Source organism: Apium graveolens, chromosome 3 (assembly GCF_009905375.1).
Source record: "Apium graveolens cultivar Ventura chromosome 3, ASM990537v1, whole genome shotgun sequence".
NCBI classification, from domain to species: Eukaryota; Viridiplantae; Streptophyta; class Magnoliopsida; order Apiales; family Apiaceae; genus Apium; species Apium graveolens.
In genome coordinates, this window is record NC_133649.1 from 219851562 (window position 1) to 219923650 (window position 72089).

The window sequence follows — 72089 nt, forward strand, 5'->3', positions numbered from 1 at the left end:
AAAAGATAAGGAGATGTCAAGGGAAGATAATGGGTCACGAGGTTAACAGTGAGTAAGAGGAAGATTATACATCCAGAAGAACGATCACGATATTCCTAGGTTTTCTTCCAGCATTTGGATATTACAAGTAAAGGAATTAAGAAATGAGATCTTACAGGGAATTCACAATATACAGTAATTAATCTATTGAAGAGATGCCAAGATAGATGGAAATTTAATGAAACATAGTAATAACTAGTTATAAGAAGGGAATTTCAAAATATATTGGGAAGTGTTGGACATGTCAAAGAATTAAGGCGAAGTATCGGAGGCCTAGTGAACAAGGCAGACCAAGGAGTGGTTTTACAAGAAGTGAATCGTATAATGTACCAGTGATGTTGTTGAAGAAAAGGAATGAAATTATGAGATTATGTGCTGATTAGCGGGAGTTCAATAAAATAATGACTAAGAATAAGTGACCCCTATAAAGAATTAATTACTTACGAGACCTAATTCAAGAAGTATGTTATGTTTCGAGGATTAACTTAAGATCCGACCTGAGAACATATCATAGATTATGATTAAAGTGAATTATGAACATGGCAAGCTCCGATGATATTATGTGAAATAACAAGTGTATCAGTTGTCTATAAGAAATTAAGGAACATGTTGTATAAGGAGTACTCGGATAAGTGAATTATATTTATTGATAACATTTTCAGCTATTCAGGGAACTATACGTTGAGTCTTCAAGAATGAAATTTTGACTAAGGTTAACAAAAGATTTTGAATTAATTCATTAATAACTACCTAAGCAAAGCCGTATGGTAACAGATGCCTTATGCCGACAGAAAGGATTGGATGTAATTAAGACCACCGAGGAGTTAATAAACGAATTGGAAAGAGTGGAATGTAAAATTCAAATACTTAAAGGTGATAATACGTGAATCTATGAGATTACTTTTCAGCCTTAACTGATGGAAAAGAGTAAGAAACATTTAAATGTTTGGAAACCAAGTTGAAAATGAGCACCGCCTATCATCCTTAAACGGAGAGTCAAAGTACGGAAGTGATTCAGGAAATGTAAGATATGTCGAGAGGTTGAGTTTTAAGGAAACACTGGAATGATCATTTATCATCGATGTCAACTTTGGAATGCCACTTTACCCAGCTTCATGTGAACGCAAGTGTAGGTCCCCATTTTTTTTATTGAGATAAATTGGGAGAAAGAAAGTTGTCAAAATTCTAAATTAATTCAGTACACCAAGAGCGTAGTGATATTGATTGAAGCAGCTCGGAGTAGACAAAGAAAGAAGCAAAATTATATCGAGAAAGAGTATAAATATAGTAATAAGACCAGTAGTGTTAGTAAAAGTGTCGTCTTGTAAGAGAAGAGACAAGTTAAGTCCTAAATGTAGTAAACCCTTCGAGGTATCGATAAATATAGATAAAGTGTTCATGAGTTGATAGTATCGTTATAGCAGTATGTACATATAATGTGTTTTGCGTGTCAATGTTAAGGCGATAAGTATCAGATTCAAACTAAGTGATCGATTAGGGGCCAATGGGCTCTTGTCCAAGTTTGTTCTGCATATAATGATCGATCCAAGTTATTGATCGTTAAAGGCGAGTCCTTTGAAATAAAGGTATATCTATGGTGAATATGTTTGAAAGCTTCGAGTAGAAGAGTCTGCTTGGAAATTAGGGTCAAATATGCTTGACAAATATCTTTACTTATTTAATTAAACCAAATTCTGAGGACAGAATCTTTTTAAGGGGGGAAGGATATAACGACTCGTGTATTTTTGAATTATTTGATTATATAATTATGGAAATTATTAAATAAATAAAATATGTGTATTGATTTGACCACTATGTATTGTTTGATTATTGATGTGTGATTTATAATGTACCGGGTTGTTTGTATGATTAATTATGGATTCGTATTGAATTATTTTCATTTTTCAAAAGTGGATTTGGTGCAAATTTATTTGCGTAAATACTGGGAATGTCTCTAAAATTATTTTTATGATTTTATAATTACAATAATTATTTTTATGATTGTATAAAATTGAAAAATCAATATTTTATTAATTATTTATCTTTAAATGATTTTCTGATTGCTTTTATTTGTAAAATCCATATCTAATTCTAAAATTCTTCAAAAATTATGAAACTCATATTTGTTTAAGTTTGGAATATTCCGAGAATTTTAAAATTATTTTGGAAATTTTCGGGATTAATTTCACACGCTCGTTGTTTCATTTTATTGATAAAAGCGGGTATAAATTTTATTTCAGAAATTATCTTAAAATTTCAAAATTTATGTCTTTATAAACTTCGGAATATTTGTAATATTTTAAAACTACTCTCGTAATTTTCTGAATTTGTTTTAAGTGCAGCTCAGTTCGTTAGTTGTGAAATACGGATGTAAGTTGCATTCTAAAAATACTTTAAAAATTATGAAAAATTGATTTGTATTAACTTCGGATTATTTGTAATATTTTAGAACTATTCGCGAATTTCTGGAAAAAACAGAGATAACAGGACACGTGTTTATTTCTCAGGCTTGGTTTTTGCTGCGTTTATGATATGTGGTAGTTGCTCACACTTAAAGTGCTGTGTGATATGATCTGTTAAACATAAAAATTAGACTAATTAGGTACCAACACAATCCTCTTTCCCTTATCCCTCTCTCACGTCTTCTCTCTCCCTATTCCTTTCTTTCTGTTTCTCTCCTTCCCTGTTGTTTCTAGCGCCGCCGTACCCCTTTCCGGTGACCCCCATCTCTGTTAGTCCCGGTTTCTTCCCCGGTTGTGCCACCATCGCTGCCAGCTTCTTATTTTGTGGTATGTATGTATATGCACGTGTATATACACACGCGTGTATGTTCAGTCAAGTGTTTGTGCTATTGTGTTATTGTGGTTGCATTCCTGTACTTCCAATTGCCTTAATACTTTCCGATTACTGTAATATCTGTGTTGCTTCGATTTTGTGATTATTAATCGAAATTGGTATTTTCTGCAGAGAACTCATTGAGTAATTTCGTGATGTAATATATTTTTGTGCGGAGAATAATTTGATTAATCGATGAAATTTATGTTGGAAACCCGAAATTAATCGGGTACCCGTAAATTTTGTCGCCGCCGGCGATGAGTTTCGGCGAGCCGACGGTGGACGGTGAAGATATAATTCTGAGTCCTAATATTTTAAAACAAATAAATTAATTCGTGAAATTATCTTTGAAAAGAGAATTTGATTTTACATTAAAGTCGAGTACGTAATTTAGTTGACGAATTGTGATTGGATTGATTGTTGGGTTGAACTGGTGGTTAGGATTGTGGTTGTGGTGAATTGGATTGTTGTTATTGAATTGACGTCGACTGATGTTTCGACGGGTAGTCCGATAAACAAAGGAGACGCTGCCCGATTTCCGGGAAACTGAATTATGTAAATACAAGAACGTATCCAATGATTTTCGGGACGTCGAGTGACTATATGTATATGTGTATATTTTATATACGAAACTTGGTTGTACGATGTAATGAAATATTTTGCCTAATCGATAACCCTGATTTCGTAAAATAAAGAGTATATATATATATTTTTCCGAAAACGAACACCGAACCGATCTTCGAGATTGTGAACCCTATTTGTTGTGTGTGCTATTATAATATTCATAATTACGAGTCGGGTTTGAATATCGCTGGGTAAGAATTAGTATCGGGGATATGTCAAGCATACCTAGACATCTAACGTAGGGTATTTTGACCCTGTAGGTTATAGTCGGGAACACTGAAAGTGGATGATGGACTAAAGATAACCTAGCGGTCAGTCGACGAGCTCAGTAGAGTTTCAACAGAAAAACCTGAGTGTTGAGGTCGAATCTAATGAGATTTAGTGGTTGGACGTTAAAGCCTGAGCGACAGAGTCGGCTAAGAATTGATCAGTAATAGTTGTAAAGCCTATAAGGCAAGTATTTCTGAACTTTTCTCCAAAATACATCGCAAATATTTTCGAACTGTTTCATAACATGTCATTATTATGCAAAATAACTCATGTTTTATATTGCAAGTGCTTTAAACTATTTACCCTTGAACCCTGATTTTTTTCTTGATCTTGAGCCGTAAGCCTTATTTTTTATAAATCATCTTTTGTTGATCCTCAGATACCAAATCACACAAATATGATACTACTCCCCAAATGTATAACTACCAAACACCAAACACTGAAACAAAATTGTTTGAAAACACATAAACTTTTATACTCCAACCATTCCTTAAAATATTAAAGAACTATACCTTGAAAAACCATTATTTGTCTAATACCTGATCCTTTTACAGGCTGAAAACCGTTTCTCATACATACCTTGATATACCCTTATGATACTAATGAATCGCATTACGCTTTTGTACAAATGCTTTATCAATGTTGATTATGATCTTGCTTATTGAATTACATTGTTTATTATACTGAATTATTTTAGAATTGGATAGTTTTCTTATGTGGACCAGATTCGTGGTCAGACTAGATTCGTGGTCGAATTAGGCCAATGTGTGCCTTGGATCCAGTAATTAGAGCAGTACTGTGTGCTTTGCTCGGGGTTAGTGCATGACTGATCAACAGCCTAACCTTGGTTTTAAAACTTAAAATGAATATCCAATTCTAATGATTAGTTAAAAAGAAACTTGATTCATCTGAATTATCTCATTTGATCATTGTTTAACCTCAGTTACCGTTATTATGACTTGCTGAGCTAGTTAGCTCACTCTTGCGAATCTTTTTATGTATTCTACAGTTAAGAAGGATATGGTTGATAGCGCGGTTTCCCAGTTCAATGTACGAGCTAAGATTCCAGATTGAGTTGAATCGAGCTAGCAGGAGCTTATTGCGGTAGTGAGATAGTAAGATTGTAAGGATAATTTTATTGTCAGTTGTAAGTTAAATTAGTTGGGATTTGGTTCATTGTAATAAAGGTTAAGGTTGTGGCTTGTTTTCATACTTTAAACTGTTGCGATCCATGGTTATTTAGAGCAGGGTCATTGCAATTAATATTTCATATATAGGTTAATATATTGTGTTTGTGTTGTGGACCCCAAACTTTTGACCCGTGTTTGGAGGGCTCCACACTTTGCACTTGTGATAATTGAAGAAATTTGATGTTGTGCAGAGACTCCCGACGGATGAGGAATATCCATCGGGGTAGTAGTTTGGCTAGCCGACGGATGACTGCTGTTAGGCACATCCGTCGGGATACAATCACTACTGGACGAATGAATGATATCCACCGGGATAGAAGAAATGAATGAGTTTGGAGTGGAGACTATTGTAGACTCTGTGCAGATTGATGAAAATTTGGGCACAGATGTCTCAATAGACTCAGAATGAATTGGCAAGTGAGCCAACAAATCATCTAAAAGATGATGCTCCCTTGCTTGGATTTTTGGCTTCTCCAACAGAGTTAAAGATGGAGAATTTGGAAGTAATGTATTAATCATGTCTACATCCAATGAGTGTGTTGGTGAATTTGGTATTTCAGGTGCTTCTATTACTAAAGATTTTGGCTGCGAATCCACATTTACTGGAGCCGTATCGACCTGAATTTGAGATGGTGCAGTGACTGAGTCTATTGCTTCAGTTTGCACTGTGTGTGTTCCCTGTGCATCCCCAAGGGTTTTAGATCTTTTCTTTCTAGCATAAGTCTGAGGTGAACTTGTGTCCCTAACCCTCTTGATCTGTGCTCCTGGTTGGGAGCTTGTTTCAATAGTAACATCCTTTTGGGAGGATAAAACTAGAAGTGAGCTTATTTCCTTATTAACAACCACGATTTATTGGGAAAATGTGATGTGGGTAGGCTTAGGTACACTCATCTCACCAACCTTATCCTTAGGGTTTTTTTGATTTTCACCCTGTCCCTCACCTTGATCACTCTCCTTCACACTCCCCTCTTTGTGTTTAGTAGATTTTGCAAGTGATTACTTTTGAAAGAAACCAGTGGGGGCTTTCTTAGATTTGGATTTTGAAATTATTGGTTTGGTAGCTTGGGTAGACATCTGTTGGGTTATTGACACAGATGCTATAGCAACACTTGAAGGCAAAGAAATGTCTGAGGTTGGAAGAGTGGAGATAGTGGTGCTTACCCCACTTACCTGAGGTCCCTCTATGATTGGAAAGTAATGGAGGGGCACCTCTTTATGGTGACTTGCCCTTTGAGAGTGAATGTTATGGTCTTGTCAGTAGAGTTGTACACGGCAGTTGTCCATATCTCCTCCACAACTTCACAGTAGATTATGGGTGACTCCAACATAGCATAACTGAGTTTACAGCTCTTTACAAAGTCTATCATCTTGTGAAAGTCTCTAGACTGAGGAATCTCTTTATTCACAAGGCTGCAAAGTTGTTTTTTTCATAGATGTATCCAGATTAGGACATGATTTTGACTATTGGTGCCATTGTTAGATAATGAGAAATTTGCAGAGAGATTATTTGCTTTGGAGAAGAAAGGAAGTTAAAGCAATTGATTTGAGAATGATAAAAGAGTAGAATAAAAATGAATTATGCTTTTATACTATCTCAGAAATAAACTGTCAAAAATAATAAAGTGAAATAAAGTAACCAATCAAAATAGCCCAAAATAGCCATTTAAAAATAAATAAACTGTAAAAATTCTGTCACTTATCCGTCGTGTTATTGTTAGGGCGAAAACACGCACTAATATTCACGCAAGTATACGCGTTCACAAGTAATATAGAATATTTTCTAGTTCGTTCCCTCAGAGACTCAAACTAAATTATTGTCTAATTAAACTCACTCGCCAATGTATGATTACTTCTCAATGTTAAGACACTAACACTTAAAATTGTTGATTAAATATTAACTATAATTAACTACTTAATTAATCACTTAACTAATACTTCAATTTATCAATAATAAAACACTCATGAGATCACAACTTCATTATTACTTCCTTCTATAGCCATTGTTATTACCTTTAGCATGTGACATTGATGATATTAATCGAATAACACGAAACTGATAAAAGCCAACTTTCATTGTACTAATACCATTCTACCAAGCATCCACAATTAGGATAGAAGTTGAATAGTCATTAATTATGTTGAGTTCCTATATGTCTACAGAAATTGACAACACAACGATTTAAGCACAAGTTATTCCTTTTAGCACAAGTTATTCCTTTTGATTACATAGGGCAAATAAAACTGTTAGAGTTACCCACTAATCATGCACAACGTACATGAACCTATGCTAGCATGGCAAGTTTTAAATCTCAAGATCCACCGTCGCTTCACAAAAGATTAACACCCTATCTTATATGTTCGCGACGCACATAAGACGAATACGCACAACCAATACTAGATATCATGCAATCATCACACACTAAAGTATTAAACGATTAACTAAAGAATTCCATAATAAATCCGTTGCAACCCCATGATCACGATTAGCCCATAATAGAACTTATCGTCATCATGGGTTCATATGAAATCATGATTAACAAACACAAGAAAATAATAACTAAACTAATTATATTAAAACAGAGTACGTCACAAGAGTAAATAAGTTCAAAGCAAGAAAACTAGCATCCAACGTTACAACGAAACAAGAATCACAAGAAGATATGCTTCCTCTTCGTTACGGTATGCTAAATCGGTCTTCTTCCTTATCTCCTTCGCTTCTTGCGTAAAAACACAATCTTCTTTTTTAATCCACACTTGTGAAAACGTCTCAAATCTACTTATATAATAGTCCCATAAAACTCAGATTACATAGAAGTGGAAACCAAACAGAAGTAGAAGTCCTAAAATAATTTGTCTTTTTTCCCGACCCTGTGCGGCCGCTCAGCAATGCTGAGCGGGCGCTCAGCTTGCTTGCTGCGCGGCCGCTCAGCAATGCTGAGCGGGCGCTCAGACCTCTTCTGGAAAAAATCTGATTTTGCTCCGTTTCTTCACCGTAATCTGCCCGTTTCTTTCCTCTCGCAATGATGAACACATGCCAAGGCTTATTCTTGATGATTCCTCCCCCGAAATGCAACTAAAACCCTGAAATACATAAACACTAGAAAAATGCATCAAATACACAAAATACTTGATTTCAAGACACCAATTTAAGCCATTTTAAGACATTCTAAGTGGTATAAAATGCCACTTATCACACCCCCAAACTTAAATCGATGCTTGCCCTCAAGCGTCACAGACTCAAAAACAAATAAAAACATGCATGAATGCAATCTATATGAAAATGCAGCGATCCCCCTTACTACAATTAACCAACCAAATTGCCACATCTCAACGAATGCAGTTAGACAACTAAAGATCAATAAACTCATGTAAACGAACATACAGCCAGAAACGTGGTGTGTGCAATTGCTTAACAGATATGCTTCCGAACTAGACCAATTACTATGACTAGATATCCTCAAGGCAATCCTACGATTATACAAAGAATAAAAAATTCTAGGCACAAAGTGATATACAACACTACAAGAACTCTGGAGCTTATTACGGAATCGTGCTTTTTATTTACAACTCAAATGCTTATTTGACCGTGCAATGAGTGAGGTCCACAAAAGACTTATACAATGGTATCCATGTAACGAGCGTTAGGTTAGCGGATCCCAGACTCTAAAAGCCTTAGGTCACTAGGCACAAAGTCCCCTAAGAACTTAATAACTCGAATACCAAAGAGTACACTCTTGATCAATTATGCATAAACTAAATTTTTTTTTTAATAACTTCTGAGCAAGTGCGTTTCGCTCCTTCTTGCTCAACCCTAGACTACTCACACCATATGCGAGCCGGCTACTAGCCATTTGACGCCTAGCCACAACTAGCAACAACTTCCATATTTTTTTCTCCAATATTTTTTTTCTTTTTCATGCCTTTATCACTAAGAACCTATAATCGAATTCTAAGCATAATAAGTAGATTGACCTTGAAAATAACCAAATCATAACAACAATCTAGCCCATACGCATTCTCTAAGACTTAGTGGACTTACAATTGTTTCTAGCATGCATATCAACATACACGACTTAATATCACTTTAATGCTATCACTACACTCGCATCAATATCACAATTCAGTCGATAAATCATTACAAAAGGGATCATGGTAAATGCATGAGCTACATGACATTCATAACAAAAAAAAAACTATATGGCATAAATTATGCAACTATATGAACTAAACTATCATGAATATGCAACTATATGACACACACACAATATTCCTTAACTACCACCCCCAAACTAAAAATCTTCACTGTCCTCAGTGAAAGTAGTAGAAAGGAACACAGGGTATACCTACTCGGAGTCATCATCATCATCATCCTCAGTGGGTGGAGTATCAGGCGGCGGGTATGCAGAGTCCTCACCAAAAACTGGCCACTGGATATCAGCTCCAAGGCCTCGAAAAGCAGTCCCTAACGCAAGGGTGAGCTCCTGAGCAAACCTGCTCTGCGTCTCATACATGGCATCCATCCGCCGTGAAAGCCTCCTATACTGGGCATCAACCATCCCAACACCCTCCTGAGCTCTCGAAGAACCAGCCTCATCACGCCCTGGCCTAGCCATAGTAGCACCTCGTGCTGGACGCCCTCCTGGAAGACGATAACCCAGCCCATGCTCCTCAGGCTCACCACCGGTCCACTCCTGTATCCCATTAAGAGTGCCAGAATCAATCGGAGCTGCTGGCAACTGCAACTGCTCATGAGCCGGCCAGTTCACTCCCACTGCTCGGCATAGCTTCGTAACCGTAGATGCATAAGGGATGTTCATATGCTTCGCTCCCCTCAAAAACTTCAGAATTCCTTGGTAGATAAACTCACCAAGGTCCACATAGTATTCCTCATTCAGAATTCCCCACAACAACTGTGCTCTCTCAACTGTGACCTCGTGTGCATGCGAAGAAGGCAAAATATTAGCACAAATAAATGCATTCCATGCACGGGCATACCTGTTCATGGCGATCGCCGAAAAGTGACTATACTCATTAGTGCCGGTCCTGCAGGTCCAAACTGTGCCCGGTCGACAGAGAGTTGCATAAATCAAATCCAAGTCAAAATCCTCAGCATTCTTTTCATTTCAGTTCTCCTCTTCGGGCTTCCTCTCTCGCTGTCCAATCACACGGCGAATCGCCGCAGGATGATAATCAACCGTCAGCCCACGGACCACAGAAAACCCATTCTTTTCGGCCTTCGCATTCGCGTAGAACTCGCGAACAACGCTCATCGGTACCGCTTCGGGTGACTCACAAAAAGCTATCCACCCCTTCTCTACAATCATGGGCAGCAACTCACCATCCCTCCCCGATGGTAAAAACCCCCTCTCCTTCAGAATCGGCTTCCCCAACAGCCTAGTGTACTCCTCCTCCGCGGCTCTGTCAGTTAACCGAGGCCTTGCAGCAGTATCCCTCGATGAATCAGCAGTAGGAACTGTGTTGCTGCTGTCAATAGTGTGTGCTCTCTTGGGTGCCATTGATTCGTGAATAAAAGTGTGTAAGAACTGATATTTGATGTTTGTGAGAGGGTTTAAGTGTAGGAAGTTTTGTGGGAGATATGTAGGATAGGTGTATGTATATATAGGGTGTGGATTAGATTAGGGTTTGGGAATTAAGGGGTAAAATGATGGGGTAGTGGTAACAAATCGTGGGTTTATGGGCTAAAACTGTTTTTGTGTTTTTTTTTGGTTTTTTTTTTCTGAACTGTAAAAAAATTCTGGTACTCGACCCCTGAGCGGTCGCTCAGCAAAACTGAGCGGGCGCTCAGCGCTCAGCTTTGCTGCGCGGTCGCTCAGCAAAGCTGAGCGGGTGCTCAGGGGGTCACTTGAAATTTTTTTTTCAGCCTCTGTTTTCTGATTTTTTTGTGTTTTTGGATAGGTTATTAACTTCTAAGGGTTCCTGTAACAACAATTCATGGGTTGCCTCCCACGCAGCGCTTCTTTTTTGTCATTAGCTTGACGTTTCGTACCCTTCTCAAGTAGTCAACAAAATGGCACTAACCACTTCTCGGTTTGCCATGTCCCCATAGTTGTGCTTCAACCGCTGACCGTTAACCTTGAATGCTTGGTTCGGATCATTCTCAAAAAATTTCCACCGCTCCATGTGGAAACACAGTTTTGACAATAAAAGGTCCAGACCACCTTGATTTCAACTTCCCAGGAAAAAGTCGGAGCCGAGAGTTGAATAAAAGAACTTGTTGCCCTGGCACAAATAACTTAGGATGTAGCTTCCTATCGTGCCACCTCTTCACCTTCTCCTTATACATTTTGTTATTCTCGTACGCTTGAAGTCGAAATTCATCAAGTTCAAGAGTAAATAAGTTCAAAGCAAGAAAACTAGCATCCAACGTTACAACGAAACAAGAATCACAAGAAGATATGCTTCCTCTTCGTTGCGGTGTGCTAAATCGGTCTTCTTCCTTATCTCCTTCGCTTCTTGCGTAAAAACACAATCTTCTTTTTTAATCCACACTTGTGAAAACGTCTCAAATCTACTTATATAATAGTCCCATAAAACTCAGATTACATAGAAGTGAAAACCAAACAGAAGTAGAAGTCCTAAAATAATTTGTCTTTTTTCCCGACCCTGCGCGGCCGCTCAGCAATGCTGAGGGGGCGCTCAGCTTGCTGCGCGGTCGCTCAGCAATGCTGAGCGGGCGCTCAGACCTCTTCTGGAAAAAATCTGATTTTGCTCCGTTTCTTCGCCGTAATCTGCCCGTTTCTTTCCTCTCGCAATGATGAACACATGCCAAGGCTTATTCTTGATGATTCCTCCCCCGAAATGCAACTAAAACCCTGAAATGCATAAACACTAGAAAAACGCATCAAATACACAAAATACTTGATTTCAAGACACCAATTTAAGCCATTTTAAGACGTTCTAAGTGGTATAAAATGCCACTTATCAGTTATACTTACAAACTGTAAGTATACTCGATGGATAACGTTCAGAGTTTTAACGGCTAAGATTGAGAAAATTCGACGGATGAGGATAAATCAATTATCCATCGGGTTATAAACTAATCCAGAAAGGTAATTGATTTTTATTAACAAATAACATTCCGACGGATGATCAAACTCGATGGATAATGAGCATCCGTCGGGATGTAAATTTCGACTTAGCCAAAATTTCATCCAAAACAGAAAAATCAAATAAGTTTCCAGCTACATTATAACTAGCAAAAATATCTGAAATAATTCAAGAATAATTAAGCATACCTAACTCACTTACCGACCTTGAAAAGGTGGATTCATCAAGTGGCTTGGTAAAGATATCTGCAAGCTACTTTTCACTTGGAACAAAATGAAGTTCCACGGTACCATTCATCACATGTTCCCTGATGAAGTGGTACTTGATGTCTATATGTTTTGTTCTTGAATGCTGTATTGGATTTTCAGTGATGGCAATTGCACTTGTGTTATCACAGAAAATGAGAATTCTATCCACTAGTAGACCATAGTCCAACAATTGGTTTTTCATCCACAAAATCAGTGCACAGCAACTTCCAGCAGCAATAAATTCAGCTTCAGTTGTAGAGGTAGAAACTAAATTTTGCTTTTTACTGAACCAGGACACAAGCTTGTTCCCTAGAAATTGACAGGTTCTTGTTGTACTTTTTCTGTCTATTTTACAACCTGCATAATCTGCATCTGAATAACCAGTTAGATCAAACCAGAATCTCTAGGGTACCAAATGCCAAGTTTTGGTGTTCCCTTGAGATATCTGAAAATTCTCTTAATAGCTACTAAGTGAGATTCTCTAGGATCATCCTAAAATCTAGTACAAAGAAAAGTAGCAAACATTATATCTGGCCTACTAGCTGTTAAGTACAGAAGTGAGCCAACCATGCCCTATAGCTTGAAATATCCACAGAATTTTCAGTAGTGTTATTCAAGCTTAGTTGCAGTGGCCGTGGGAGTTTTTGTAGATGTGCAATCCATTAGATCAATCTTCTTTAAAAGATCATGAATATATTTAGTTTGACTAATGAATATTCCATCACTAACTTATTTAACTTGTAAACCAAGAAAGTAAGTTAGTCCTCCCATCATGCTCATTTCATACTTACTTTGCATCAATTTGGCAAACTTTTTGTAAAGTTTTTCATCTGTAGAGCCAAATATAATATCATCTACATAGATTTGAACAAGTATACTAGAGCCATTAACATTTCTAAAGAATAAAGTTTTATCAACAGTACCTCTTGTGAATTGATTTTCAAAAAGAAACTTTGATAAAGTGTCATACCAGGCTTTAGGTGCTTGCTTCAGTCCATAAAGTGCTTGCAAAAGATAGTAGACATATCCTGGAAAATTTGGATTTGCAAAACCAGGAGGTTGACTGACATAGACTTCCTCCTCCAAATCTCCATTTAGAAAGGAACTTTTGACATCCATTTGATAGACCTTGAAATTGGAATGGGCAACATAGGCTAAGAAAATTCTGACGGCTTCAAGTCTTGCAACAGGAGCAAAGGTTTCATCAAAATCTATTCCTTCATATTGACAGTAGCCCTTAGCAACCAGTCTAGCTTTGTTCCTGATCACTATGCCATTTTCATCCATCTTGTTTCTGAATACCCATTTGGTGTCAATTGGATTCTTTCTTTTAGGTTTGGGTACCAGTTTCCATACCTTGTTCCTTTCAAATTGGTTTAGCTCTTCCTGCATAGCTAAAATCCAATCAGGATCCAAAAAACCTTCTTCTACCTTCTTTGGTTTTTCCTTAGATATGAAGCTGCTATATAGATATTCTTCTTAAGTTGCTCTGCTTGTTTGAACTCTAGAAGATGCATCACCAATGATGAGCTCAAAAAGGTGATCTTTAGTCCATTTTCTTTGTTGAGGTAGATTAGCTCTAGATGAAGATGCCTCATTGTTGTCTTGATTTATGACTAAGTTTTGATTATGAGAAACTCCCCCTGAGTTTGTGAACCTTTGATTTGAGAAAGGGGAACTTCCTATAGGTGATCAATTCTGACTTTCAGCTTCTCTTAATGTTTCAACGGATGATACATTTTGTGTCCCGACGGATGAAGCTGATTGTCTCTCGACGGATAAAGCAGATTGTCTCCCGACGAATGAAGCATTTTGCAACTCGACATATGTTGAATTGTGTGCTCATTAGTTGTAGACTTTTCTGCATTATCCTTGTTCACTATTTTTTGATAACTATCATAATCACTGTCATCACTAACCATCTCCACATTATCAAATTTGAGGCTTTCATGAAAATCTCCATCTTGCAGTCCTTCAATCTTTTTGTCATCAAACACAACATGTACTGATTCCATAACAATGTTGGTTCTTATATTGTAGACTCTATATGCCTTTCCCACAGCATATCCAACAAAAATTCCTTCATCTGTTTTAGCATCAAACTTCCCATGTTGATCAGCTTGATTCCTCAAGATATAACATTTGCAGCCAAAGACATGAAGAAAATTTAGAGTTGGCTTCCTATTCTTGAACAATTGGTAGGGTGTCATGCACTTTGCTTGATTAACCAAAGATATATTCTGAGTGTAGCAAATAGTATTCAGAGCTTCAGCCCAAAAATATGTTGGTAACTTTGATTCTTCTAGCATTGTCCTTGCAGCTTCAATAAGAGATCAGTTCTTTCTTTCCACTACTCCATTTTGTTGTGGAGTTCTTGTTGCAGAAAACTCATGCATAATCCCATTTTCTTCACAAAATGATCTCATCACAGAATTCTTGAACTCAGTTCCATTGCCACTCCTGATTCTTCTTACTTTAAAATCAGGATGATTGTTGACTTGTCTTATGTGATTGATGATGATTTCACTAGCTTCATCTTTAGACTTTAGGAAATATGTCCAAAAGAACTTTTATAAATCATCCACAATTACTAGGAAAAATATTTTCCTTGAGATGGACAACACATTGACTGGTCCAAACAAATCCATGTGTAGCAATTGCAAAGGTTCTTCAATTAATGAATCAAGCTTCTTTCTGAATGATGCTTTGATCTGCTTTCCTTTCTAGCAGGCATCACATAATTCATCCTTAGTAAACTCCACTTGAGGAATACCTCTAACCAGTTCTTTCTTGACAAGCTCATGGTCTTGAAGTTTAGATGGGACAGCTTCTAGTGCCATAGCCAACTTCCATCTTAACTTGCTTTACTGAGAAGACAAGTGAGAAATTCTGCATTAGATGAGTTGAAGTCAGCTGGATACACATTTCCTTTTCTCACTCCAATGAGAACCACTTTGTTGCTCTTTTTGTTTGTCACAACACAGGCTTCTGAATTGAAGGTTACTGAGTTGTCCTTATCACAAAGCTGGCTGATGCTCAACAGATTGTGCTTGAGACCATCCACTAGGGCAACCTCTTTAATGATGACATTGTCTTTTAAAATCAAGTCATATCCCACAGTAAAACCCTGGTTGTCATCTCCAAAAGTAATACTTGGGCCAGCTCTTTCCTTGAACTCAGTGAGCAGGGTAGAATCTCCAGTCATGTGCCTTGAGCAACCACTATCCAGATACCAAAGATTATTTATGTTTCCCTGTACACATCAAAATCAAATCAAGTTGATTTTGGTACCCAAGTTTCCTTGGGTCCTGCCTTGTTACCTTTCTTCTTTGGTTTCTTAGGTTTGATCTCATTTGACTTGGGAATTTCTGATTCATCCTTAGTCATCTGAGTTGGACCTTTGAAACCAGTCATTAAAATAGAATTATCATGCACATTTTGATTAACAGGAAAAGGCATACTATTTGCAAACATGTTATTCCAGTAAGGTATGCTAAATGGCATTTGAGGCATACTAAATGCAGCATAATAAGGATTAGGTGCAAATGGCATGTTAGCAAATTGTGCATTCATATTCTGAGCATTCATAGGCATGATAGGCATGGCAGTCATGTTGGGAAAAGGAGAGGATGCAGACATTGGAGTAGGCATGGCAAATTTACAATTAACAGACAAATGATTAACACTACCACACTTAACACAGATTTTTCTTACTGCATATTTATCAAGTGTGTAGTTGTTATGTTTGTTAATTCCTACTTTCCCATTTCTATTGTTTTTCCTTTTAGCTTCTGTTTTAACCTCAATCTTTTCTAATCTGTCATTCAATTGCTTGATGGACAGATGACCAACAGTAATTTTCTTTTCCTTCATGACTTGACTTGATTCTCCTGGAATAAAGTTCTTAGAGACTAAGCTATATTTCTCATTTAACTTGGCTAGCTTAGCTTTTCTCACAAGTTTACTCACAGCCGATGAATGTGGATCTCTGTTACTCGACGAATAATCCTTTTGATTATTCGACGGATGATTTTCATCATCCGTCGAGTCCATATCTGTCAACAATCCTTCAACAAAATTGGATTCCAGCTTCTCCTAACTTTTCTTCCAGGATGCATCACAAAAGGACTCAATACCTTGAACTTTAGTGATTTGAGCATGGACATCTCTGGATGATTTCCATGCCTTAATCACTTCATGTTCTCGTTCAAGCTGCTTCTTTAAAATCTCTTCTTTCTTCAAGGACTTGGTTAATTCATCCTTAGCAATCTTACACTCAATTCTTAATTTTTCAAATTCAATAAACTAAGACTCTAGCACATTATTTCTCTCACTTAAAAATAAATTGTTTTCTTTAATTTTAGCATTTTCCTTAGTGAGGGACTTAAGTGTAACACGCAAGTGATATAATTCTGTGGACATGGCATTTATTGCATCATTATACTCAATTTTAGATAAATGTGCTAGGTTAGTGGTGATTACCTGATTACTTGAAGAATTTGTTTTTGTTTCATTAGACTTGACCATCAGGGCTAGGTTGATATAGCTTGTTTCTTCATCTTCATCCAATCCATCAGCTGCCCATTCATTTTCTTGTGTAATGAAAACCTTTTCCTTTTTCTTGAGCAACTCAAAATATTTCTATTTATAATTAATAGGCTCAAATTTCTTCTTGCTAGAATTTGACTTTCTACACTCACTAGCAAAATGCCCTGCCAAGCCATATTTGAAACATTTGAATTTGGATTTATCGACCATGTTTGTACTTGGCTTGGCTGCTCCAAAATTCTTTTTGAACTTGAGCTTGGAAAATATTCTGGATAGGAATGCTAGATGCACATCAATATCATTCATGTCATCTTGGCTCAATTGATCTTTATTTTCAGCTACCAGCCTTTTACCCTTGCTTTCACAGACCTTTGATGTAGACTCAACAACTTCTACCTTCTTCTCTTTCTCTTTCTCTAACTCAACAACCAGTGCTATGGATCCTCGTTTCTTCATTCCTTTTTCTATCCTCTCATCTTGCTTAATTTCAATCTCATAAGTTTTTAGGATGCCAAACAGTCTCTCCAAGGTGAACTCCTTGTAATCCTGAGAATTTCTCAATAAAATTGTCATTGGCTTCCACTCTTTTGGAAGAGATCTAAGGAACTTGAGTTTAGAGTCTTTTGTTTGATAGAATCTTCCATGCAACTTCAGAGCATTTAGTAGCTTTTTAAATCTACTAAAAATATCAATGATAGACTCACTTTCTTCACAGTAAAAATGCTCATATTGCTGAATCAGTAGCTGCATCTTGTTCTCCTTTACTTGCTCAGTACCATCAAAAATAATCTGGATTGTGTCCCAAACCTCTTTGGCTATTTTACAATTAATGATGTTATCAAACATATCACCATCAACTCTATTGAACAAAATTTTCATGGCCTTATTATCTTTCCTGACTTGCTCAATATCAGGATCTGACCATTCTGACCAGTTGCAGCTCTCATTGGTACATGAGGATCTCTCTCTATGCAATCCACATAGGCCTCATCTTGGAAAAGAAGATGTAGGTGCATTTTCACCTTCCAGTGGTGATAATTATCTTTATCCAGAAATGGAATTTTGACTCCAACATCCTTCTTGTTCATCTTGTTGTTTGTTGTGATCTTTACACTTTTTGTACTTCAAGAGCTTGCTCTGATACCAATTGTTATTCCCTAACAATACAACAAGAATTATAGAAGGGGGGTTGAATGTAATTCTGGCTACTTTTTCAAGATTTTAAAACTGTTCTAACTAAATATATATAAGTGTTTGATTTGCAGAGTGCGGAATGAAAGAGTTATATAAATCAAAATACAAAGTAATAAAAACACAATCTTTTAAAACTCTGTGTAGCTTAGAATGGCTCACAACTGCTTTACAAATAGAATAAACAAACTACAGAGAAATTCTTGACAAGTACAGCTTTTTCTAACTCTCTTTAAAATGTGTTTACTTGGTTGAATGTTCTACTAGCTACACTTGGTTTATATATCACCAAGTTTACATGACAATAAGACAAGATAATAAAAGCAAACATATCTAGCCTAACTCCATGTTGCTTCACTACTCTATTCCAACATCTTTGAATATCTTCACAATTGCATGGAAATGATAATGTTTCTTTTCTCTCAAATTCCTGCTTAATAGGCGACCACATTCCTTTTGCAAACACCCAACGCATGTGACTGTGTTGTCAGTGTCAACAGATATTTGAATTTGATAATTCGTCAGGTACAGGTTTGTCATCCGTCGGGAAGCTTTGTTGATCATCCGTCGGTTAGCTTTGTTGATCATCCTTCGGGTAACTATTTGTCACTTGACTCCATTTCACTTATACAGAATTACAAGACATCTCATATTTACAATTAATCAACCTATTCTGCATATCTACTAGTAGTCAACATGACTCATATACTCCTATAGAATCTACACAAAGTTGTTTGCAGAAATGTGCTATAATACTTATTTGTTACATAAGCCACTCACCCGGTGGATGTTAAATTGTCATTTGTCGGGACTATATTAAATCATCCGTTGGGACTATATTTGATCATCCGCCGAGTGCTACAAAATTCACTAAGTTAAATCTACTAAGGTATTTTATTTAATTTATCATCAAGTTCACAACATATTCCTAACATTATATACCAAAATGATCCGTGCAACCTCTGCAGTTATAATCAACCAAAAAACATTCAAATGATCCCCCAAAATCAAAAACCGAATTTAAATTTAAATAAATAATGAAATGAAAATATGAAATTGATAAATATAAGACCTTATACAATGATTCTGGTATTGATACGTCGGCTCCTCGAGAGCTTCGATTCGACTATTCATACGCCTCCATCGTATTTCAAAAACGTCTTCAAATCATCGTTTGAGTACAAAGAACACGAAGAACATCGCTCGTTTCTGTGGATAATTACGAAATTTTACTATATACTTATGTTTATCTGTATAAAAATAGAGTACGGTAAAGGCTATTTATTTACGAGAAATCAGGACCCTGTGTGATCATGTCGGATACAAAAGTCTAATACTTAATAGCTAAGAATAAAAAAAAACTGATCCAAACGGTTCCCGTTTTAGGATAAACTTTAAAACCAGGCGATTTAATAAAGATTTGGGGTTCCGAGGGACCCCATATGCACAAAATTTAATAAAATAATACTTTAATCAAAATATCTTGGATAACGATACTATTGCACGTATATCGAGATGATAAAATAATATTTAAATGCCCGCAAAACCGACCCCGAATCTTTGTAGCTAAAACTGTACTCCAGATCGAAAAAGTTCAAACACGAAAAGTGCCCGGAATTACCAAATTAGTCTAGAAATTATTTTTACGAAAATATTTCGCTTTGTAAATTTCCCACATCGTTAAAGTTGCGGGTTTTTGAATATTTACGAATAATTAATAAATAATTAGAAAAATCATCAAATAAATCTACAACTTATTTATAAAATCATATAATAACCAATAAATCACTTGAAAAATATCTAAATAATATTTGACTCATTATGAGAATATTAGTAATCAAAATTTACAATTCTGACACATATAAACCGTAATTTCAAAAAAACATTCAACATAAAATTTCCACAGAGAATTCACATATACTTACATAATATTCATAATTTCTCTTTACTACTCATACGATTACGACCACACGTACCACTTAATCACATAACAATTATACGCACATAACCAATAAATCTGGATTTTTAGAGACAATATATGAAATTTAGTTTAGAAAGAAATTTACACATTGAGAACACAATAACCTAGAATTTAAATAAATTTTTTAAAACTATTTAAACTGGAATAAAATATTAAATTTTATTCCCTGTTAGGGAAATTACTTTTATAATAATAAATAAATTTTGAAAAATCCGGGTCATTATAAAGCTCGTGACGCCACAACCCAAAGTGGGCCGTCACGATCACGACCCAATATGAGTTTTAATAATCCGAGTAGACTATGACAGTTACGACCCAAAGTGGGTCGTGTAGCCCACGGCCTGAAATCACATACGTGATAAGCCCGTTTAATAGGCCTGAGAATGAGGTCGATGAGGACACCTACGTCGAATCCAACATGGAAACAAACTCTCATAGGAAGGATATATAATCCACCGTCTAGGAGTGTCCTACTTACCATCTAAGTAGGAGACTTGTTCACCAAGTCTCCCAACCCTAATCCAACCCTAAACTCATCATCTATATAAAGGGCTCTACCCCTCAACCTAAAACTACGTTGTTGGCTTGATTCTCTACAACACAGAGATACGTAGGTATGTTACGAGGACATCTAGTCCCCACTGCGAGAATAACCATTAAAACTTGAAATTCAAAAACCCTAGCATTAATTGTAACCACAACACTAGTTTTAATTCCACAAAAAATTGTTTCACACATATTTTCTCAATTAACACATCATTAATATGCATGTTATTTACATACAACTAATTATTATATATTTTATTATAAATTCATATATACGTTATAAACAAAAGATTAGTATTAATATGATAAACCCTTTACATTAATATGTATTCATTTTATCTCATCCTTTTTTTATTAAAATCTATTAACTATTATTTAATTGATATGCGTAATTATCACTAACTCATTGTTCAATTAATTCTAAAATGCGCACAGACACAAATATATATATATATATGTATAAATTTTTTATTTAATAATTTAGTTTTTTCGGTATAAGTAATATCATATTCTTTTTCATAAAAGATAAAATTTTACTTGCCTTTAAGTTAAGATTTAATTCTAAACGAGAATTCATATATTATTAAATATCAAATTAATAATATAAACAAGTGAATTATCAATATTACGTAAAAATGTATATTAGTATTTAAAATTTTTAATTTCACTGAAATATCAAAATATACATAATCTGAACTTAGATTTATGTTTCAATAGTATGTCTAAATATACATATATTATCAATAATAACAACGACAATAATAATAACAAAAACAACAACAAGAACAACAACAACAAAAACAACAACAACAACAATAATAATAATAATAATAATAATAATGTATACTAAATTAAATAATTATATGAATATTATAAAATAATATATGATTGAAACTTTAACGATTAACTTCATTTATAACTTTATAAATAATAATATAAATATTTATTTTTGGTGTAATTCGAACATGAGAACTTATTTATATTTTATAAATTATGATATAAATATTTGTGTTTGAGGGATTCGAACCTGGTAGTTTTGGTAGTGCATTATTTTAATATTTAGATAATGTTTATTTTTGGTAGGATTCGAACGGGGGATCTTACTTGTATCTCTATAAATAATATTGTAAATGTTTGTTGTTGGAGATTCAAACTTTTAAGATTGAGTGGTGCATTATTTTAATATTTCGGTCAAACTGTTCTAATTATTTGATTTAAAAAATTCGACGGTAGTGATATAAGATAACCAAATTGGAGGTTAAATCAAATTATATATCACTATGGTTATTATAGTTTTTTATAACTAATACCATGTATTATTTTGATACTAATATTTAGATCAACTATGAATGTTTACTAATTAAATATTTGAAAATATATCAACTGAAAAAATATATTTATGAAGCATGCATACGTGCATCGTAACCATTTGTGCCCCTACTTGAATAATTTATATACACTCTTGTCATATTTTAAGTAATTTATTTCAATGGTACAAATTCACATAAAGATAACAAATTAAAGAACTTTCCAATATAGAAATATAATACAAACTTGTATTCACACTAAGTGTTGTATAAGAATTTTAACACAACAAACACACAAAATATTTTCGATTACATTTCTAACATATAAAAAATAAAATAATTATGAACAAAAATATTTTATACATTTAGAGAATGCTCGTGCATCACACTGGTTAAAGATTATATTGTGTCTAAATAGTCGACCTCAAAGATATTTTCCTCTTCTTCTTCTTCCTCTTCTTCTTCTTCTTCTTCTTCTTCTTCTTCTTCTTCTTCTTCTTCTTCTTCTTCTTCTTACTTACGTTTTTGGAATGCATGATAGGATATGAATGCATACAAAACTTTAACTAATATTCTTCATATAATATCTGATCATGTTAGTTTATAGTTGTGTTTGGATGCGCCTTTACACGTCACAACTTGAAAAATTATATCAATTGAAACAGATAAACATAATAATGTTTGTGTATCAAAAGCAACCAGGAGGAGCCAAGTATATTTAGAGATATGCATTTGTTAGTACTGAATGAGGGAGAGGGAATGGATCACACTTAACGGTGGATAACAAGTAACTCAGCTACGAACTCTATTGTTTTAGCTTAATATCAAATATTTTAAAACATGTTCAACATCAATGTCATCACATATATTATATACACAAATATATATGTCTTCATCCACCGGGCTGCAACATAAATATACCGTCAATAATTAAATCTTAAATAACCCGAGATGCGCAATGTAGAATATTCTTGTGCATTTCACGGATTATAGAGCTAGTATTTATTAGTGTTGTTACATTATGGCCCGACCTCATGTATTATATAAATATGAAAACTTTTCATTTAAATACAGAAATAAATTTATAAATTCAGAATAAGTTTTAATATATTAAAAAAGTTATTATTAAATTTGTCCTAGTAAAAAAATTATAATGACATGAAATTTATATAATATAAATTTATTCCTATTTTTCTCTACTTCAAAAATCACAATCGATGATAAAAACAAACGATGTCACATATATATTAACAAGTCAAAAATAATGTGACAGGGGCAGTAACTTTTTTATTGATAATTTACTGTATAAATGTATAATTATATCAAGTTTACATATTATAATTTAATCATTTTATATTATATTTTTTGTATGCTCTCAAATGAGTCTAAAATATTTGGAAAGAAAAAAATTTAGCTCCTCAGTAGTGCAATCTGTTGACGGAAAAATTTGGGAGCAACAAAGTTTGAGTTTCGCAGCCGGAAACAAGATTTGTGATGGCGGTTCTCCGTCGGAAATGTGAACAGTAATCGGTGGATCCGATGAACAGTATTCGTCGGAAAAGATGAACAGTGTTTGGTGGTGGTGATTATTGGGGGCTGAGATTGCTTAGGGTTAGTGGTGGCTCCTTTGCGCTCTCGCTTCTAACCCCTCACAATGTGCCTACGTACCCCTATTTATAGGGGATCAAGCCTACATAGTTCTTGGGGAACAAGAAACCTAATGGGCTTAGATTTCTTATCCCGAGGCCCAGTAGGAAACCCACTGGAAACCGTCTTCTACTAGCTTTAGGAATGTCCGCCGATGAGGCCCAACCACAAAGGCCCAAGGCTTGTTCGCGGCTTCGAGACTTCACGGATGAGGCATCTCCCTGGACAAGGATAACCCTCCGCTACCAGCTGTTTCTCTAGTCCGCGGACGCCGGTATAGCCGTGGTTCACCCCAAATGTTGGACGTATCCTTGTCCCTTGATAAGAATCCCCTACCAGATTGCAGGACAAGTGATCCCAAGCTTTTGGGTGCAAAGTGCAGGATACTCCGAAGTCTCCCAACGAGGACACCCATTGACTACAGAGACAGAGCTCCCAAAGCACACACCAAATTTCACCCCGCATCCCCAATGAGGACACCCATTGACTACAGGAGGAGGCCTTCAGTCCAGGCATACCCCTGGAGGTCTCTAACCACGGACACCGCCTTTCCTGTAGATGTGCTGTTGGATTTTAATCACAGCGGGGTCATGGTAAAACACTTTTACACATACAAAATCCAAATAAAAGCATATAAATCGTGAATAAAAATTCGAGGGATCGAATTTAACCTTTTAAAATAATTCGGAGACAACGATCAGAGATCCTTAGCAGTTGCTCCTCAAGTGTGAAGCACTCCACCGGTATCCACCAAGAAAACGATGTTAAGGAGGAGGAAGGAGGTGGAGAGAATTGGGTTTTCCAAACTTTTTGGGTTTTCGGGTTTGATCTGGGTTGGAATAAAATAGGGTCTATAATAGTGTATTTATAGGCAAAATTTTCAGCTGAAATTTTCCCATAAATATTATTATTATTATCCCATTTATTATTCTCATTAATAATTAAAACACCTTTTAATCATTAATTTTTTTTCTAAACACTTTAGAAATAATTCTCTCTCTTGATTTAATTTCCAAAAATTAAATCCTTAATTAATAATATTAAGAACTTTTCTTAATTAATTTATAATCAATTAAATCTCATTTAATCAATTATTAAATTTGCCAATTAATTATTTATTTCATAAATAAATAATTATTAGCCATTATTAATTAATTCCTCCACCATTAAATCATTCTCTTTTTATGGTGTGACCCTGTAGGTTCAATATTAAGCCGGTAGTAGAAAGAAATAATAATAAAACTATTTTATCATTATTTATATAAATTCTCTAATTTATTAAATATGATTAATTAATTAATCATATTTATTCTACATCGTGAGCGATGCTTCTCAACATATCGCGACTATCCGGATAATATGAATTCACTGCTTAGAATACCAAGAACCTGTCAGTGAATAGTTACCGTACAATAAACTCCTTCTACCCTACAATGTCCCGATTAAATACAAGGCATGGATCTCGTGTCAAGCCTATCTAATTCAATCACTTGCTTACCATTTACTATGCATAGTTCTATGCAAATTAGAAACTCCTTTCTAATTTCATTCACTCTGGCCAGAGATTCCTGAACTAGCATAAGTGGATCAGCCTTGAACATTCGCTTCCTTCACTGGAAGGGGTAGATCCTTTATTGATCATATACTATCTTCGTGTACAAATTCCTATACCCAGAAGAGCCCTAATAATTGTCCCTGGAGACTAAGAACTAAACCAAAGCATAGTTCAGTGTACACAAGATGACTATGATGACCTCAAGTCTAAGGATACTTGTACAACTATCACTATGTGCACAACTGCTGACACGTGAGTGAACTCCATCAGTTGTTCAGCTGTGCGAGTCATGTTCAGTGAACTTATTCTATAATAAGCACCTACATACTAGCTATAGTGTCACCACACAAATGTCTATGAGAACAGACATCCTTCATAATGAAGCAAGCATAGTATGTACCGATCTTTGCGGATTATTAATTACCAGTTAGTAATCCTATGACCAGGAACAATTTAAGTTTAGAGTTATCATCTTTTTAGGTCTCACTATTACGATCTCATCATAATACATAAAAAGCTTTACTCTAAACTATGGTATATCTTATTTAAACACTTAAATAGATAGAGCCCGTAATAAAAACAAAACAAGTCTTTTATTAATATCAATGAAATCAAAACAGATTACATAAAAGTTATTCCTAAATCCTAATAAATGATTGGACTTAGGACATATTCCTTTCATGTGCTACTGGGAGGAGTTCTTCAATAGAGTACCTGCATCAAATAGGTTAGTAATAACATTCTCCATCTTCCTTAAATCTTCCAAAGAGTTAATCTAAGTAACATGTCAAAGATGCATTTGCAACCTTTAAGGCATAGAAACCACAACTGTCAGTCAATTATTCAGTCAATGGGGCGCGTTCTTAGGGCGCGTCGTTTTCTTTATGGAAAGTCAATCTTATCTTTTCCTAGATTTTAGGCATTTCTCCTTCGATTTTGCCCATCTTATCAATCTCAATCTGAATATTGTTTATACCAATTTTTTGGGCATAACAACTACCCCCCAAATTCTATATGCCATTGAAAATGGGATTGGAATTTTTTTTCTCATCCTTATTAAAATCTGTATAAACATATTTTCCAACATTTATTTTACTAGGCGCGCCTAAAAGGCAGAGGGCTTTATATATTTAATGTTCTTATTTTTCATGCATTCTAAATTGCTGTCAACTTTATAAGGCTCGCCTTCACGAAGGCGCGTCCTAAAATTTGAAATGATTTGAAACAGTTTTCCTTATTCTTCGGGATTCATGATTGACATGACAGATTTGACAGCTGTCCTTTTTACCTATAAATAGGAGTCACTGACAGTCATTTTCATTTTTATTTTTTTACTCTCCCTTTTCTTTTTATTTTCTCTTTCTTCACCAAAATCTTCAACTCCGGCGGCGACCTTTTGCTCAGAACTTGCCTTCTCTGTCACCATTCTTCCAATCTTTTCCAGTCAACTTCCTGTCCATTTGAAAAGGTATGTAGAACTCCTTTCTTTTCTGGATTTCGTCACATAAATCATATTGCATGCTACATTGTCTCTTCAACTTCCTTAGCTGTTCTCGATGATATACATAAAATGGTGTATGTATCTGTGTATGTATATGTTTAATTCTGTCTTTTTGCTGTTTTAGATCCAAATTTATTAGGTCTAATTTTTAATTTCATGTTTCTAGAAAGCCCAACCGGTTATCCCTAAAACTATATCTTATAATAAGGCGCGCCTTTTCATTCATACAGGGCGCGCCCTTATTTATTTGCAGCAACGCCATTGCTATTTAACGTTCATATTGTATAGCAGCTTTCATAGAGTCTATTGCTGATATGACGCGCCTTCTTAGTGTATGTTCTGTCTTAGAAAGGAGCTAACATAGATCATAGGAAATGTCATTCAATTAATTTTATCCCTACTTTTAATAGTTCCCTTCGTATTTCCGTGTATCATTCTTTCTAGTTGGGCGCGCCCTCAATATTTCTTTTGGTTTTCTTGGCAGCTGGAAGACGAGGGCGCGTCCTCTCCTTTTCACCCTTTTAAGGATTTTCTTACTAATTTGGGAATCTATTCTCCTCCAAACGCTTACTTCGACCCCAAGCCTCCAGACGCTCACCATACTCCCGAATTCCTGAACCGGGTGGCGCACCTCGTTCAAGATTCTAAAAAGGGTACCTTAATGGCAGATTTTTCTGACAGTTCATCCACGGACAATATTCCTCTATCTCGTCGACACGGGAAACAAAAACTGGTACAAAAAGAGAGATCTCCAGCTCCAACCAGTACAGAACTGGACGATGATGACTGGTTCGAGAGTTTGAATGCTGACAGATACAGAGGGGTTGAAAGGGGCGTTAATGTGGATGCAGGGCCTTCCAAGGTCTCCTATAGGGCTGTTTCTCCAAGCCTATCCCCTCAAATACCACAGGGCGTGCCTACCTCTCCTATTCTTGAGGGCACGCCCGAAGTAAATGCATCACCACTCCGTGATGAAGAAAATTTCTTTGATGAGGACTCCTTCCAGTTTTCCACCTCCCCTAAACCTTCTCTAATCCCCTTCCAACACTGGGAAGTTTCTGACAGTGAATTAGGCTTTGATTGGGAGGAATTCGAACCATGCAATGAAGCTGTGAAGAAACGTTTCAGGAAGGAGCATGGAAAGCTCTTCTGCGTGGGCCTATCCTCAGCTTGTTCAGATGAGCAGCTGGGATGGCTCATGGAATTTTATGATATGGAGGGCATATGGGCGCGCCCTTTAAGCATGATGTGGCCCCATATCTTCAATTATGGGAGGAACTTTGAGATTCCTAGAATGGTAACCAGCCCCAAGCTGGTATCTTTGGGTATAGGCGCGCCCTTACATCCCTACCTTAGGGAAGTGATAAAACTATATGACGTAGCTCCACTCCAACTTTCTCCCAACAGCTACAAGTTTATCCTGGATCTGTTCATCCTTTATACGGACTTGGGTTTCCCCCAGTCGTCAATGCCTGAAGTTACTTATTTTTTCAACCTAAGAAAGTCTGACCATGGGTACTACTATTTGGTGGTAGACATGCAGCACAACAAGAAGGATTTTTCCTCTGGCAAGCTTAGCCATGAAAAAGGTTGGAAGGAAAACTTCTTTTACTTGTACGACGTTCCCAGATTAAGGATAAGATTTAACAAGTCACCAAGTAAGGGCGCGCCCTTTCTTTCTTTTCCTTGCGTTATTTCTATGTTCTTTCTTCCTTTTCTCATCTTTATACTTTTTCAGACAGACCAGTGGCCAAACCTCTTAAGGGCGAGCCCAAAAAGCAAGCTGAAGCCCTTCTTAGAGTGGCTGCTAATAGGTGGAACTTAAAAACCTTAGTCACCCGGACCAACTTGATGCGAGTAGGAATCCTTTCTGACCAAGTAGGAACGAAGTGTAAATATGTGAAATTTAGGAAAGGTGTTCCTGTATCTCGCGTCATTGACTTAGATAGTGAAGAAGAGGTTGAAGAAGAAGAGGCAGAAGATAGCTCTTTTCAAGGCCAAGATCCTTCAGGTTCATTAATTGTAGAGCCTAAAGGCGCGCCCTTTACAATTGGCGCATCCTAGCTTCTTTTCTATTAGCTTTTTTATTAACATACTATATGTAAATTAACGTGGCTAGTCTTTCCGCCCCTTAGGGCGCGCCCTTTCACTCTAGGCGTAGCACTTTATGTATGTTTATCAATGTTATCTTTGTCAATTGCCTTTATTTATTACTCTGTTCAGCACATTTAACTATCACGTTCAATTAACATGTTATGTGTTTAATGTAGAAATGGCTCCTCCAAGAATCCCCAAATCTTTTGGGGCGCACCCTGGGGACAAATCCAAGCCTAAGCCGAAGAAAGATGCTCCTGCAGCACTGGTATCCGTCCCCAATCCAACTCCTATTCCTCAAACAACTCCTATCTTAAAAAGGCCTGTGATCGACCTTACAGATAAACAGAGCACGCCTAAGAGACATAGAGCAGAGGGCGCACCTTCTGGCTCTTCTGCTACCTTGAACGCTCTTGGCCCCATGGGTTCCCTTCACGTTTCGGATGAAGAAGTGGAACAGTGGCAAGCCATGGACTTGGGAGATGCTACTCGTGCTTCTATAAAGGCATCTTTCCAATTGTTCATCCACTCCACCCGAGTGGTGGACAAGCTACTTGAAGAGGGGGTGCGCCTAGAGAGGCTGCAGGGTGACAACAACATTCTGAGGAACACCCTCAAAGACAAAGACTTTCTACATGCCAAGGACATTAAAGCTAAGGACTCTGAGATCTCTTTTCTCAATGATGAGATGGCCAATCTTACTTCTCAGTTGGAGATTGCCAAAAAAAAGGCTACCTCTCTCCATACTGAGCTTGGTGGAGCTAACCTGAGGATTGAGTATTTGGAGGAGCAGCAGAAACTGGGATGGCCTGATAAAAAGAGGGAAATGACTGATGAGGCATTTTCCAGTGGTTTCCACTTCTATAAGGTCGGTTTTGTGGCCAACGATCCTATTATTCTTTTGAGAAGTTTGGAGAAGAGACCGTCGCTGAGATGGTGGAATTTAAAAAGGAGCATGTTGTTGAGATTAAGGCAAGGAGGATAGAACTGGGGTTAGAGGAGGAAGAAAATGAGGGCGTGCCACAAGAGGAAGTCTCCAAGGGCGCGCCTGAAGCTGATCCCACTGTTCCTCTTCAATCTATTCCTCCAACAGACCAGTCTTAGGGCACGCCTTGATTCATTTTAGTTTAAATCTCAAATACTTCTGAGGAGCCGGCCCTCTTTTGATGCTGTGCAAAGTTGTATGACTTATTTTTCTGCTACTCTTTTACTTTTGCATGTATGGCTCGACGTTAATTTTATCTTTCCCCATATGCATAAAAATTTGTTAAGGCACTTTGATTTTTCCCTTGGCCTTTTATAAAAACATGACTCATATTTTCACGATGGCGCGCCCTCATATCACCACAAACTTGTCAGTTCATTATGACTGATGTTGCTACAGGGCGCGCCCTTTGATATCAGAGCTTATTTATTTAGCACATTCGTGGGTGTTTTCTTTTTACGTGGTCTCAAAGTTGTTATCGTCCCTTTTATCGTAGCACTTAGATATGAGGGCGCGCCATATTGTAAATAACACGTACTTTTTCTTATCAATAATGCCTTCGTGATATTTTATTTACTTATCAGTCCAAGGGCGCGCCTTAATTTGATTAGCTTTTGCCTTAGCTAATTTTGTTGTCCATGTACATTTGTTCCTTTCACCCTTGTATACTATGATTATCTTGATTATGAAGCAGAAGTTATTAGACAGGGCGCGCCTCAACATAGGGCGCGCCTCTGATGTTTTTCAAATGAGAAATTTCATGTCAAGCAAATAAAGCAATTTGAAGTAACTTTTTCCTTTTATTGATAATGCGCTCTAGTGTATAAATTACACCAGTCCCATGGCTACTATGAAATTATTTGAAAATTTTTCTTCCTTCTGCTAGTTCCAAGGTTCGCAGTCACATGTACTACCCCCTAGGCTAGGAGGAATTTATTTGCTACTAGCCTATTACATAAGAATCAAAATAAAATAAGAAAATAAGGGGGACATAGCCACACCCTACTGATAATACTTCCGTAAAAGTTCTGCATTCCATGCTCGAGGAATAAGTTTACCATCCAGATCTTCTAAGCGATAGGTTCCCTTCCAGAGTATAGCTTTAACTTTGTACGATCCTTCCCAATTAGCTCCAAGCACCCCGTGTTGAGCTATCTTAGTATTGGGCATAACCTTTCGCAACACAAGATCTCCAATCTTGAACGGTATGGATTTTACCTTTTTATTGAAATACCTTACGATTCTCTGTTGATATGCAGCAAGCTTTAATTTAGAGTTCGTTCGGGCTTCGTCTAACAGATCTAAGTGAAGCCTCTGGTTAACTTCTGCATCTTCCACAACAAACACGTCTCTCCGGAGGGATCCAGCTCCTACCTCCACGGGAACCATGGCCTCATACCCATAAGTCAGCAGAAAGGGGGTTTCTCCTGTGGTCGATCTAGGGGTCGTATTGTAAGACTAAATGACCATGGGCATCTCCTCTAGCCAATCTCCTTTTTTCTATTCTAATTTTGCCTTCAAGGTATGTTTTATGATTTTGTTTATGGCTTCCGTCTGACCATTACTCTGCGAATGATAAACCGCGGCGAAGTCCTTTTTAATTTTCAAGTCTTCACAAAGCTTCCTTAACTCTTTACTATCAAACTGCTTCCCATTGTCTGATATGAGTTTGTAGGGGATACCGAACCTGCATACTATGGAATTGAACACAAAATCCCTTATCCTCTTTCCCATGATTGTGGCTAGTGGCATAGCCTCTACCCATTTGGTAAAGTAGTCCACATCCACCACGGCGTATTTCACACCCCCCTTTGCTTTGGACAACTCTCCAATGAGATCAATTCCCCACATGGCAAAAGGCCAAGGACTTGCCAATGAGGTAATGGTTGATGCCGGGGCATTGGAATAGTTGGCAAATCGCTGGCAACGATCACAAGCCCGGACAAAGTTGAAGGCATCTTCTCTCATAGTTGGCCAGTAGTATCCCTGTCGGAGTATTTTTGATGCCAGGGAACCACCCCCCGAGTGATTGCCACAAATCCCTTCGTGCACCTCTCTGAGAATATAATTTCCTTCTTCCATATCCATACAATGTAACAGTGGCTGGTTAAATCCTCTCTTATATAGTACCCCGTCATATTCGAAATAATTTGCGGCCTGGTACCGAAGGCGTCGAGCCTGTAGTTTATCTTCTGGTACAGCTCCTGTCTGAATATAGTTATGAATGGGGGTCATCCAGCTTTCTTGTGGGATTTCTTGCATTTGAAACACCTCCACCTCCGGAATACTTGGGATTTATTGGATTCCCAAAGGGATTTGTCCAAGTTGAACGCTGTCCATCTATGAACCCATCTTGGCCAAAGCATCCGCATTACTATTTTCTTCTCGTGAAATGCTCTCTAGCCTGACATTTGAAAAAAATTCTGTAGGCATTGGGCACATCTCATATATAGCTCTGTTCGCGGTCCCCGGGCTTGGAAACCTCCGTTGACCTGGTTCACAACTAATTCGGAATCGCTCCGAACTATCAGATTCACGGCCCCTACCTCCAGAACTAATTTCAGACCGTTGATCAAGGCTTCATACTCAACATCATTGTTAGTAGCATAGAACTTGAAATGGATAGCACTCATCAAACGGTGTCCCTCCGGAGTGATCGAGACAATCCCGGCGCCTGATCCATTATTGTTTACGGCCCCGTCCACATGTAATATCCACCAAGGGTGTGGGAGTTTCTGCCTTTTTTCATCCTGATGACTTCCTTGCGAGGTCGGTTCTGCCAACCCTATGGCCTTATTATCAACTTCTGCATCGAACTCAAGTATGAAATCAGCGAGCGCTTGTCCCTTGATTGCCGTGCGAGGACAATATTCCAAATCAAATTGTCCTAGCTCCACTGCCCATTTTAACATTCTCCCTGACGATTCGGGTTTATGTAGAATATGCCGAAGTGGATAAGCGGTGCGAACTTCTATTCGGTGAGCCTGAAAGTATGGTCTTAGCTTTCGTGCTGCAAGAATAAGAGCGTACACTAGTTTCTCCATATTGGTATATCTGGTTTCCGCATCCAACAACCTTTTGCTCACATAGTATACGGGCCACTGGTGGCTTGCCTCTTCCTTTACCAATACCGCGCTAACGAAATATTCAGACACCACCAAATAAATAATCAATGTTTCACCGTCTTCTAGTTTGGTCAACATCGGAGGATTTCCCAACTGCTCTTTGATTTTCAAAAAAGCTTCTTCACACTCAGGAGTCCACAGAAAATCCTTCCCCCTTCCTTTGATTGCCTTGAAGAATTCTTTGCATCTATCCGATGACTTTGAGACAAATCGATTCAGGGCCGCAATCCTTCCTGTCAGACTCTGTACTTGTTTGACGCTGGTGGGAGATTTCATGTCTAGCAGAGCTTTGATTTTTGCCGGGTTAGCTTCAATCCCCCGGTGGTTGACCATGAATCCCAAGAATTTTCCCGACTCCACACCGAACACACACTTCTGCGGGTTTAGTTTCATCTTATATTTTCTCAGAATATGGAACATTTCCGCTAAGTCGGCGATGTGGTCTTCCGCCCTTTTCGATTTTACGAGCATGTCATCCATATACACTTCCATCGTCTTCCTAATCTGCTTCTTGAACATTTTGTTTACCAATCTTTGATAAGTGGCACCGGCGTTGATCAGACCAAATGGCATTCCGATATAGCAGTAGAGCCCTCTATCAGTGATGAAAGAGGTGTGCTCTTGGTCAGGCTCATACATGAGGATTTGGTTATACCCGGAGTATGCGTCCATGAAGCTGAGCAAAGCATGTCCTGCCGTGGCGTCGATCAACTGATCAATTCTTGGTAGGGGAAAACTATCTTTCGGACACGCCTTATTCAGATCGGTGAAATCCATGCATGTTCTCCATTTGCCGTTGGGCTTTTTTACCAACACCGGGTTTGCTAGCCATTCTGGGTAGAAGGATTCCCGGATTAGTCCGACGTCCAGGAGCCTCGCTACTTCCTCTGCTAGGGCTATAGCTCTTTGAAAGGCATATATCATAGCCTATTTGTTTATTCGAGGATTTAACTCAACTCAAATAAGAATGTAACAAGTAAATAGTGGTTATATCGTCAGAGAGATCTCACAAAGTAACCTATGTCAAAGGATTAATTAACATTATTTATCTACATACTTGAGGACTTAAGTCACTGGAAGAAGCTCAAGATATTGATCATGCCTCAGTGATATAAATCAAGATTGTGGATTTAATCAAGTGACAGAGATCTCGTCAGTGTATCAATTGATTACAGGGATTTAATCTGAAGAAAATCAAGACTTGAAGAAACATCACAAAAGTTAGTCATTCATGAACCAGACAGTACATCGAGTGTCAACATTGAAGTGGTGAAATGGATTAAGTGATTTTCAGAAGATTGTCAGAAGAGTGGTTGCTGTTCAAAATTAGTATTAATTCTCTAATTAATTAATTAAGTCATATAATTTAATTAAGAAAATAAATTATATCTGCAAAGATTAATTTATTGATTAATTGAATTAATTGGTTAATTAATTCTGAATTAATATTATGCATTTTTCAGAAGCGATTTTGAATTAATATTCAAAAATTAATTCAGCAAGACAAATATTTGAACTGGTATGACAATTGGAATGTCATACCGAAAGTCTTACAAGTTCATTTAGATTGTCCTACCGAAAGTCTTACAAGTTCAGTTAGATTGTCCTACCGAAAGTTCTACCAGCTAAAAGGATTGTCTTGCTGAGCTAAAAGGATTGTCTTGCCAATTAAAAACACAAGATTGAATATAAAGAGCAGCAGCTGTTTTTTTTAACAGAGCATTGAATATCAAAAGAAAAACAGAAGAACACAGAACAATGAAAACAGCAGAGAACTTATTACAATTTCTCAGAACATTTATTTCTAGTATTAATTGTTAAATCTAAACCACTAGAAATACTCCTCTTGTTCTTATGTAACTATCTAGCGGATCAAAATCCCTAGAACTTAATCTCAAATTGCATTTATCATTTGATCCTTTTTATTACAAAAAATAGAAAAAGTTCATGTCGAATTTATTCTAGATTTGGAATAATTTATTTGATATTAATCCCTTGTAAACGATACCGTTGTTGTAACACCTTTCAAGTTTAATAATAGTTTTATTTAACTTGAATTTTGTTTCACTTTTTTATTCCGCATTTTACTCGATTAAACGGTATTGTTTGTATTCAACCCCCCCTTCTACAAATATATTGTGACCTAACAATTGGTATCAGAGCCTTCTGATTAACGAACAAATCAAGATCCTAGACTTTTGTGATTCTTTCACTCCTTGAATTTTTATTTACTCAAAAATTCATAATGACTACACAAAAAGTTGGAACCGTTAAAATTCCACTATTCGATAAAGAAAATTATGTTATGTGGAAGAAGAAGATGCTATTGTTTTTACAAGTTGCAAATCCCAAAAATCTGGAAGTATTAAAGAAGGGTCCAAAAATTCCGATGGTTATTGAACCAAAGGTAATAGAAGATGATGTGGTGATTACCAAAGCTAGAACTTATGTAAAGAATCCTGAGGATTTTTCTCCTGCTGAAAAAGAAGAAGCCTCCCTGGATGCTAGCCTTCAATTAATTTTAGTAGATTCTCTTGATCCCTTGATGAATAGACATGTGATGAACTGTAAAGATTCCAAACACATCTGGGAAACTATTGAGGTGATTAATGAAGGCACAGAGGAAGTTAGGGAGAACAAGTTAGAAATCCTAAGCTCAGAGTATGAATATTTTAAATCCAATCCAGGAGAAGGAATCACTGAAGTGTTTGAGAGTTACAATGCATTGATCAACAACCTGAACATTAATGGTAAATATTATTCAATCAGGGAGGTCAACACAAAATTCTTTTAACACTGCCAACTCATCTCGAACATAGAATCACTGCCATAAGAGAAGCAAGAGACCTGAGTGAGATTTCTTTGGAAAGGCTCTATGGTGTGTTAAAAACCTATGAGTTGGAGCAGATTCAGCAGAAGGAAGTCTACGGGAAAGGAAGAGTGGTCAGCACGTCTACTGCTCTAGTAGCTGAAGAACAACAACAACAACCACAACAACAACAACAATCTCAACAGTCAGAAAGAATGGTACAGTCTTCCAAGGCTGAAGAAAATGTGATAGTAGCAGAATTTGATCCTCCTACTATAAATCAATCAGGAGATGATTTTTATTCCTTGGAAGAACTGGAGCAATTGGAAGATGAGTCAATGGCCCTGATTGTCAAGAGATTCTCCAATGTCAGATTCAAGAGGAATCCCAAGTTCAAGTACAAGTCCAACTACAACAGATTCCAGAAAGGTGGATCTTCATCCTCTAACACCAGAAGTGGTGGGTACAAAACAGAGTTGGGATACTTTGCCACAGAATGCAGGAAGCCAAAACAAGTTAGGAAGAACTCTTATGATTCTAATTAGAAGAGTAAATCTGAAAGGGCTTACCTGGCAAAGGGAAGAAGCTGGGATGATACTGACAGTGAAGATGAAGAAGTTGGGAATCTTGCTCTCATGGCTAGTGATGCAAACACCTCATCGTCAAGAAAAGAGGTAAAATTTACTGATGCTGAATTAGTTTATCATCTAGGATGTTCCTTAGATTGTGCTCGTCGTGATAATGAAATGTCAAATCAACAAATCAAAGACCTTGAGAAAGAGGTCAATGAATTAAGACTTGTGCACATTAATCAAGATAAATTAAAAGAACAAGTATCTTTTCTAGAGAATAGAATTGACTGTTATAGACAACTCGAAACTATTCTCAAAGACAAGATCACCGGTCTTGAGACTAAGGTCAAAGCTTACTTTAATTCTTGCTCTAAGGCTAAAGAGTTCTACAATAAGCAAGCTATTAATCAAACATCTGGAGTAGGTTATGATTATAATGTTTCTATTAGAGAATTAGGCATAGACTCCCCTCCTCATGTCTGTGCTAAAGGTAGGGAAGTACCACTTGTGCTTAATGGTGTTGATGAACCCCTCTATAAAAAATTAATTGCTGAACCATTTGATGAGACCTCATTTATTATTCAAGAAGAAATCTGTGCTGAAGATCTTGCTAATGAAAAAGTTGTTTCCAAGTCAAGTGTGTCAAAGGTTCCAGTCAAAGTTGTGAAAGCAACTGAGACTAACTCAGACACACATGAGTTGGATAACAAAAATGCCATTTTTACCATGCATAAGTTGCCTGTTGTTAATCCCTCTCATAAAGCATGTGGTGTTCCTGATTGTATGTCTTGTGCTTTTAATTTGATGTATGCTTATTTTAATGGTAAACATGTTTCTAATGATAAGACTACTCCTCGTCAGCATGTGAATAATAGGAAGCATGATAGGTCTAAGACTGCTAGTCCTCCTAAAGCTAGAAAAGAGACATTTGTGCCTAAGCCTAAACAGAAATTTGTCAAGGCTGTTTACAAGGTCAAATGTCCAGTCATTGAGAAAGTTGAGAACATTAAAGTTAAGAATATTGTTTTGCCTGATAAAGGCCAATTTTACAAGTATGCCGGACCCAACAAAGCTTGGGTTCCGAAGAAGGTCTAATCTATTTGTATTGCAGGGCATTAAACAGGTACAACCGGTAGTGTGGATTCTTGACAGCGGATCGTCAAGACATTTGACCGGAGATAGAGCCCTGCTATCAAATGTGGTTGAGAAAGCTGGCCTAGTGGTTACCTTTGGAAATAACAACAAAGGTTTAACTGAGGGATATGGCTGTTTGCTAGCTGGTAATGTTATCATTGAAAATGTGTATGTTGTGCAAGGACTTGAACACAATCTGCTTAGCATTAGTCAGTTCTGTGACAACGGCTACAATGTTTTATTCGACAAGTTGAAATGTCGGATTCTGCACAAGAAAAATGAAAAACCCTCCTTGATGGGAATCCGGAAAGGAAATCTGTTCGTAGCTGACATGAACTCTGGAAGCAATCCTGAAGTCAATTGTTTCTATTCAAAGGCATTGTCAGATGAGAGTTGGCTATGGCACAAGAGACTTTCCCATCTCAATTTCAAAACAATGAATTCTCTTGTCAAAAGAGAATTGGTCAGAGGTCTGCCTCAGCTGAAATTCTCCCCCGAAGGACTGTGTGAGGCTTGCCAGAAAGGAAAGTCAAAGAGCGCAAGTCACAAAGGCACTGACACATCCTCCATATCCGGTATTCTGCAATTATTGCACATGGATTTATTTGGACCAGTTAATGTTCTTTCGATGTCAAAGAAGTGTTACTGTCTTGTGATAGTTGATGACTATTCCAAGTATACGTGGGTTTTATACCTTCACTCTAAGGATGAAACACCACAAGTTGTGATTGATCATATCAAGTTGATCGAGTTAGATTCTAATATCCCTGTTAGAGCAATAAGGTCAGATAATGGAACAGAATTCAAGAATTCACTTCTCAATGGATTCTATACAGACAAAGGGATTACCAGATAATTTTTAGCTCCTAGAACCCCTCAGTAAAATGGAGTGGTAGAAAGGAAGAATCGTACATTGATTGAAGCTGCAAGAACGATGTTAAGTGAATCAGGTCTTCCAATGTACTTTTGGGCTGAAGCTGTCAATACTGCATGTTATACTCAGAATCGAACTCTAATCAACAAAGACTTCATGAAAACTCCTTATGAGATTATGAATGAACAGAAACCTTCTATCAAATACTATCATGTATTTGGAGGTAAAGGCATATGAGGGTATTTTTGTTGGATATGGAAGAAGATCATACAGGGTGTATATCATTGATCAACACAAAGTAACTGAAAGTGTAAATGTTACATTTGATGACACTAAACTCCCTAGTATCCAAACTGAAGATCCTTCTGAGAAACTGAAGTTTGATGATATGTCAGATTCAGAATCAGAACATGATCAAGAACCTGAGGTTGTTGCTGGTGAAGAACCTGTTAATCATGATAATACTCAAGGTAATGGTGATGGAAACATTGGCAACAATGGAGATACCACAGCTACTGACGAAGAATCATCAAGTCAACCCGACAACAACTCAGGGGGAGATACTGAAGGATCAACTAGTAGGACACAACATCCCAATGTGTTTCGAGGCGAATCATCAAGATCAAATCTTCCAAGACAGACTGTCTGGAATAAAGCTCATCATTTTGAGTTGATTATTGGTGATCCAGATGTTGGAGTCAGAACTAGACGTGCTACTCAAAATGAATGTCTATTCTCAGGATTTCTTTCTGAGATGGAACCTAAGAAGATTGAAGAAGCACCGACTGATCTAGATTGGGTGATTGTTATGCAAGATGAACTCAATCAGTTTGAACATCAACAAGTCTGGAAACTGGTACCTAGACCTACACACAAGAAAGCTGTTGGTACTCGGTGGGTATTCAGGAATAAACTAGATGAAGATGGTGTGGTTACAAGAAACAAAGCAAGACTGGTAGCTAAAGGGTATTCTCAAGCTGAAGGCATTGATTATGATGAAACCTATGCTCCAGTGGCTAGACTAGAGGCCATCAGGATATCTCTGGCATTCGCAGCATTCTCTAACTTTAAAGTTTATCAAATGGATGTCAAGAGTGCCTTTCTGAATGGAAAGCTGGATGAAGAGGTGTATGTAGAGCAACCTCATAGTTTTGAAGATCCAGATCATTTGGATTTTGTCTACTTTCTTTTCAAGGCTATCTATGGACTCAAACAGTCTCCGAGAAAATGGTATGACACTCTCTCTGAATTTCTTATTGAAAATAGCTTTATTAGAGGTATCATAGACAAAACTCTCTTTTCTAAAAAGCATAAGAATGATACTATATTAGTCCAAGTCTATGTGGATGATATAATATTTGGGTCTACTAATGATAATCTCTGTAAGAGATTTGCTAAGTTAATGCACAGCAAATTTGAAATGAGCATGATGGGAGAGCTGAAGTTCTTTCTTGGATTATAAGTAAATCAAAGGTTAGATGGAACTTTTATTTGTCAATCCAAGTATCTCAAGGAACTCCTAAAAAAATACAATCTAGAGGATTCTGCATCAGCAAGGACTCCGTCAACTACAGCTGTCAAGCTTGGACCATCTGAAAACTCCATTAAGGTAGATGTCACAAGCTACAGAGGTATGATTGGCCCGTTACTCTATCTTACTGTAAGTAGACCAGATATTATGTATGCTACATGCTTATGTGCAAGGTTCCAAGCGGATCCTAGAGATATTCATCTCGTTGCTGTTAAACGAATCTTGAGATATCTTAAGGGAACACTAAATCTAGGTATTTGGTACCCTAAAGAATCTGGTTTTAACCTTGTTGGATATACAGATTCAGATTATGCGGGAAGTGTTGTTGATAGGAAAAGCACCTCAGGGAGTTGTCAATTCCTAGGTAGCAGACTAGTCTCATGGTACAACAAGAAACAGCAAACAGTTTCGAATTCAATGGCCGAGGCTGAATATATTGCTGCTGGAAGCTGTTGTGCTCAGATCTTGTGGATTAGGAATCAGCTACGGGACTATGGCTCTGTGTTGAACAAAATACCTATTCTATGTGACAATACAAGTGCAATAGCCATCACCAACAACCCTGTGCAACATACAAGGACCAAGCACATTGACATCAGGTATCATTTTATTAGAGAGCACGTCATGAATGGTATTGTTGAACCATTTTTTGTTCCAACAGAAGAACAAATAGCAGATATTTTCACTAAACCTCTTGATGAATCCACATTTACCAAATTAGTTAGTAAATTGGGTATGTTGAATAGCTTTAGTGATTAAACTTGTGAATATCAGAAATCTGTTCTTGAATGAATTTACAAATGAATTTTTCATAAATGAAAAATTCATTTGAAAATTTATTTTATCATATTTTCCATAATTTCTTGCTTATTTCTATGTAAGTTTTATTATCTTATCTTATTTATTTATTCTACTTGTTAATTTTAATATCTCAGAATATTTTATTTTCTCTAAAAATATTTTTCTATGAATTTTATTTGCTAAAATTCAACAGAAATCTATTTTTGGAATAAAATAAAATTATTTCTGAAATATTGCTTTTGTTTTTGTAAATTTATTCTGTAACTATAAGTATTAATTCTGTGTATAAGTTGATGTTATACTAGAATGCCAATCGGCAAGACAATTAAAACTGTCTTGCTGAAACTCATTCCAGTACATATATGTGTTTAATTTTATTTTTAGTTTAATTTTATAATTGGAAAGACAATCGGTATGACTATCAATAGTCTTTCCAGTAATAAAAGTTATATCAGATATATTTGTTTTAATTTTATACTAGAATGACAATCAGTATGACTATCGATTGTCTTTCTAGTTTATTCTGTTTCATTCATGTATTTTATACTGATATGACAATCAGTATGACTATCAGATTGTTATACCAGTTTTATTTTTATTTGTTTTTATTTGTATTTCCATTAGCCTGGTATGACAATCGGGAAGACAATCGGTATGACTTTCCTCGATTGTCATACCAGTTGTCCTACTTAACGTTTTTTTGTTGTTTTGTTTTGTAATTCAATTCAGTTCAGTTTTCACTCCAACAATTTTCTCTCTTGTTTCTCTCTCTCTCTCTCTCTCTCTCTCTATTCGATCAACCACAAACCTCCATTGATACTTCCTTGCTCGAGTTTTTACTCAGCATAACATTTTCAATCCTGTTATATATACATACACGTATATACATACAAAAGTGCTGCCAATTTTTTTAAAAAATATATATATTTTCAAAATCAAATCTTTCATTTCATTGGCTGTTGTGTTGTTTGGTTGAGTTATCTGTTTGCATATCTGATTTTGGTGGTCAAGACACATTTGTTTCTAAATTTTTTGGATATAATTGAATTAATTCGTATTATTAATTAATTTTTAATTCAAATTTTCTTAATTTAATTCTTAAAATTCTGACAGTGTGTGTTTTTTTGTATTTGTTTTTAAAATGGCTCTCAGTTTCCAAATTGTCTCGCATAATCTTGTTGGTTATTTTAATCCAGAAAAATGTGATGTGGAAAAATGCCGTGGATTAGATTTTTAAATGACCATTCGATTGTTAGATCTGCTATTAAATCAAATGTGCTTTTAAATGTCAATCTGCTCAGACTGATTTGCACAACCTCTACTGTGGCCGATGATTTTAAATCTTTTTCATTCACCGTGGCAAACACACAGTATGTAGTTGATGAAACAGTCGTCAATCGAGCGTCAAATTTTCCAATGGACAATTTATGTAATTTGCCCTCTGAAAATGATATTTCAAACTTTTTCCATGCTATTCACTATCAGGGGGTGATTAACTTAACCAAGTTGTCTAAATCCAATTTGGTTTCTGAATGGGATATTTTCTTCGATACACTTTCCAAAGTGTTTGCCAACTGCACTAAATCCAACTTTCACAACATCACTTCCACTCTGCAGTATATTGGTCTTGCGGTTGTTTTCAATCAAAGGATCAATTTTGGCAAACTACTTTTACCCATTCTTCTGAGACGTCTCACTACTGCTTTACGTGATCATTCTACAAATCGTAGGGTTTCGTGCTACTACGCTCGTTTTCTCATGCTCATAGCAGAACATCTTCTCTCACCTGAGCATAAAGCTCTTTTTGCTAACTCTTCAGTAACTGAACCCGTCCAGTAAGCAAAAAGATTTACACTCGCCAAGACAAAACCTTTAAATTCATGCAAGTTCCAGTACTTGTATCTGCTTTCATGGCCACTTACATTCTTTTACCTATTTTCAATCTTCCCGGTCATGAACAACAAGCTCAACCTCCAGTGGTTCAAACCACCCAGGCTCAAACATCAGATGCTCTTCCTCTGCAGGTAATAATTCCTCACACTCAAACTATTCCTACTTCTGTTGAAAGACCCCCAGTGGTTGATAGGGCTGACCATGAAGTTATAGAACCGCAGCTTCAATCCCAGGTCATAGAGCTAAACACAGAGTCACAACCTATCTCAACCTCTCCCCCATTATCTAAAATGTTGTCTAGAAGGTTAGTAGGAAGTAGTATGTTGTTGGATGTGAATGAACCCTCAGCTCTGCCTCCTCCCAAGAAAAGAAGAACATTTACTGAGGCATCTGAAAGCCCATCCTTGTCCTCCCAACAGGATATGGACTTTGATATGGCCAGTGAACAATTACTAGAGACATTCTATCAACAGGATAAATCTATTGAAATTCTCCATAGGGTCATGGCATCATGTACTGAGTCAAGCACACTTCCATTACTCACAATGGAAGCATACAGACCAATAGATGATACTCAGGACACAGAGCGAGGAGGGCACATTGAGTCGATTACAGTGCCTGCCATAGTTACGGCAGAAGAGCAGTCACATGCTTCTGAGGGAAAATCTGACTCTCAGCCACCTTTAATAGAGTCATTTTCTCCCCTCCCAGATCCAACACCTCTGGCTCCCTCACGGGATTCTCCACTCGCAGATTTATCTGGAGAAAGTGGAGGGCAACTCGGTCAATCTATCCCTGAAGCAATTCAGACATCTATTTCACATGAAAAGATAGGTTTGACTGAGAATCGGGACTCGCGTATTCCCATTGCACCACCACTGACCTCTCTTGAAGAGGCTAGGGTGATTTCAAATGCAGGTACAGGAGATCAGCATCAGGAAGACTCCTCACGAGCAATAATATTGAGAAATACACAAGCACGTGAGTTGAGTGAATCAAACAGGAGAGATATTCAGATGAGCGTACACACAGACACAAACACTGAAAATCTGTTAGCTCAAATTGCTGAACAGAAAGAACAACTTGCAAAAAGTCAGGCTGAGGCTCAATCATTCAAAGCACAAGTGGTTGAACGGTCTTCTTCTTCCACCTCTGTCAATAATCAGCTGGCTCTCATCAGGACTGAGATATCAGATTTGAAGACCTCTGTTGTACCAAAGCTTAACTCAATCCAGGCATCTCCAACGTTATCAGCTGAAGATATTTCAAACTTCTGCTCTCTCCATACAAGAATGACTTCTCTTGAAGACTTGGTTGACATGAATCATTCACTGGATTCCTCCAGATTTCTGAAGATAGAGACGGGCATGGAAAATCTCAATGAAGGGATGAAGTACTTGTACTTCATGATCAAAAATTCTCACTGCCCTAATGAAGAACAAAGGACTTTCTTTGAAGGGCCGTCTGGTGGAGGCTCAGGCTCTGGAGGTGATGGAGGTCATGGAGGGTCTAGAGGAAAGTCTGTAGAGGATTCCTCAACTAAGGGGGAGAAGAAAGGGACAAGTGGAAAGGGAAAAGAAAAAGATTCGTCTGCTGGAGGCACAGGGAAGGCTGATGATGTCTATTATAGTGGTGAACAGGATGACTTTGATATTTTTGACATTCCCACTGAACCAGTCTTGGAAGATAAAGATGGTTTCTTTGAAGCTGAGGAGGAAAGTGATTTTGGAGAATGGGAAGAGGAAGCTCAGGTGGATCCTGTTTTTGAGAAAGAGTTTCAGCAGCAGGAGTCAGAGTTGAAAAGAAAAGAAGCTGAAATCAAAAAGGTATCCCAGATCATTGATATGAGGAAAAACATTGAACGAACAGAAACTCTTGAAAAGCAACGTCTTCATGACATTAAAGCTAAAGAAAGGAGAAGAGATGTCAAACTGAAGATTGGTGAAAAATGGGATGAAGCTAGGAGAGTACTTGATATGCATCAGCTGAGCACAAACAATGATAGGCAGTTTCTACATCTTCTGGACAAGCTGGAGATCTCTAATCCAAACAATGACGTGTACATGAATGCTATAAAGACTGAAGTGTCAAGGATCACAGCTGTCTTTGACAGATCTCTAAATGAAATGAGCATATTTGTATATTGTCAGAGCGAAGGATCTTTCAAGGTATCACTTCATCTGTTTGAGAATCGTTCTTTATCAGAGATTTGGGTTCTTCTCAACAAAGTCAAAAGAAGCTCAGAATTGAATGAAGTTCTTCGAGAAAGGCTCAAAGAGTTTGCCGGCAGGGCTAGTCCTCAAGTGGTCAACAATCCTCATCAGGTAAAATTCTTTAAGTCTGACTGTCTTCAAATCTGCCAGCTCGATTCACAATCTCTTAAAGACTACTCTGCTAAGCATCTTGTCTGGATGGAACATCACTTAAGAACTACTGGATATTCATCCATGTTGAAAACTCAAGCAGCTGATCTGATTCAAGCTTATTGTGAAAAGAATATTAAAAGATACAATCAGTTCAAGAATAAGCTAAGGTCTGTTGGAGTTCAACCAGTCAGGCCAGCCAGCTTCAATTCTGAAAAGGATCGTGTCTTTGACAAGGAGTTGCTTCAAGATTTGGAAGAAGGTGAATTCGGAAGAGAAGACAACTGAATTCAATTAGCTCAAAACTTAATGTAATTTGCTTAGAGCTTCATGAATCAAGATAGACTAATGTAGTTATATGTTCAGTCTAGAGGAACATCTATCTTGTATTCACTTGTAAATTTCTTTTGGAATCTGGAAAATGTTAAATATAATCCAGAACTTTTCTGCTATTTACTTTGCATTACTGTTTATATCTTTTTCTTATTTGTTAGTTGAGTTATCCTCTAGGTATTTGTTGTTATTGTCTAACAAACAAATAGGGGGAGATTGAAAGGCATATGTCATAGCCTATTTGTTTATTCGAGGATTTAACTCAACTCAAATAAGAATGTAACAAGTAAATAGTGGTTCTATCGTCAGAGAGATCTCACAAAGTAACCTATATCAAAGGATTAAGTAACATTGTTCATCTACAGACTTGAGGACTTAAGTCAGTGGAAGAAGCTCAAGATATTGATCATGCCTCAGTGATATAAATCAAGATTGTGGATTTAATCAAGTGACAGAGATCTCGTCAGGGTATCAATTGATTACAGGGATTTAATCTGAAGAAAATCAAGACATGAAGAAACATCACAGAAGTTAGTCATTCATGAACCAGACAGTACATCGAGTATCAACATTGAAGTGGTAAAATGGATTCAGTGATTTTCAGAAGATTGTCAGAAGAGTGGTTGCTGTTCAAAATTAGTATTAATTCTCTAATTAATTAATTAAGTCATATAATTTAATTAAGAAAATAAATTATCTCTGCAAAGATTAATTTATTGATTAATTGAATTAATTGGTTAATTAATTCTGAATTAATATTATGCATTTTTAAGAAGTGATTTTGAATTAATATTTAAAAATTAATTCAACAAGACAAATATTTGAACTGGTATGATAATTGGAATGTCATACCGAAAGTCTTACAAGTTCATTTAGATTATCCTACCGAAAGTCTTACAAGTTCAGTTAGATTGTCCTACCGAAAGTTCTACCAGCTAAAAGGATTGTCTTGCTGAGCTAAAAGGATTGTCTTGCCAATTAAAAACACAGGATTGAATATAAAGAGCAGTAGCTGTTTGTTTTTCAATAGAGCATTGAATATCAAAAGAAAAACAGAAGAACACAGAACAAAGAAAACAACAGAGAACTTATTGCAATTTCTCAGAACATTTATTTCTAGTATTAATTGTTAAATCTAAACCACTAGAAATACTCTTCTTGTTCTTGTGTAACTATCTAGCGGATCAAAATCCCTAGAACTTAATCTCAAATTGCATTTATCATTTGATCCTTTTTATTACAAAAATAAAAAAAGTCCATGTCGAATTTATTCTAGATTTGGAATAATTTATTTGAGATTAATCCCTTGAAAACGATACCGTTGTTGTAACACCTTTCAAGTTTAATAATAGTTTTATTTAACTTGAATTTTGTTTCACTTTTTTATTCCGCATTTTACTCGATTAAACGGTATTTTTTGTATTCAACCCCCCTTCTACAAACATATTATGACCTAACACTCTTTCTCCGCTTACGACCCTTCGTTTTTGTCGAACCCCTTTATGCTTGGGGTCGATATTCAGTCGGTGGCACATTATCTCTGGATCAATTCCTACCATATCAGAATGGTTCCATGCAAATACATCAAGGTTTGCCAAGAGAAATATTGAAAGTCCTTCCTTCAACCTTGGTGCCAACTGGGATCCTATTCTCAAAACCTTACTTGGATCTTTTTCATCGACAAGGATTTCAATCGTATCTTTTGCTGGCCCCATCTTTTCCATCGGCATTAGTATCCGGGGATCCAGGTCAGGCGAGTCATGGATTTCATTGTCTTGTAGAGAAGGCGCATCCCCTTTAGGAGGAGCGTCGACTTCTTTAGAAGGTGCGTCTTGCATAGCCGGGGCATCAACTTCCTTAGTATGTTTTGCGGGTAAGGGTGCTCCTTCAGGGGGAAGGGCTTCATAATGTTCGAGGCTTTGCAAGACATCGAATCTTCCTTCTAACCGTTCCCCATTGAAATCTGTTTGGACTACGATGTCCATTGCCTCTTCTTCTTCCAACATCTCAATTCTGATTGTGTCTTCCAAGTACAACATTGTTGGAGGCAGCCCGGAGGGATGCTCATCTTCTTGCTCAACATAATAGTGGACTCGGATTTCCTCGATTGGTTGTTCAATGCTTTTTTCTTGATCTACGTCTAAAATATCTTCGGCATGGGAGTCTTTTCTAAAGCCCCTCATAGCTTGCCTGTAGCACTCCCGAGAGTCATACTGAGAACCCTTTATACTTCCTACCCCATTTGGCGTTGGAAATTTGATGGTTAGGTGGTGGATTGAAGTGATGACTCTCATCTCCCGCATAAAAGGTCTTCCCAACAACAAGTTGTGGGACGATTCCTGATTCAGGACCTTAAATTCAAGCTTCTTTGTTACCGACAATGGGCTTTCCCCCAAAGTACATGGCAGCCGAATCGATCCCATGACTCTAACTCCTACGCCTGAAAAGCCATAGACCCACGAGTCTTCCCCCGATATATCCTGGTCAGGTAGTCCCATCTTCTTGAAAGTGTTGTAATAGAGGATGTTTGCCGAGCTTCCATTATCCACGGAGGCTCTATGGACATTTTTGGTTCTGATTTGGATGGAAATAACCAGCGCAACATTGTGGGGATGATGTACCCATCGGGCATCGGCTTCTCTGAAGGTGATATCCATGGACTCACCCTTAAATACTTTGGGCGGCCGAGTTTCCACCCTATGAATGTCCGTGAGAGGCCTAAACCGGGCTTCCCTAGCGTATCTTGCCAAGCCTCGGTTGCTGCATTCCATCCCGGGATCTCCTTCGTAGATTGTTCGGATACTGCCATCCCTGACAAATTTATTTTCCTCCAGGGTATCATTGTTCGACCTGCGCGGGGCTCGCCTTTCTTCTTCCTTTGCTCTGTCATCCTTGTGCTTCCTTACTTCTTTGACTACCCATTCTCCAAGGTATCCTTCCTTGATAAGCACTTCGATTTCATCTTTTAAATGTCGGCACTCATGTGTGTTATGTCCAGATGATTCATGGTATTCACAATATATTTTCTTGTCTTTGCTTTGCCATGATGATAAAGCTTCAGGTTTTCTAAATAGCCCTTTATTTTTGTTTACTTCGTAGATATGCTCGATAGATGCGACCAAAGGCGTGTACCAGCTTGTCCTGTAGTCATAGTTTGAAGGAGGACTCCATCCCCTTCTTGTGCTCGCGGTATTTATCCGATCTGGGCTTCGACTACTTCTTTTGTACCTTGGGCTTGGAGACCTATCCCTCTTCCTTCCTTTGCTTCTCTGACTTGACTGTGAAATCAGTTGTACTTCTGCCAGAGATTGTTCTATAGCTTTAAACGATTCTGCCAACGCAAAGACATCTGCTAGAGTAGCCGGGTCTTTCCCTTGCAAGTGCTTCCAAAAGTCCGAGCCAACCCTTAATCCTGCGATTAAGAAGCTTTGCAGGGCTTCGTCTGATGTTCCCCTCACGCTTGTAGATTCAGCGTTGAACCTTTTGAAGTATGATATCAAGCTTTCATTTTCCCTTTGCCTAACATTGGCAAGAGTTGTGACAGAGGGCACATATCTCACCGCGGCTTGGAACTTGGTTAAAAACAGAGTTTTCATTTGATCCCATGAGGTGATCACTCCTGGCCCGAGCTTTTGAAACCATTGCTGGGCACTTTCTCTGAAGGTTGCCACCAAGAGACGGCATCGAGCCAAGTCCGAGACTTGGTACACATCCATCTCTATATTAAAACGACCCAGGAATTCTACCGGATCTAAGTTTCTGTGGAAACGGAGATCGCTAGTAGTGTTGCGATACCCGGCCGGCAATTGCGCCTCTCTTACCGCCGCTGAGAATGGAGAAGGGATTTCAGGTGTGGTCATCACTCTGCCTTCCAGGTAGTTAAGTAGCCTTTTTAGATCTCCCACGTTGAAAGTCCCTACGCCTGGAATGGTCTGCATTTGAGGCTGTGGACCTTGGGGTTGTAATGGAGGTGCCTCCACTTGATTCCCCCCGGGAGGGGCTTGTTGCTGGTTCGCGTTTTGGGCGTCTTCGGGTATCACAATTATTTCGGGATTCCGTCCTTGATTTCTCCCTTGATTTTCTCCTTGACCCTGGCCGCGGCCTCGAGCCGTACCACGATCGTAGTTTTCTACGTCTCTATGATCATCATGTTCCGCATAGTCATAGCTGTCTGCTCGGTTATTCCAGCGGGAATCAAGGCGATCGTGATAATTGTCGCGATGGTATCCCTCAAAGTATCTACCTTGGCCTCCACCTCTTCCCCTACATTGAGGCCTTCTCCAACGATCATTTCCATACCCACGCCCATATCGATCCAGCGATCTGTAGGGATGAGCTCTCTCATGATCGCGGTGCCGCTCCCGATTTTCCTAGAAATTCAGGGGCACACGCGTTGGATCGCGGTGCCGCTCCCGATTTTCCTGGGAATTCAGGGGCACACGCGTTGGATCGCGGTGCCGCTCCCGATTTTTCTGGGAATTCAGGGGCACACGCGTTGTATCATGGGGCGTCACATCTCCACGATCAGCTTCTTTCTGCCATTCAAGTAACACCATTCTTAAATCATCATCGCCCAAGCGGATCCCCAAGCGATCTTTCAAAGCTGTCGGCATTCCTCGGGACTACGTACAGACCGGTGCGGATGGGTGGCTTCCCGGTTATCTGCCCGCAGAATTTCCCGACCATCAGCATCTTCTTCCACTAGCTCGATGATTGGGGATGTGTCATTGGAATAGTCCAGGCGTCGCGGGGTTATCGGCACACGCCCTCCTTCGGTGCGGCCATGGCCGGCTAAGGCATCCCTATCAATCATGGGTGCTTTTCCAGGTGCATGAGTCGCTCGGCTGCGGCGAAGACCCCTCCTGGCCTTGCGCCGCTCCACAGTGCTCAACCTTGAATCGAAACCATTCAAAGCATCGCCCATGCGATATAGTTGCTCCAACAAGTCGGCGTTGCTGATGAGCACAGGCGGCTGTCCCCCAAAGTCCGGCGTGGGACGATCAGTCATTTTCGGAACGTAGGGTTCATATTTATAGCCGTGATCAGAATCTTCTTCAGAACTTCCATCATAAAAACTTCCATCACGATATTGAGACATCTTTCCTCCTAGATGTAGATCTTGATTATCCCCTCCTTCTAGCGCCAATTTGTTGACGGAGGAATTTGGGAACAACAAAGTTTGAGGTTCGCAGCCGGAAACAAGATCTGTGATGGCGGTTCTCCGTCGGAAACGTGAACAGTAATCGGTGGATCCGATAAACAGTATTCGTCAGAAAATATGAACAGTGTTTGGTGGTGGTGATTATTGGGGGCTGAGATTGATTAGGATTAGTGGTGGCTCCTTTGCGCTCTCGCTTCTGACCCCTCACAATGTGCTTACGTACCCCTATATATAGGGGACCAAGCCCACGTAGTTCTTGGGGAACAAGAAACCTAATGGGCTTAGATTTCTTATCCTGAGGCCCAGTAGGAAACCCACTGGAAACCGTCTTCTACTAGATTTAGGAATGTCCGCCGATGAGGCCCAACCACAAAGGCCCTAGGCTCGTTCGCGGCTTCGAGACTTCACGGATGAGGCATCTCCCTGGCCAAGGATAACCCTCCGCTACCAGTTGTTTCTCTAGTCCGCGGACGCAGGTATAGCCGTGGTTCACCCCAAATGTTGGACGCATCCTTATCCCCTGATAAGAAGCCCATACCAGATTGCAGGACAAGTGATCCCAAGCTTTTGGGTGCAAAGTGAAGGATACTCCGAAGTCTCCCAACGAGGACACCCGTTGACTACAGAGACAGAGCTCCCAAAGCACACACCAAATTCCACCTCGCATCCCTAATGAGGACACCCATTGACTACAGGAGGAGGCCTTCAGTCCAGGCATACCCCCGGAGGTCTCTGACCACGGACACCGCATTTCCTGTAGATGTGCTACAGGGAGGAGTTCTTCAATAGAGTACCTGCATCAAATAGGTTAGTAATAACATTCTCCATCTTCCTTAAATCTTCCAAAGAGTTAATCTAAGTAACATGTCAAAGATGCATTTGTGTGCCAAGTAGAAGTTAAGGGCGCGCCCAAACATCCCTGCATGTGGGCGCCGCCCTGTGTCATCAGCATTTGATCTCTTCCTTTGTCATTCTACATCATAGGGCGCGCCCTAAATTATTCATTGTTAGGGCTTGCTCTAACTCTTCCCACGCCAAGGTGTGAGTCTGTCAAAATAATCATGCCCGAGTAATCCGTCCAAGGAGCCTTTCTCACTTAGGGCGCGCCCTAAGGCTCACCACGGGACATATTCCAATCAGGGAATCCCTCTCCCCCCTTTTGAGTAATTGGGCGCGCTTCCTTACTATGCTTGAGGGCGCGCCTTTAAGGCATGGCAACCACAACAGTCAGTCGATTATTCAGTCAATGGGGAGCGTTCTTAGGGCACGTCATTTTCTTTATGGAAAGTCAATCTTATCTTTTCCTAGATTTTAGGCGTTTCTCCTTCGATTTTTCCTATCTTATCAATCGCAATCTGAATATTGTTTATACCAATTTTTTGGGCATAACACAATCCATAAAAAAAGTTTTAAAATTTTTATTAAATGACATGACAGACTGATGACGAGTTGTGGTTCGTAGACGTATGTACGCAGGGTCTCATATTATTATTAGAAAAGTTGCATATTATTAATATGACACATTAGATTTGAGAAATTTTTTGAGAAAAAAATTTGTGATATCTAGAATTTTTCTTAAAAAAATAAAAATGAAAAATAGATAAAAAAAAATTGGATTCAAAACTAGCCAATTCTATAAATCGGGGTTTTACTTCCTTATATACTGAGTATTCTTGTTCAAATTTTTTGAAGCCACTATTGACCAAGGACATGTTGCTAGGGGATTGCAATACTTAATTTAGTAGTGGAGTATGAATTGATGAACGATATTTGATTTTGATTATACATTGTCATGAGTACTAAAATAAGAACATTTGGAACATACTGAAGTCTTTAAGATGTTGTACAGAGCGAGAAATGTATACAGATTCCTTGTACCGACTAATTTAAGTTTTAAATGTGTCCTAAACGTATTAATTCTTTGAAAAATAAAAGTTTAGGATGTTTCGATAACACTTGATTAATATGGTATAAAAACAACACTTTATAAAACAAAACTTTTTATAGCTGACCAATAGGTTCTGATACTGGGATTGTAAATGAGTCGAGTTGAGCTAAATTATTAAATATTAATTCATGTATGAACTCATTAAAAGTTTTTCAAACTAAAAGTGAGCTCGAACTTTTATCCTGTCATTTTTTTTATGTATCAACTTATTAAAAAGATAAATATTGAAGAACATGTTCATGAGCACTCATGAATATAAATAATGAATGCATGAATATAATTAATGAACTCGTTCTTATCATTGACCAATGTTTCATACACTACTACAAATCTGATCTTGTATAGCACTTTTTTTAAACCTTGTATAGCGCGTTTGAGCGCTATGCAACACGTCGTTATGCAAGTGACAATTACTTGTACATCGTTTATTTTGGCACTTTGTAAGTGCTTGTCTTGGATAGCATTTTAATAAGTGTACTATAGGTAAGGGTCGTACAAGTACATCTTAGTGAATAGCAGTTTTTGAAATGCTATATAAGTTAGAGACCCAAAGTTGTACAATATTTTTTGAAGTGGTATGTAAGGAGAAATGCTTACTTGCATAACGCTTCAAAAATGCTATATAAGAATTAGTCACATATACAGTCTGCCATCCTATATAGCACTTTTGAAACCGCTATATTAAGACCTCTTTTTTATAAAAAAATATATTAATAATTGCTATAATTTCACCATTTGTACACATTTGCTATTTTTTGAAAATCCTGAAAATACAATCCAACCTCGCTAATTACAAAAACTGTGAACTCAAATTCCAATCAATCACATAAACTGAACTTGTAAAATAAAAAGATCTGAAATCAATCATAAACTTTCATAATGACTTAAAAATCTCCCGTAGAGTAACAATTAAATAACAACCAGAAAACATCACTAGATCTAGATCTCAAACAACTGTATTTCGTTCTTTACTACAAGCCAGCAAGTAGGATAATATAAAAAACTACATATTCAAAAGTTTTCTCTTCAGATACCGGTTGTAAAAGAATCCAACCCAATTATCTCGGAAGCGGGGCATTTTTTCATGAGAATAGCACATGAGTCTGTTAGAACGAGTGAACTACACACAAGAAAATTATAAAAATCAATAAATGACGTTAAAATATGGTTGGCTTATTTTTTAGTATTAGCAATGTTAGTGTCACTTACATTTACACTTATACTCGTTTCACCGGAACGCACCACATCTTTAATAAAACATCCTGTAACACCCCCAAATATGAGGTCGGAGATCCGGGTTATCACGAGTTCCATTTCCCTTAATAACACTTAATCCTAATAAATAACCAACTACTGCGTATTGTGACCCCACAATATACACACATACCACAAGTTATAGTCTCAGAGATGAATATCAAAAATAACACACTTCATTTTATTCCACAATTATAAGTCATTACACCTCAAAAGGGTTTCTGATTAAATTTACATATTCTTTTCCATTATTACAATTCATAAATATACATAAGTCTGGTACATCCACAGTTGAAACCCTAGCCTATTGGTAGATCATACATCAGCTACAACGACATCAACTCCTACAGGAAACTGTGAAACGTTTCCTATCCGCTTGCGAATTGGGAGCTTGGTCTTGTTCATCTTGTCTATCTGTTGTCGTGTGATGAAAGAAGAAAGCAAGGGTGAGCAACAATCCTACCGAAATAATATGTATAATAATTAACAATATATGAGCATTCTCATAGTACTCATGAAAGTCTTGGTTAAGAAGAAACGAACCAAGTTTGATATCTTAATGCGACCAAGTCACAAAATATTCAGTATATATGTATATATACTTTTAAAAATCTTGGAAGTCCTCTTCCATGCATAATATACACAGAGTTCCAGTTTATAACTGTATAAAAGTATCGTTGCAAGGTGATCTCATATATCTAACCTTGTCTCAACATTTTTCTGAAAATCTTTGTCATGCATAAGATAATCATTAACCAGATATAAGTTGAAAAGATGAAGTTACAAGATACTCCAATATACTTATATCTTTTCTGAATACTACTTGAACTACCACCGTTTAAGGTATAATCAATTTCAAAAGTTCATCACATAGATGAGACTACAAGATTAGACTTGAATAGATTCAATCTTTGAAATATCATTATAAAAAATGAAGTTACGAGATACTTCATTAAGTCCCGATATATATATATACACCTATATATATATACATTTCATACACCCTTCTCTATGGAAGTATAAGCAGAGTTGTCATTCCCAAGAATTTTGGAAAGAAGAAACTTTGGCATAAACCTGATATCTTGCTGATCAGACAAAGATACCAATTAAGTCACCTTTTCTACTAGTAGATGGACGCATTCCCCACTGGTCATCACCCTGGCCACATTAGGACCTATGTTGGACTGCCACTCAGCCACTTACGCATTGATAGACTCCTACTGAGCCACTTACACTTTCATGGACCCCCACTGAGCCCATGTTGCTTATGCCGACGCATTTCGATTGGGCTTACTTCACGAATATTGGGCAAGTAATCAACTTTTTTATCAAGTTAGCAACTTCTTTGCTCCAAAAATACACCACGGAGCCGGATCCCTTAGATTTTGAGCTAGTATTTAAATCCCCTTCGAAAGGAAGATCTTAAATCTGAAAATGAGTTTTGGGATCCGCTCTAGCTTTTAAAATCATTTTAAAGACTCGAAAATATTTTAAAGAATGTTTAGAGTTATGATGATTTAATATAATAAATCATTCCCGATATGTTAGAAAATATCTGAATATTATTATTTAAATAATATTCCCATAAGAATAATTTTTATAAAAATAATTGAAGTAGAAGTTTTAAAACTCATACTTGAAATGAATAATAAATAATAAAAGATATACTTATACGAAAGTACGATCTTTATTTAAGTAATCGAAAATAAGTTTGATTATTATTCCAAACTATCGAATATACCTTATTCGATTAGTAGTTATAGAAAGTATATATATATAAATATATATAAATATATGTATTATACTCGGGAACATCGACTCCCGTTTTAGAAAAATGTTCACCTTTGGGTCCCCTATACTAAGGGTATACGCAACTACTGCTTATCTCTACCATAGGTATTATTCAAATATAAGAATTTGAATTGATAATAGAATATCAAGATTACGAAACAGGCATGCATATATATCATATCAACATGCTCCAATATATCGCAAGATTTGCTAATAACAATCATGCACTTATCACAAGATAATGCATTTACACATATACATCCCAACAACAGTTATACGGGTAGAAAATTGTCTGAGCGACTGGGGGTGGTAAAAGGCCTGGGGAAAGTCTGGTAACCTATAAACAACATATAAGTTAGAATTAAACCACGGTCGCTTAAGAAACTAGACTTTAACCAATTGAACCCTAACGTTCGCTTTGGCGCTTAACGATTCACATAAGTCGCTCGAGTACCCTCGGCTCCACCATTTTTGATAAATTAACCATTACAAATTTTAAGGCGACGCTTTCAGGAATACTCTATAAACTGACCCATTAACATTACATAATTGTTTCATACTCCAATTAGTCATTTAAGGACCTTAACAAAGGTTTCAAAGTAAGGCGAGAGGTAATGGTTCGTTCGGGAAACGTCGTTACTTAAAACGGTCGTTTCTCCTAAACCGTACATCGGATTCAAGAAAACCACAAACCAAAATGAATCTTATGACACGATCTAGCTAAAAATGGCAAGGTTACATATTGGTCAGTTAGCTTTCTGTCCCAAACACTAAAACAAGCAGTTGAATAAAAATGGGCATTACGATTATGTTTACGCGATTACCAAATTTTATGACAAGACCACAACTATACCAAACCAACCCAACAATCAACATACTACATTATAAAATTCTAAACAGCCCCTCAACTTCATCATACCCCAAAACAAGTTCCTCACAATCATCCATTTACATAATAACTCATAACTTCCAGTTAAAGTTCATAACTACTCTAAAATCATACAAACATCCAAGAACTCTTAAAGAACAAGTTTAAAACTCATGGTATGGCTTAAACACAAAGAGGGGAAGAGTTTATACCTTCCTTGGAGAGTGGGTAATGCGTAACAAACCTTAGATGATCCTTAACTAGCCTTATAATGATTAAAACCTCAAAACAAAATCAAGAATACAAAGTTAATTCTTGAAACACTATTCCCCTGAACTGTAAAACGTTAAAAAGGGTATGAAAATCAAGAAGGTGAGGATAGTGGTTATCCTATATTTGTTACAATTTTGCTCATTAGTATTCTATAACCTTTTAAGAATTGTGTCAACCTTGGTATCACGAATGCGTTAGATTCGGAATACCACCGCACTGATACTACTTCATTTAGCTGCTTCCATCTTCGAAAGCTTGATCCATCGTATAAAAGTAAAAGAATTTATTGAGAGATCACTATGATCATGAACACTTGTTACATCGCACAGTTAGTACAGAAGGTGGCCAGCCTTTAGTACTTGACAAGCAATTAAACAATAGATGGTATCCTACTAGGCTTCTATCACATAGATAGATAGTCATTCGGAAATACCTCCCCTTCTGGAAGGGTTGTTCTTCTCAGCTTATACAAAATAAAAAGGAGAGAAAAGAACGAATTTAAGAGCATTATATAAAAAATATACTGCCACAAAATATCTGGCTTGGAATCTACCTCTGAACTATAGAGGTTTATCACATGAGAACAAAAAAAATATATGTATATATCTCAACATCAAGTATTATGGCATCGCAATTCATGTTTCTAAATCTTTCACTATTTCGTCCATCATTCTATGGACCCATGCTCTTGCTTGAGCTTATAAACAATCACCGTTGAAACTCCCTCGATAGAGAAAATCGAATTTGGGATTTCATTCTAGACATCATCGTTACTGGAATTCTATGCTTGCACTGCAACCTTCCTCGTATAGTAATACGGCTCTCTATTCATAAGAAGGAATAAATATTCAATAGGTAGATAATTGACTTAATTAGTCTATCAATGATAACTTATACATCACCACAACCCAATTAGTGGTACCCAATCTCAACATCCATTACAATACAACTCTCACAGTTTTAATCGGCTCATTATTCAAAGAATCGTTGATGCATTACTATAGTCCACCATGGACCTACTATAGTCATTCGTTTTCGATGAAATCTTAATATCTAACCATACAAATTCCATAGCTATCGTATCAAATTCTTCCAAGGAGGCAACATGATCACTGTTCATAATTCATTAAGATCACTCCTGAACTTGATGTACATATGACATAAAGTAGATAAAATTACGGAAGAGTTTCAATGAAAGCAACGATAGGAGGTTAATACAATTATTAACCATATGTCTTTATTAGGAGACATGAAGCTCAAAGGTTCATTTAGTCCTTTCATAACATGGTCCTGGCTTATTCTCTAGATAGGACCTTCTAAGATAGATAGCTCGCTCACGGCAATTATATGAATTAAATCTTTATCAAACTACTATTATGGTTAAGTATCGCACAATCATTAGAAGGAATGTCAATCTTTCACACCATAATACCACCTTCACGGATTTAACCATCATTACTGTATTCCTCTGGCACGAGCGCCTATAATTTCTCTTTTACAGTTAGAGTGTCGGCCACCTCATTGGCCTTTCCTGATAGTAATAGTTCCTTATAATCAATGTCTTTTGAACGATCTCCAACTAAATTTTCTACCTTATTTCCAATCACTTCTTGTGTGAAAATGCTCTTCCTTAAGCTTTGGTGAGAAAAAATATCACAATTTTCCATAAGTTATTGCCTCGGTCTTAAAAGGTTAACATTATCACGACTAACTCTCGATCATACTTATGACGTCTCTTATCTTGGGTCCTTCTTGTTTTCAACAATCTCAACCTTCATTGGGTCAATCTACACTTTCTAATGGTTCAACACGTGCCTACCTGGCATTATTATAATTACGTAATATTTCTTTTATCCAAATTTCTATTCTTCAGAACTTTGAATATTACTTTTGTCCTTGTAAGACCTCTATGGTTATCCTTGAATCTTTCCTCATGTATTCCCTAGATACATGGCATATCAAAATACCATTTACTAATACTAGAACCATTGTCTATATACTTCTAAAAATCCCTCCACTGATCCTTAAAGGTTGTTGTTACTCTAATCCTTTCCAATTCATACTGTCGAAACTCATAATGTCCCTATTAAGGGTGAAATGCCAACCTTTATGCATTCCCCTAGGATTCATCTCAAGTTATCGAGGTTCTATCCTTAATTCCACCTTTAAAAAGGTACTTGCATCCTTCCATGGATAAATCAAGTCATATATCCCTGATAAGGGTATCTTATTCAATCATTTCCAACTCGATAGTCTGTACCTAATTTCACAATAACATCCTTATTCAAACTGAGGTCAATCCATATGGCCTCCAGAAGATAACATTGGTTATCCGCCTTTCTTTCCTGATTTGGTAATGATAACAGGGATGTTCCGAAAGATATTGGTTGTGTTCAAAGTGAACTTTTTAGTTCTAGTTACTCATTTACCTCTATTATTTATCTTAACAATCATCTCAATGTTGGGATATCTTTTGTACCTGGTGTCTCCTTTTGGGTATCCAGTCACTGGTGTTACATACACCTCATATTATTGAAGGTCACTTCCTTCATCCAATTTCATAATTTCTTTTTTTCCTGTCTCCTCGGTCCATCCGTGTTTTCTTATTAGCCCATCGATCTATCTCGAAGTGTCTTCGAATACTCCCAACTTAAAGGAAATAAAAAATATATATATATACATATCATTTATGCCTTCAACCATCAACTTTAACTCATGGTGAATCACCCTCATCCCGATGATCACACACTTTTCTATTTCTATTACTACGAGACTCTAAGGTTTCCTCATACCCAACCCCCTTATCATTCTTCAACACTATTGCCTTTATATTCCTTTCCATTTCAGTTTTTTTTATTATTACAATCATTTCATGAACCCATTAATCATTGACTTCAAAAATCACGTCATTCTGGGATTCGTGTCCTCATGACGAATTTTGCCAACTTTTACAACTAAGATTCATAATTCATCATACGTGTCCGCCTTTGTTCTGTCTCTAAAGCTTTTACACTATCTCTATAACCTTGGAAAGTACTTTCCCGAAAATAATTGACTGAACTTTAATCGGTTTATTATAACCTCTGGCCCCGTGTCTTTCTTGGCCTTTCACCAGCGGGTGGCCTCTCTCTTAGGAAGGTAAGTCACAAAAACAGTCGTTTGCGCTTTGTCAATTATTTAGAATATAAAATGATTCATATATTTCCTTTATCCAGGCTCTTTCCTCGATTGGGTCAACCTGTTCCTTGGAATTCAGAGAGCTTAGCGACTTAAAGGTCATGAAAGAATTTCCCACCGCATTGTTTCCTTAGGGTGGTGGTTGGGGGTAAAAATATAAGTTTTGTTTAGGCAGGTCCATGAATTGCCCCATAAGAGTACCGTCCTGGTTCCCCCTATCTTGCTCGACTTCTGTATTCTCAGTATGAAATGTTTCATCCTTCTCCCATAATCGGGGTTATCTTATACGTTAAAATCCTTATTTTCCACTTCATTATGTTATGGGTTCCCTCTTTCTTGATGGCGACCTCCCTGACTATCGTATTCAGGGTTTTCCCTTAATCTTATTCCTCGAACCATGGCTTTTATCTAAGATCCCATCCTTAAGCTTTTGAACATTTGGAACCCAAAATTCTGTAGGAATACCTCATTATTCCCTTATCATCTTTCTCGGTATTAATCTCTTCTCTTTTTATTGGCTCTCTGCCTTCATTCATCACTTTTTCTTGGCACGATATGATCTTTTCCAATAATTCGGGCTGCATTACAATCTCAAACAGCTTTTCAGTGCCGGCTCCGTTACCTTCACTTCTATTTCCATTTTCTCTTATCAACTCTCCCAAAGACATTATCATCTTGAGTCTTTCCTTTCTACTAAGGGCGTTAGCCACCATATTGGCTTTCCCTGGATGATAAAGAATCTCATAATCGTAATCCTTGATTAGCTCTAACCACCTCCTCTGGCGCATGTTGAGCTCTTTCTGCGTGGAAATATACTTGAGATCTTATGGTTTGTGTAAATCTTGCACTTCTATCTATACAAGTAGTGCCTCCAATCTTTAGGGCAAAACTATTACCGTGAGCCCAAGATCATGGGTGGGATATCGAATTTTGTATTACCTTAATTGTCTTGACGCATACGCGATTACCTTGTTGTGCTGTATAAGAAGCACCCTAATTCCTTAGGTGAAGCGTCACTACAAATCACAAAATCTCCTTTTCCATCCGGCAACACCAATATAGGGGCCGTCACCAATCTTTGCTTCAGTTCTTGAAAGCTGTTCTATTAATTCTCTGTCCATTCGAACTTCTCAGTCTTACGAGTAAGCCGTGTTAAAGGGGATGCTATCTTTGCAAACTTGAAAGAACCTACGGTAATAACCTGCCAATCCTACCTCTGGTAGTCGCCCTAACCACGGTCATCAATTCCTCAACGGTCCTTTCTTCATTCTTGTCAGGATCCTCCACGGGATCATTCTCAGCAACAATCCCTTTTGGGATAACATCCTTAATTGCTACATCCTTAATATGAACATCATCTGGTCCCTCGTTAGGGTGCTCCATTGGATCCATAATCTGATCCCCAATATATAGTAAAACATCATCGTATTATTGCTCTTGAACTTCAGGGTTCAGAGTCCCACTACCACATACGGTAACGAACTACGCTTCTATCAAGATATTTATAAGGGTTCCCGTAAGGGTTTTAACTGTCAATACTACGCTAGGTAGTCCGATTATGAACTTGTCAATAGTTCTTATTATCTTAGTGAACTTATTATTTTAACGTCACATCATCTCTGAGGTTTATAACGCTTAGCTCTGATACCTTCTGTAACACCCCCAAATCCGGGGTCAGAGATCCGGGTTGTTACGAGTTTCATTTCCTTAATAACCCTTAATCTTAATAAACAACCAACTACTGCGTACTGTGATGATGCCGACACATGTTTCTTATGCCGACGCATTTTGATTGGGCTTACTTCCCGAATATTGGGCAAGTAATCAACTCTTTTGTCAAGTTAGCAACTTCGTTGTTCCAAAAATACACCACGGAGCCGGATCCCTTAGATTTTGAGCTAGTATTTAAATCCCCTTTGAAAGGAAGATCTTAAATCTGAAAATGAGTTTTGGGATCCGCTCTAGTTTTTAAAATCATTTTGAAGACTCGAAAACATTTTAAAGAATGTTTAGAGTTATGATGATTTAATAAAATAAATCATTCCTGATATGTTAGAAAATATCTGAATATTATTATTTAAATAATATTCTCATAAGGATAATCTTTATAAAAATAATTGAAGTAGAAGTTTTAAAACTCATACTTGAAATGAATAATAAATAACAAAATATACACTTATACGAAAGTACGATCTTTATTTGAGTAATCGAAAATAAGTTTGATTATTATTCCAAACTATCGAATATACCTTATTCGATTAGTAGTTATAGAAACTATATATATATATATATAAATATTTATATATATATATATATATATTATACTCGGGAACATCGACTCCCGTTTTAGAAAAATGTTCACCTTTGGGTCCCCTATACTAAGGATATACGCAACTATTGCTTATCTCTAGCATAGGTATTATGCAGTTTATAAGCATTTGAATTGATAATAGAATATCAACATTATGAAACAGGCATGCATATATATCATATCAGCAAGATCCAATATATCGCAAGATTTGCTAATAACAATCATGCACTTATCACAAGATAATGCATATACACATATACATCACAATAACAGTTATACGGGTAGAAAACTTGCATGAGCGACTCGGGGTGGTAAAAGGCCTGGGGCGAGTCTGGTAACCTATAAACAACATATAAATTAGAAATAAACCACGGTCGCTTAAGAAACTAGATTTTAACCAATTGAACCCTGACGTTCGCTTTTGCGCTTACCGATTCACATAAGTCGCTCAAATACCCATAGCTCCACCATTTTTAATAAATTAACCGTAACAAATTTTAAGGCGAAGCTTTCGCGAATACTCTACCAACTGACCCATTAACATTAAATAATTATTTCATACTCCAATTAGTCATTTAAGGTCCTTAACCAAGGTTTCAAAGTAAGGCGAGGGGTATTGGTTCGTTCGTGAAACGCCGTTACTTAAAACGGTCGGATCTCCTAAACCGTACATCGGATTCAAGCGAACCACATACCAAAATGAAGCTTACGACATGATCTAGCTAAAAATGGAAACGTTACAGATTGTTCAGTTAGATTTCTGTCCCGAATACTAAAAAAAGCAGTTGAATGAAAACAGGCATTACGACGGCTATGTTTACGCGATTACCAAATTTTATTACAAGACCACAACCATTCCAAACCAACCCAACAATCAACATACTAAATTATAACATTCCAAACAGCCTCTCAACTTCATCATACACCAAAATAAGTTCCTCACAATCATCCATTTACACAATAACTCATAACTTCCATTTAAAGTTAATAACTATTCTAAAATCATACACACATCCAAGAACTCTTAAAGAACAAGTTTAAAACTCATGGTATGGCTTAAACACAAAGAGGGGAAGAGGTTATACCTTCCTTGGAGAGTGGGTAATGCTTAATAAACCTTAGATGATCCTTAACTAACCTTGTAATGATTAAAACCTCAAAATAAAATCAAGAACACAAAGTTAATTCTGGAAACACTATTCCCCTGAACTATAAAACGTTAAAAAGAGTATGGAAATCAAGAAGGTGAGAATAGTGGTTAACGTAGTTACGTAGATCTTCTCGAGGGCTTCAATTTGTTAGGTAGAACATGCAAAACGGCCAAGGGAAAATCAAGATACAAGCATTTTATCTTCCTCCATTTTCATTTCTTTCTCCTCTCGGGTTTCTTGAAAAAAGATGGGGGGAGAGCTTGCTAAAAAGGGGGAAGAGATTATTTTGACTTGTCTTGGTTAATTGTGTGGTCTGAAATGAAGTGTGGTTGATATTTGTGTGGTTAATGGCTTGATTAAGTGAGTGGATGATAATTAAGCTTGGTGTCACAATGATGGCCTCATTTCTTTGCCACTTGTCCATGTTTGGTGGTGGAAGCATCCTTGCCTTACTCCTTGCCTATGTGTTTGATTTATAGCCATGATCTTTGCACTAATCTCTATTGTATTTCTTAATCGCTTAATGGTTATACGGTTCACTTATCGTTCGTTCTCGTTGGTCGTTCGAGGAAATGTATCCGTGATTTTATTACTTGGGTTCCCCTAACCTTTATCAATATTTTATATTCCTTTTATGATCCTCTTTTATAATCCTTGAATTTAAATTCTTTTAATCATGTTACCTTATACTCAATTCTTTTGGTATCTGGTGGATTTTCGGGAAAACTCAAAGTTTTCGAACCCGAATTCTGACGACCTTTACATATCCTCATTTACTTTATGGAATACTAATATGATCTTAGAATTTCCATAACAGTACTCCTATATAGTGTGGTCTGATAATTTTTCTTAATCAGCATCATCAGCAAAAGCTACTATTCATTAGTGTTTCAAAAATTCCAAAAATTGGGGTTATTACAGTCTCCCCTCCTTAAAAGGATTTCATCCCGGAATCAAATAGAAAATAGTTGGGGATACTTTTCTAGCAATGCACTTTCTAAATCAAGTCAATTTTCCCACATTGTGATTCTTTTACAAAACTCTGACTAGCTTGATCACCATGTTCCTTTTTGATTCGTAACCCTCACTGGTTGCTCCACATAGGTTAAGTCTGGTTGCATGTCTATGCGCTCATACGCCCCTATTTGTCTGGCATCCGGATTACAGTTCCTTAACATTGATACGTGAAACATGTTATGAACTTGCTACAGGTTCGGGGGTAGGGCTAGCTCATATGCTAACTTCCCATTACGTCTTAATACATCCAAGGGTCTAACAAATCGTGGACTTAGCTTTCCTTTTTTTTCCGAACCTTATCATTCCCTTCCAAGGCTTTTCAAGGGGATACCTTTAACAATAATAGGTCCCCTACTTCATACTCTTTGTCCTTTCGTTGTCAAATCAGCATACTTCTTATGTCCATCTTGGGCTACTCCCAGTCGTCCTCTGATTAGATCTATTATATCCTTGGTCCTTTGGACCACTGCTGGTCCGAGCATCTTGCACTTTCCAACTCCATTTCGATACAAGGGAGATCGCCATCTCTTTCTGTATAGGGCCTCGTAAGGCGACATTCCGACACTGTCATATCATCTACCGTCGTAAGAAAACTCGATACGTGCTAAGTGATCATTCCAAATTCTTTCAAGTCTATCGCATAGACTCTCATCATAGCTTCTTGCGCTATAGGTTTTGCTTCTCAATACCCACTCTTTTCCAGTTCGTAGTCATTACTATCTTCCGTACATAATACTATACTTGTTACACTTTTGCTCGTTAGTATTCTATAACCTTTTAATAATTGTGTCAACCTTAGTATCACGAATGCGTTAGATTCGGAATAGCACCGCACTGATACTACTTCCTTTAGCTGCTTCCATCTTCGAAAGCTTGATCCATCGTATAAAAGTAAAAGATTTTATTGAGAGATCACTATGATCATGAACACTTGTTACATCGCACAGTTAGTACAAAAGGTGGTCAGCCTTTAGTACTTGACAAGCAATTAAATAATAGATGGTATCCTACTAGGCTTCTATCACATAGATAGATAGTCATTCGGCAATACCTCCCCTTCTGGAAGGGTTGTTCTTCTCAGCTTATATACAATAAAAAGGAGAGAAAAGAACGAATTTAAGAGCATTATATAAAAAAATATACTGCCACAAAATATCTGGCTTGGAATCTACCTCTGAACTATACAGGTTTATCACAGGAGAATAAAAAAAATATATGTATATATCTCAACATCAAGTATTATAGCACCGCAATTCATGTTCCTGAATCTTTCACTATTCCGTCCATCATTCTATGGACCCATGCTCTTGCTCGAGCTTATAAACAATCACCGTTGAAACTCCCTCGAAAGCGAAAATCGAATTTGGGATTTCATTCTAGACATCATCGTTACTAGAATTCTATGATTGCACTGCAACCTTCCTCGTATAGTAATACAACTCTCTATTCATAAGAAGGAATAAATATTCAATAGGTAGATAATCGACTTAAATAGTCTATAAATGATAACTTATACATCACCACAACCCGATTAGTGGTACCCAATCTCAACATCCATTACAATACAACTCTCACGGTTGTAATCGGCTGATTATTCAAACAATCGTTGATGCATTACTATAGTCCACCACGGACCTACTATAGTCATTCATTTTCCATTAAATCTTAATATCTAACCATACAAAATCCATAGCTATCGTATCGAATTCTTCTAAGGAGGCAACATGATCACCGTTCATGATTCATGAAGAACACTCCTGAACTTGACGTACATATGACATGAAGCAGATAAAATTGCGGAAGAGTTTCAATGAAAGCAATGATAGCAGGTTAATACCATTATTAACCATATGTCTTTATTAGGAGACATGAAGCTCAAAGGTTCATTTAGTCCTTTCGTAACATGGTCCTGGCTTATTCTCTAGATAGGACCTTCTAAGATAGATAGCCCGATCACGATAATTATATGAATTAAATATTTACCAAACTACTATTACGGTAAAGTATCGCACAATCATCAAAAGGAATGTCAATCTTTCACACCATAATACCACCTTCACGGCTTTAACCATCATTACTGTATTCCTCTGGCACGAGCGCCTATAATTTCTCTTTTACAGTTAGAGTGTCGGACACCTCATTGGCCTTTCCTGATAGTAATTGTTCCTTAAAATCAATGTCTTTTGAATGATCTCCAACTAAATTTTTCACCTTATTTCCAATCACTACTTGTGTGAAAATGCTTGTCCTTAAGCTTTGGTGAGAAAAAAAATATCACCATTTTTCCATAAGTTATTGCCTCGGTCTTTAGAGGTTAACATTATCACGACTAACTCTCGATCATACTTAGGACGTCTCTTATCTTGGGTCCTTCTTGTTTTCACCAATCTCAACCTTCATTTGGTCAATTTATACTTTCTTATGGTTCAATACGTGCCCACCTAGCATTATTATAATTACGTAATATTTCCTTTATCAAAATTTCTATTCTTCAGAACTTTGAATATTACCTTTCTCCTTGTAAGACCTCTATGGTTATCCTTGAATCGTTCCTCCTGTATTCCCTAGATACAGGGAATATCAAAATACCATTTACTAATACTAGAACCATTGTCTATATACTTCTAAAATTCCTCCACTGATTCATAAAGGTTGTTGTTACCCTAATCCTTTCCAATTCATTCTATCGAAACTCATAATGTCCCTATTAAGGGTGAAATACCAACCTTTATGCATTCCCCTAGGATTCATCTCAAGTTATCGTGTAATTATCCTTAATTCCACCTTTAAAAAGGTACTTGCATCCTTCCATTGATAAATCAAGTCATATATCTCTGATAAGGGTATCTTATTTAATCATTCCCACCTCGATAGTCTGTACCTAATTTTACAATAACATCCTTATTCAAACTGAGGTCAATCCATATGGCCTCTAGAAGATAACAATGGTTATCCGCCTTTCTTCCTGATTTGGTAATGATAACAGGGATGTTCTGGAAGATATTGGTTGTGTTCAACGTGAACTTTTTAGTTCTAGTTACTTATTTACCTCTGTTATTTATCTTAACAGTCATCTCAATATTGGGATATCTTTTGTACCTGGTGTCTCCTTTTGGGTATCCAATCACTGGTGTTACATACACCTCATATTCTTGAAGGTCACTTCCTTCATCCCATTTCCTAATTTCTTATTTTCCTGTCTCCTCGGTCCATCCGTGTTTTCTTATTAGCCCATCGATCTATCTCGAAGTGTCTTCGAATACTCCCAACTTGAAGGGGATAATATATATATATATATATATCATTTATGCCTTCAACCATCAACTTTAACTCATGGTGAATCACCCTCATCCTGATGATCACACACTTTTCAATTTCTATTACTACGAGTCTTTAGGGTTTCCTCATACCCAACTCCCTTATCATTCTTCAACACTATTTCCTTTATATTCCTTTCCACTTCAGTTTTTTATTATTACAATCATTTCATGAACCCATTAATCATTGACTTCAAACATCACGTCATTCTGGGATTCGTGTCCTCAGGACGAATCTTTCCAACTTTTACAACTTAGATTCATAATTCATCATACTCGTCCGCCTTTGTTCTGGCTCTGAAGCTTTTACACTATCTCTATAACCTTGGGAAGTACTTTCCCGAAAATAATTGACTGAACTTTAATCGGTTTATTATAACCTCTGGCCCCGTGTCTTTCTTGGTCTTTCACTAGCGGGTGGCCTCTCTCTTAGGAAGGTAAGTGACAAAAATAGTCTTTTGCGCTTCGTCAATCATTTAGAATCTAAAATGATTCCTATATTTCCTTTAGCCAGGCTCTTGCCTCGACTGGGTCAACCTGTTCCTTGGAATTCTGAGAGCTTAGCGACTTAAAAGTCATGAAAGAATTTCCCACCGCATTGTTTCCTCAGGGTGGTGGTTGGGGGTAAAAGTATAAGTTTTGTTAAGGGAGGTCCATGAATTGCCCCATAGAAGTACCGTCCTGGTTCCCTCTATCCGATTAGTAGTTATACAAACTATCGAATATACCTTATCCGATTAGTAGTTATAGAAACTATATATATTTATATATATATATTATACTCAGGAACATTGACTCCCGGTTTAGAAAAATGTTCACCTTCGGGTCCCCTATACTAAGGGTACACAACTACTGCTTATATCTAGCATAAGTATTATGTAGTTTATAAGCATTTGAATTGATAATAGATTATCAAGATTACGAAAAAGGCATGCATATATATCATATCAAAATGCTCCAATATATCGCAAGATTTGCTAATAACAATCATTCACTTATCACAAGATAATTCATATACACATATACATCATAACAGCAGTTATACGGGTATAAAACTTTCCTAAGCGACTGGGGGTGGTAAAAGGCCTGGGGAGAGTGTGGTAACCTATAAACAACATATAAGTTGGAATTAAACCACGGTCGCTTAAGAAACTAGACTTTAACCAACTGGACCATAATGCTCGCTTTTGCGCTTAACGATTCACATAAGTCGCTCGAGTACCCTCAGCTCCATCATTTTTAATAAATTAACCGTTATGAATTTTAAGGCGACGCTTTCACGAATACTCTACCAACTGACCCATTAACCTTAAATAATTGTTTTATACTCCAATTAGTCATTTAAGGACCTTAACCAAGGTTTAAAAGTAAGGCGAGGGGTAATGGTTCGTTCGTGAAACGCCGTTACTTAAAACGGTCATTTCTCCTAAACCGTACATCGGATTCAAGAGAACCACATACTAAAACGAATCTTACGACACGATCTAGCTAAAAATGGCAAGGTTACAGATTGGTAAGTTAGCTTTCTGTCCCGAACAGTAAAACAAGCAGTTGAATGAAAACGGACATTACGACGGCTATGTTTACGTGATTACCAAATTTTATTACAAGACCACAACCATACTAAACCAACCCAACAATCAACATACTACATTATAACATTCCAAACAGCCCCTCAACTTCATCATACACAAAAATAAGTTCCTCAAAATCATCCATTTACATAATAACTCATAACTTCCATTTAAAGTTCATAACTACTCTAAAATCATACAAACATCCAAGAACTCTTAAAGATCAAGTTTAAAACTCATGGTATGGCTTAAACACAAAGAGGGGAAGAGGTTATACCTTCCTTGGAGAGTGGGTAATACTTAACAAATCTTAGATGATCCTTACTAGCCTTATAATAATTTAAACCTCAAAACAAAATCAAGAATACAAAGTTAATTCTTGAAACACTATTCCCCTGAACTGTAAAATGTTAAAAACGGGTATGGAAATCAAGAAGGTGAGGATAATGGTTACCCTAATTGTGTAGAGCTTCTCGAGGGCTTCAATTTGATATTTAGAACACGCAAAACGGCCAAGGGAAACTCAAGATACAAGCATTTTATCTTCCTCCATTTTCATTTCTTTCTGCTCTCGGGTTTTTTGAAAAAAGATGGGGGGGAGAGCTTGCTAAAAAGGGGGAAGAGAGTATTTTAACTTGTCTTGGTTGACTGTGTGGTGAGAAATGAAGTGTGGTTGATATTTGTGTAGTTAATGGCTTGATTAAGTGAGTGGATGATAATTAAGCTTGGTGTCACAATGATGGCCTCATTTCTTTGCCACTTGTCATGTTTGGTGGTGGAAGCATCCTTGGCTTACTCCTTACCTATGTGTTTGATTTATAGCCATGATCTTTGCACTAATCTCTATTGTATTTCTTAATCGCTTAATGGTTATACGGTTCACTTATCGTTCGTTCTCGTTGGTCGTTCGAGGAAATGTATCCGTGATTTTATTACTTGGGTTCCCCTAACCTTTATCAATATTTTATATTACTTTTATGATCCTCTTTTATAATCCTTGAATTTAAATCATTTTAATCATGTTACCTTATACTCAATTCTTTCGGTATCTGGTGGATTTTCGGGAAAAATCAAAGTTTTCGAATCTGAATTCTGACATCCTTTACATACACTCATTTACTTTATGGAATGCTAATATGATCTTAGAATTTCCATAACAGTACTCCTATATAGCGTGGTCTGATAATTTTCCTTAATTAGCATCATCAACAAAAATTACTATTCATTAGTGTTTCAAAAATTCCAAAAATTGGGGTTATTACACATCCCACGTAATGTCCACAAAAAATACCGTCATTTGGAAGTTGTTTAGGGCACTGTGCATAACAATAATCATATATCACTATCTTATCATTTTTGATTTTACTGCAACAATGTAGGCCATACTTCAATTTAATAAAAAACATTTTATAAGGTCCTTCCTAAGCTCCTCTTCTAAAAAATACTTAGTACCTAACTAACTAACATGTCTATCAAATTCATTAGAAAAAAATACATTATGAAAATAATTAGGCTACTCTATATATATGTATACAATTTTTATAAAATACAAACACATATGTACAACTGAAAACTATCTACCTTGTTTAAAAATATTTTTTAAATATTTCGTTAATCATATAAGTAAATTTATATTAGATTTTATAATAAAAAAGAATAAAGCTAATCTATATATATGTATATAATAGAAGCGTAGCACTAAAGATTTATTATATTAAATATATATATATATATATATATTAAATATATTTATCTAGAATATATTAATTAAGAGTGGTGTTTAATGGATAAATATTTCAAAAAGCTATAATTGCTATAAGATTAAATTTTCAGAAAACACCTATTGAATGTTAAAATAAAAATATTAATAGGCAAGTTAAAGTGAACTTGCACCATGATGAATATAAAATACAAATATTAATGGATAGTAAAACCTTTGTAGTTGTAATATTTAAGGGCATCTTTAGTGTTTACCTGTATGTTTGTCCATTTAAAAATGTTATATGCCATCTTTGTATAAGTCTTTCCACGTCCTGTCCGAAAAGAAACCAAGGCCCTCAATAGAAAATATATTTGACATAAGAAATAAGCATTAATCTTTATAAATACGATCTTCAAATTATTAACTACAGATTTTTACTTACGTTTCTATAAGTGCCTTCAAATTCTTGTATTTACTATGGTGGCCTTTGGAGCTGGATCCATAAAGTAAATGCTCTTTATTTTTGTATTTATAGCAATCAAGACCCAATGTTCTCTAAAAATTGTTTATCAGTAATAAGTACATGAAATTAAATAAATTTACATAGTGACACAAAAAATGCAACTTACGAAACATTATAAGGCACAAAAAGTAAGTGCACTTTATCAACATATCCCAGCATAAACTTGGCCAAACTCGATGAAGCCTTGAAATTGTCCGATAAGTAACACACGACATGAGATGAAGCAAAAGAAAACTTCGCTGCCAAATTTTCATTTTTGGATAAATATACCTCACATAAATACCTAAGAAAAAACATGATTAGAAAAAAATAGGTGCAAATAAGAGATCCATGAAATTTGTTTTTGTATTACCTAATGTAGAACGTCAAGCTCGAAGCACTTAACCATTTCTCATTCAGTACCTCCAAAATATTCTCCTTATTAATATGCTCGGTCCAAGCGTCTACATCCCAAAAAGATCCCATTTCAATCTTTACATCTGAAACACGATTAATTACAATAGCAAGACAAACCATTTCCACAACTCCGTCATATGAAACATCTTGTGCGAGAGGATAACCTAATTGTTTCGAAGAAATTGTAGCGACAGACTCAACTGTTTTCTCCCTCTCTTTATCCTTAACCTTTTCCTCGCCAACATGTTTACGCCTTTCTCGGTTTTTTTCTTTATTTAAGACTTTTGGAGGTGTCTAGAAAATAATAACATAAAACTGAATATCAGACAAGATAAGCATGAGGATTAAAATAAATTTAAAGTAAATATCAACCTCTAGTTTCATTGCGACCAATTTGTGTGGCCATGAAAGAAAATATTCTGGAGCATCTTCAACAAGGTAGGCCTCATCACAAGCTCGAGATAATTGAGTGTTAACCTCTGATGGTACCGCCACCTCAAACTGCACCCTCACATATCCTTCTTCTAATGGAAGACCATGAAGCATTATAAACACTTGTGCT

At 36.9% G+C, this 72089-nt stretch overlaps 2 protein-coding genes across 2 annotated transcripts; both read right to left on the reverse strand.

Moving 5' to 3' along the window:
* Positions 1 to 30631: 30631 nt before the first annotated feature.
* LOC141714826 (uncharacterized) lies at positions 30632 to 31018 on the reverse strand. The gene has a single exon (XM_074518321.1). It carries the CDS (start codon positions 31016 to 31018, stop codon positions 30632 to 30634), a length of 387 nt encoding a protein of 128 aa, XP_074374422.1.
* Positions 31019 to 31129: 111 nt separating this feature from the next.
* LOC141714827 (uncharacterized) lies at positions 31130 to 50162 on the reverse strand. The gene is made up of 5 exons (XM_074518322.1): positions 49699 to 50162; positions 46621 to 49387; positions 32122 to 33681; positions 31760 to 31837; positions 31130 to 31615 (listed from the first exon to the last, which is right to left on the reverse strand). The coding sequence occupies exons 1-5, from the start codon at positions 50160 to 50162 to the stop codon at positions 31130 to 31132; spliced, it is 5355 nt and encodes a 1784-aa protein (XP_074374423.1).
* Positions 50163 to 72089: the final 21927 nt, after the last annotated feature.

Bases quoted from the DNA above. Each gene is read 5' to 3' on its own strand.
- LOC141714826 (XM_074518321.1), bottom strand. From the start codon at position 31,018: ATGGTTCCCGTGGAGGTAGGAGCTGGATCCCTCCGGAGAGACGTGTTT.
- LOC141714827 (XM_074518322.1), bottom strand. From the start codon at position 50,162: ATGTCTCAATATCGTGATGGAAGTTTTTATGATGGAAGTTCTGAAGAA. The intron at 33,682-46,620 runs GTAGGAATTGAT...ATAAACAAATAG, and splicing joins CATGGAACCATTCTGATATG to GCTATGATATATGCCTTTCA. The intron at 31,616-31,759 runs GTACTATATAAG...ATACTCCGACAG, and splicing joins ATTATTTCGAATATGACGGG to GGATACTACTGGCCAACTAT.